This window comes from Helianthus annuus, chromosome 6 (assembly GCF_002127325.2).
Source record: "Helianthus annuus cultivar XRQ/B chromosome 6, HanXRQr2.0-SUNRISE, whole genome shotgun sequence".
Taxonomy (NCBI): Eukaryota; Viridiplantae; Streptophyta; class Magnoliopsida; order Asterales; family Asteraceae; genus Helianthus; species Helianthus annuus.
Window position 1 is genome coordinate 30,593,000 of NC_035438.2, and position 72,089 is coordinate 30,665,088.

At 38.6% G+C, this 72,089-nt stretch overlaps 6 protein-coding genes and 1 pseudogene across 15 annotated transcripts in view; 5 read left to right on the top strand and 2 right to left on the bottom strand.

Annotated features, from left to right (window-relative positions):
• Positions 1–3,566, top strand: part of LOC110903750 (phosphatidylinositol 3-kinase, root isoform) — a 7,214-nt gene extending 3,648 nt beyond the window's left edge. For both annotated transcript variants that reach the window (XM_022149540.2, XM_022149539.2), the window contains exons 10-17: positions 65–259; positions 803–973; positions 1,059–1,196; positions 1,894–2,048; positions 2,121–2,264; positions 2,847–2,994; positions 3,104–3,262; positions 3,342–3,566. In XM_022149540.2, the coding sequence (XP_022005232.1) occupies positions 65–259; positions 803–973; positions 1,059–1,196; positions 1,894–2,048; positions 2,121–2,264; positions 2,847–2,994; positions 3,104–3,241 (1,089 nt within the window). In that variant the 3' untranslated portion in view covers positions 3,242–3,262; positions 3,342–3,566. The remainder of the gene's footprint in view (positions 1–64; positions 260–802; positions 974–1,058; positions 1,197–1,893; positions 2,049–2,120; positions 2,265–2,846; positions 2,995–3,103; positions 3,263–3,341) is intronic.
• A 14,221-nt stretch (positions 3,567–17,787) lies between these two features.
• Positions 17,788–23,887, top strand: LOC110903748 (pentatricopeptide repeat-containing protein At3g24000, mitochondrial). Of its 4 annotated transcripts, XM_022149532.2 has the most exons (3): positions 17,788–18,108; positions 20,032–20,088; positions 20,764–23,887. In XM_022149532.2, the coding sequence occupies exon 3, from the start codon at positions 20,808–20,810 to the stop codon at positions 23,778–23,780; it is 2,973 nt and encodes a 990-aa protein (XP_022005224.1). In that variant the 5' UTR covers positions 17,788–18,108; positions 20,032–20,088; positions 20,764–20,807; the 3' UTR covers positions 23,781–23,887. The 4 variants fall into 4 exon arrangements, with proteins under 4 accessions (XP_022005224.1, XP_022005222.1, XP_022005223.1 ...); XM_022149530.2 differs by lacking the exon at positions 20,032–20,088; XM_022149531.2 differs by lacking the exons at positions 17,788–18,108; positions 20,032–20,088 and adding an exon at positions 19,939–20,031.
• Positions 19,991–54,819, top strand: LOC110903749 (ADP-ribosylation factor 2). 6 transcript variants are annotated; one of them, XM_022149536.2, is made up of 7 exons: positions 19,991–20,031; positions 52,706–52,873; positions 53,045–53,115; positions 53,246–53,365; positions 53,515–53,633; positions 54,397–54,478; positions 54,561–54,816. In XM_022149536.2, exons 2-7 carry the CDS (start codon positions 52,726–52,728, stop codon positions 54,564–54,566), a joined length of 546 nt encoding a protein of 181 aa, XP_022005228.1. In that variant the 5' UTR covers positions 19,991–20,031; positions 52,706–52,725; the 3' UTR covers positions 54,567–54,816. The 6 variants fall into 6 exon arrangements, with proteins under 6 accessions (XP_022005228.1, XP_035830370.1, XP_022005227.1 ...); XM_022149535.1 differs by lacking the exon at positions 19,991–20,031 and adding an exon at positions 52,103–52,207 and having other exon boundaries at positions 54,561–54,819; XM_022149537.2 differs by lacking the exon at positions 19,991–20,031 and adding an exon at positions 52,116–52,264 and having other exon boundaries at positions 54,561–54,819.
• On the top strand, positions 26,765–29,305 carry LOC110907386 (probable calcium-binding protein CML11). Its single transcript, XM_022152379.1, has 4 exons — positions 26,765–26,803; positions 26,937–26,998; positions 27,937–27,995; positions 29,013–29,305. Exons 1-4 carry the CDS (start codon positions 26,765–26,767, stop codon positions 29,303–29,305), a joined length of 453 nt encoding a protein of 150 aa, XP_022008071.1.
• LOC110907385 lies at positions 30,186–30,812 on the bottom strand. Its single transcript, XM_022152378.1, has one exon. The coding sequence runs from the start codon at positions 30,810–30,812 to the stop codon at positions 30,186–30,188; it is 627 nt and encodes a 208-aa protein (XP_022008070.1).
• Positions 41,547–43,352, top strand: LOC110907384. The gene has a single exon (XM_022152377.1). It carries the CDS (start codon positions 41,547–41,549, stop codon positions 43,350–43,352), a length of 1,806 nt encoding a protein of 601 aa, XP_022008069.1.
• On the bottom strand, positions 48,870–49,338 carry LOC118479749 (annotated as a pseudogene).
• Positions 54,820–72,089: the final 17,270 nt, after the last annotated feature.

A 72,089-nucleotide genomic window follows, 5' to 3' on the forward strand; every position in this document is an offset into this window, starting at 1 on the left:
GTGATTACAGATAGAATTAGTTAAAAGTCAGCAACTCGTGATCACTTTACGTTTGATGTTACAGTTGGGAATGGGGGTGTTTGACGGTGGAGATGGCTTTAAGTTATGGCAAAGTCTCGTTCGCCAGACCGAATTGACAGCTCAGCTGTGTTCCATAATGCGAGACGTAAGAAACGTACGAGGCGGAACTCAAAAGAAAATTGAAAAGCTTCGGCATCTTCTTTCAGGACTTCTTAGTGAACTTACATACTTTGAGGAGGTAATACATTCTAGAAGGCATTAATGACCATGCTTCTATATTTGTAGCTTATGTGACTCCTAGGGATGGGATCGATACAATACCCGTACCCATACTGGTACCAAATCTGAACAAAACTGGGTACCAAATAGCGAAACGAATATTATGGTACGTGTATCAGCACTGGTATTTCAGTACGGTACCCACTTTGGTACCACTTTTTTTTAATCTTTTAAATTGGTACGAGTACCAATACAGTACAGATACCAAATAAGGTAAAATCGGTACGAGTAGTAATACAATACAAGGTACCAAGTATGTAAAGTCGATACGCGTACCATAATACGAAAATAAAGCATAATATCAAGTTCATTCGTAATCAAATCGGTACCAATACCATTTTTACCCATACCCGTACCGATACCGAAAATACTGAATGCCGAAATCAATAAAACTTGGTACTGATACGTGTACCAAATAGCCAAAATCAGTAACGGGTATTTGGGAAAAATCTCGTCTCTAGTGACTCCTGACACTAAACATCTTGATATGTGACTTTTGTAGCCTATACGATCGCCTTTGGCACCGACTGTTCTTATCACTGGGATCATTCCATCAGATTCATCAATATTTAAAAGTGCACTGCATCCTTTACGCCTTGCGTTTAGAACATCTAGTGGCGGATGTTTGAAGATCATCTTCAAGAAAGGGGATGATCTTCGACAAGACCAATTGGTATATAATTTGATCTTTTATCTTTTCAGTTTCGTCTTTCTGGGTCTCGATACAAAGACTTATGTGTGTTTGGTCATTTGTGTAGGTTGTTCAAATGGTTTCACTCATGGATCGTCTGCTTAAATTGGAAAATCTCGATTTACATTTAACGCCGTACAGGGTGTTAGCCACCGGACATGATGAGGGCATGCTGGAATTCATACCATCCAAGTCTCTAGCTCAGGTATGAGATTATTTCGGTCCAGAAAACAAGTTTGTTGGATTTATATATTTACTTGTGATACATCTGTAATATGATTAAGGAGTGAGCAGAAACCGAAAAAACCGAACTGAAGCCGAACCGGAAAAAAAAACGAACCGAATTTTTACGGTTCGGTTTTGGTTTTGCATTTTATAAAAACCGAAATAACCAAACCAAATAACCAAAAAGATCATTCTTTTGATGTTTTTTATATATTGATGTATGAATTATTAATTTTATTCTTGAATATTAAATATTTATAATAAGAACATTATCATGTTATTTTATCTTTGAAATGATTTATTCATTGCTTACACGAAATAACAAAATTTAACACATTAATTAACTGATTTTCAAAGTATTATAAAAGAAAATCTCTTAATAAAAACTTTGGAGAAATATAAAAACAGTTTAGAAGGTTAGGTTTATTTAACAAATGTAAATTTAAAAGGTTAAATATATTAACATAAATCTTGGATTATCCTTTTCATTTTTTAATCTTATGAAATTTTGTTCCAAAAACCGAAAAAACAAACCGAACCGTTATTAAAACCGAAAAAACTGAAACTGAACGGTTTTCAAAAACCGAAAACCGAACATTCGGTTTCGGTTATGGTTGTATCCAAAAACCGAACCGAACAGTGCACACCCCTAATATGATATATCTGGTTGTCTTCAGATTCTTTCAGAACACCGAAGTATTACAAGCTACTTGCAGAAATTTCATCCGGATGAAGAGGGACCGTTTGGGATTACAGCCACTTGTCTTGAAACATTCATCAAAAGTTGTGCAGGCTATTCAGTGATCACATACATACTCGGCATTGGAGACAGGTAGAATCTTTTATATATGTTCTAGCGAGCCAAACGCCCCCTTAATTTCTACTTACGATACTGCATGTGCAGGCACCTGGATAATCTGTTACTTCGAGATGATGGTCGCCTTTTTCATGTTGATTTTGGTTATATATTGGGTCGTGACCCAAAGCCGTTTCCTCCACCTATGAAGCTTTGCAAAGAAATGGTGGAGGCTATGGGTGGTGCAGAAAGGTACACTAATATTATTAAGAGTAAAATGCCGTTTTCATCCCTTAGGTTTGTCCAGTTTTGTGATTTTTGTCTAAGGGTTTGTTTTTTCGCATTTGGATCTAAAAGGTTTGAAATCTTGTCATTTTCATCCAGCTCGTTAACTCCATCCATTTTTCTCTGTTAAGTCATGGGTATTTTTGTCTTTTTTATTAACTTAAGCGCAATTCAGTCGTTTTCACATTATGTACAAGCATTTAGCATAATGTACAAGTATTCAAAAGACTGAATTGCCCGTTAAGTTAACAAAAAAGACGAAATTACCCCTGTTAACGAGCCGGATGAAAATAACAAGATTTCATACCTTTTGGATCCAGATGCGAAAAAACAAACATTTGGACGAAAGTCGCAAAACTGGCCAAACCTCAGGGACAAAAATGGCATTTTACTTTATTATTAACCTTTTCATAATAGTTTTCGGCAAATCGCAAGAAAATATTAACCTTTTCATAATAGTTTTCGGCAAACCGCAAGAAAATGCAGTATATTATTCACTCTTCACTTAGCTACGCAACTTACAACTTTCTTTTTGTTCGTCTCCTGCAGCCAATATTATACAAGGTTCAAATCCTATTGTTGCGAGGCGTATAACATCCTTCGTAAATCAAGTAACTTAATTTTGAACCTCTTTCATCTAATGGCCGGCTCCAACATTCCCGATATAGCTTCTGATCCTGAAAAGGGCATTTTAAAGGTGCACACTTTATCCCATCTTTCTTATAATTTTATTTATGTAAATATAGTTATGCTATCAACGGGAGCCACGGTCTGGTTATAACTCGGATCTTTGTTAATTCTTGTAGCTTCAAGAGAAACTTCGTCTGGACTTGGATGATGAAGAGTGCATACATTTCTTCCAGGATCTTATCAACGAGAGCGTTAGCGCATTGTTTCCTCAAATGGTTGAGACTATTCACCGTTGGGCACAATACTGGAGATGATTATTGATCGATCATATAAAGGTTTTATTTGTTATTTATTATATTGTTTTATTAAAAATATTTGCGTATTTTATTAATGTGAGTGTCGATATATCTTCAGGTTGCAAAGGAGAAACAAATCTGTATAGGGTTGTAAATAATACTCATATTTTCGTATATTATTGGTTTAATTAGTTTGTAAAAAGTTTGATTTGATGACGGGTTAGACCATAATACCAGGACTCTTCACAACATTAGCATTGTGTTAAGTTGCTGGGTTTATAGATTTTTATTGGTTTCGTCACGTTTCAGTGTTTGGATGTGAAGCTAACCAAACTTTAAACAATGTACACTTTAGCATCGACGTATATTTACATAACAGTGTCGCTATGTAACTCGTGTTAAAAAAGCCTAAAACAACTCCAGATTTCCATCATTTCCCTTTCCTACCATGTCACTATTCAACAAAAAAAAAAAGAAGGAATTACCGTGTTTGGATATTAAAAAAAAAAAGAAGGAATACTATTCATGTACGTAGAACCAACATTTTAAGCTGTAGCAGTTTTATATTTTTATTTTCTGAGTCGACTTTTGAGCTATCTCATGTTATTGCAAACATATGGATTTGGAAGCTTATTTGTACATAACTAAATTGATATGCATAGGTCTAAAACAATACAACTTTGTGGTATAGAGATGCGTTTAGTACATTACTAATTTTAAGCATAGAATATATATTGCAAGTGCAATCTTGATAAAGTGGAAAAATAGTGATAATTCATAATAGATTATGTATTTATGTTTATGTATGACATTTAAAGTAAGATATATGCGTTTACATGGGAATATAACATTGAAAAAAAACATGGGAATATAACTTTGAACAAAATCAACTATGCAAATGTTTCTGCTAAAAATATTACGCGTTTGAGGTAACGGGAATATAACATTAGGCTGTTTGGTAATTTTTGAACGGGTAAGACCGTGGGGTATGGTGGGGCGGGGGTTTGAAGCATGGGTTGACACGTGTAACTTTGAAAACTCAATTCACAAACCCATTTTGTATGGGGTATGGTGGGCGTGGCCATGCCACATAAGGGTTTTTTTTTAATATAAATATATATATTTATAGAGGCCGGTTATCATACAAATACACTAATCGTACATTATGTACGCTACAACAACAACCGTCCGATCATCTCATTTAAAGCGCGTGTTTAACAATTAAATTAATCAAATTAAAATTAATAAAAGAAACCGCCAAGGTTAAAATCGTCCATAGCGAGAACAAAACCCCTGATAATCAGCACACAATAACTCACAATCATACCGTAAACCCAAAATCAAAACATTGCATTCTCCTTCTCCAAACGTTCCCTGCTACTCTCCATTGCGATTTCAACTAGGATTCATGAATATTGAGAAAAGAAGCAAAGCAAACAACGACAGACCACAAGCGAAGAAGATGAATCCAGGTATCTATTGACATTTGCGATTTTATAGTGGAATATACAGGGGCTTTAAAGTCAAATGCGATTTTGATTGTTTATTAACGTTTTAACTGAAACGTATAGTTTTATAACATTACATATTGTTAACAACTTCAATTTTGCTAGGGTTTATTACTGGTATGGTTATTTATTAGGTTTTGCATTTTTTATGCAGTTTTCTTAATGATAACTGATAGATGTGCGATATCATATAGGGTTTTGTGGTGGTTTTTATGACATTTGCGATTTCAGATGATAAAAAAAATAGTATGTCGAAGGTTTTTGATTTTAGGTTAGATTAAACTTGCGAATTGATATAAAGGCACATGCGATTTTATATCATAAGTTAGTTGTGGTGTTTATGATTTATAATGATTGACTAGTTTAGGTGATGCTTATGTAACAAATGCGAATTCATAACTCATATATGCGAATTGATAACTAACACATGCGAATTGATACCTAACACATGCGAATTGATGACTTGTTGTACATGATTAACTGATAAATGCGATTTTGTAAGTGTTTTTAACTATAGCATGTGATTTTGTAGAAATAGAATCTGATGATGACTTTGAAGGACCAATATCAACTCTGATAAAAATTAACAAGAATAGAAAGAGATTTGTGGTTGAAGAAAGTTCAGAAGATGATGACTTTGTTAAGCCACCCCCAAAAAAGAAAAAAAGATGAGAAGAAAGAAGATAAGAGGAAATCAAAGATACAGACAAAAAAAACATTCAAAAAAGATGCAACAACCTAAAACAGAACATAGGGAGTTCTTCAAATACAGCAATGAAGCAATACTGCTGAGATGCCAACCTAACTCATATATGGATACTGTTAGAAGATTTTCAAAAAAAAAAAAAAAAAAAAACAGATTGATGATGTGAGGGATATGGGGTTTGGAGCTATTCTGGATATCAATATCAACCATATTTCGACACGATTGGCATATTGGCTAGCGAGAAACTTTGATGAGAAGTTCGATAAGCTAAACGTAGGAAAACACCAAATAAAAATAACATCGGACACAGTTTACGAGGTGTTTGGAATACCAAGGGGTCCAAAGAAGGTTGAAATAATAACCGATAAGAGAAAAGTCAAAAAGCAAGAGAAAATTGAAAAAAGTCAAGAACCGGGAAATGCTGTCCAGGATACATTCATCTGCCAGTGGGGGCAAAACGCGAGAATTACCCATGGCTTAATTGCAAATACAATGGAAAATCAAAGAGACGGAGGGAGTCTGTTTAAATTAAATTTCCTTGTATACTGGATGACCTTCTTTGCAGAAATTACAAAGGCAATGTTGGAAATATTATAGATAATATTAAAGAGGAACATACAAGTTGGTATGTTTCCTCCATCCCACATTGGTGGAGTGATTGAAGTTTGAGTGGTTTATAAGGGATTACCCCTTATGGGCCTCCAAAGTGTTAAATGGGTTGAGTAGTGGATGAAGCCCACACGCGCGCCGAGCCGAGCCGAGCCGCGAGCTCGCGAATGGTCGCGTTTGAGGCGCGAATGGGCGCGTTTGAGGCGCGAATGGGCGCGTTTGAGGAGCTGAGGAGCTTTTATTTTTAGCTAAGGTCTGGTCAGGTGGGTCAGATTTGTGGATTGAATGAGATAGAGAGATAGAGATTAATTCGAAACAGTGGGGGTTACCCATACTGATTCGAATTCGTGTGGATATGCATCCAGAAAAACGAATTCGTATGGGATTGGTATATCTCTCCCCGTTTTTCTCATTCTCTGGTATAACCCACAACTATAAATAAAGGCTTCCTGTTACCCATTCACATACTCACAATTTCGCAGCCTACTCTCCTCCATCTGGGTGTTCGTGTTTTCGTTCCAGCTTCTGCGTTTTCTGGTTTCCATTGCTGTTGGAATACCAGATCAGTTCTGCATTAAATCCTGGGAGTTTACGCTGCAGCTCACAGCAATACGAGCGCGTAAAATCCTTTAAGGACAGGAGTTTTTCCGTGCAGTTCAAGGCTTTCGTTCAAGGATCTTCGTTCTCACTCGCCAGGTTGGTTTTAATTTACTTGTTCTTTAAATTCGTCCGACAACGGGACAGTCTCCTTCTACCTTTCTTTAATCAGTTTGCTCAAGTTGGAACAAACTGGTTTGGCTGATAACTCGGTAATTAATAAATTAATTGTTTGATTAAATTATTTTCAACAATCTTAAAGGATTTTATTTTGTGTTTTAATCAACAGAATTAATGGACTCTGAACTACCAACAGCCAATCTAAGATTCATGAATCAAGAGTTTGTCAAGTTGGACAGATTCGATGGTCAGAACTATACCCGCTGGGCGGACAAGGTTAAGTTCATGCTAGTTGTGCTGAAACTTTACTATATCCTTGATCCTGACTTGCCTGCAATCCCTGATGACCCTCCTGGTGAAGCAGGAGAGCTCCCAAATGAAGATTTGGCAAGGCAAAGACTTATCCGTAAGGAAGCTGAAGATCTTTGCCTGGGTCACATCAAAAATTCCTTTTCGGATCGTCTCTATGACTTGTACGCGCCAATAAAAAGTGCTAGAGAATTGTGGAAAGCTTTGGAAGATAAGTACAAGGCTCATGAAGAAGGTACTAACAAATACCTTATTGCCAAGTACCTAGACTTCCAAATGGTCGATGACAAATCAATCTTGGAGCAGGTGCATGAACTCCAAGTTCTTGTTAACAAATTGACTGCACTTTCTATTCCGCTGCCAGAAATATTTCAAGTAGGGGTTATTATTGCAAAATTGCCTCCTGGTTGGAAGGATTTCTCAAAGAGAATGATGCACAAGTCTGAGGACTACTCTTTGGATGAACTGTTGAAGCACCTTCGAATTGAGGAGGAAACGCGCAACAGGGACAAAAGAGGTAAAGTCGGATCGAGTGTGAATCATGTTGCTGGTGGATCTGGTCAAAAGGGAAAAGGGGCATCATCAAGGAATAAGAAGTTTACAGCACCAAAGAAGAAAGAATTCAAGAAGTCACAACACACTAACAACCATCAACCAAATAGGTCTGGTAAATGTCATGTTTGTGGAGAAACAGGGCATTATGCACGAGAGTGCTCTCAGAGGAAATCTGGATCCACGGTTGGTTCTACGAGTGCTATTGATGTTGAGAAAGTCACCAATCTAGTGGCCAATGTGGGTCTTGGTGAAGTTAACATGCTTTCTCAATATACACGCATTGTGGCATGTAGAGGATGGTTTTTTGGATTCTGGAGCCACTGTTCATGTTTGTGGGAATCGTGGCTCGTTTCTTACTTATGCTCCTGTTCCTCAAGGAACAGTGGTGGTATGTGCTGATGGACATCGTGTAGAGGTTCGAGGTAAAGGCACGGTGCGTCTAAACTTCAGAGATGGTCAAGTGGTTACTCTTCAGGACGTGTTGCATGTTCCTGGTATCACCAAGGGTCTTGTTTCTGCTGATAAGTTTGATCGGAATGGTTACAAGCTGGTTATCAAGAATCTCCGTGTGAAGTTTTCTCTAAATGACATCTATGTGGGTCAAGCAAAGAACACGGGTGGAATGTATCGTCTTGACTTAGCTGAAGATGGTATTGGTGAAGAAGAAGATTCGGATCAAGGGGGCGTTTCAGTGATTGACGGGTTTGGGAATGAAAGTGATAGTGATAGTGGTGGTAGTGTTAGTTCTAGTATTGGTGAATGTAATGCAATTGGTTTTGATTTGAATGAAATCATGTCTTCTGATTATATCGCTTGTTCAATTTCTTTATGGCACAAACGTTTAGCTCATACAAATATTAAAAACATTGAAAAAATGCAAACTAAAGGTTTATTAAAATTAAATGATAAAGACTTTGAAAAATGCGAAACTTGTGTTAAATCAAAATTCACAAAGAAACCTTTTCCAAGTGTTCCTAAACGCAATACATCACTACTAGAACTAATTCATTCAGATATTTGTGAACTGAATGGAGTTCTTACTCGTGGGGGTAAGAGATACTTTATCACTTTCTGTGACGACTCGAGCCGATACTTATATGTTTATTTGTTGCATTCAAAAGACGAAGCTTTTGAGGCATTCAAAATATATAAGGCTGAGGTTGAAAAACAAAAGGAGAAACGCATTAAAATTCTTCGCTCGGACAGAGGCGGAGAATACTTTAACCGAAGGTTTGATGCATTCTGTGAAGAAGAAGGCATCATACATGAGAGAACTGCACCATATACTCCCCAATAAAATGGTTTGGCTGAGAGAAAGAACCGAACCTTGGTAGAGATGGCTAACTGTATGTTAAACCAATCGGGTCTACCTCGTAATATGTGGGGGGAAGCTGTGTTAACCGCATGTTATGTTCATAATAGGATCACTAGTCGTGTGATACCTACGAGTCCATATGAGTTATGGAAAGGAAGAAAACCAAACCTAGAGCATTTGAGGGTTTGGGGTTGTCTTGCTTACTATCGCGTACCTGATCCAAAGACACTTAAACTGGGAGAACGAGCTTTCAAGAGTGTATTCATTGGATATGCTTCGCATAGTAAATCTTACCGATTGTTGGATGACGAATCAGGTATAGTTGTAGAATCCAGAGATGTGGAATTCTTTGAGAACAAGTTTTCTAGAGATGATGAAAACTCAAATGACACCACAACTTCTAGTACTTCTGAGAAAAGGGTTCAACCCTCACCAATAGTTGAAGAACCAAGGAAAAGTACTAGAGTTAGAAAAGAGAAAAGTTATGGAGATGATTTCTTTTCTTACCTGGTTGAAGGAACTCAAAAGAAAGTGACGAGAGAGGTCATTTTTGCTGTAAATTTGGATGATGATCCTAAAACTTTCAACGAGGCAATGTCATCAAGAGATGCTCCTTTGTGGAAGGAGGCAGTCAATGATGAAATGGATTCCATTATGGGAAATGGAACTTGGGAGTTAGCTGATCTACCTAAGGGAAAGAAACCTATTGGATCCAAATGGATTTTCAAAAGGAAGTATCATCCAGATGGATCCATTTCTGCCTACAAAGCGAGATTAGTTGCTAAAGGGTATAGGCAGAGAGAAGGGGTCGACTATTTTGATACCTATGCACCTGTGGCTAGAATAGGTTCTATTAGAACTCTAATAGCGGTGTCTGCTTTGAAAGGGCTGTACATTCATCAAATGGATGTAAAGACAGCATTTCTAAATGGGTATCTAAATGAGGAGATTTATTTGGAGCAACCAGAAGGGTTTGTGATGCCTGGACAAGAGAACAAAGTGTGTAGACTTATTAAATCTCTGTATGGTTTGAAGCAAGCTCCTAAACAGTGGCATGAGAGATTTGACACCACTGTGACTGCTTTCGGGTTTCGACACAACAGTGCTGACAGATGTATTTATACTAAATGCGAACCCGGTTATACAGTCGTGATTTGTCTCTATGTTGATGATATGTTGATCATCAGCACTCACCTTGAAGGTATTTCGGAAACTAAGAAATATTTGTCCTTGAACTTTAAGATGAAAGATCTAGGAGAAGTTGATACCATTCTTGGGATCAAGGTGAAGAGAACTGGAAGTCAGATTTCTCTTAGTCAATCTCATTACATAGAGAAAATTCTGACTAAGTTTCAACACTTGAATATTAAAGAGTTTAATACTCCATTTGATCCAAGTGTGAAACTTAATGTGAACTCTGGAAGAGCAGTGGCTCAACTGGAGTATGCGAGTGCTATTGGAAGTATGATGTATGCAACACATTGCACTCGTCCTGATATTGCTTTTGCTGTAAGCAAACTGAGTCAGTATACTGTTAATCCAGGGACAGAACACTGGAAGGCAGTGGGTAGAGTACTTGGATACCTGAAAAGGACCAGTAACTTAGAACTGACATACACGTCTTCTTCCAGAATACTTGAAGGTTATTCTGATGCAAGCTGGATTGATCGCACAAATGATTCAAAATCTACAAGTGGGTGGATTTTCACTCTAGCAGGAGGAGCAGTTTCTTGGGCGAGCAAGAAACAGACGTGTATTGCCCACTCGACTATGGAAGCTGAGCTCATAGCGCTAGCTGCGGCTGGTAAGGAAGCAGAGTGGATTAGAGATCTACTTACTGACATCCGTCTGTGGGATGTTCCAATGCCGTGTATTCCCATGTATTGTGATAGTGAGGCCACACTATCTAAAGTGTACAACGCAGTGTATAATGGGGGATCAAGACACATAGGTCTTCGGCACAATTATGTGAGACAACTGCTTGAAAGTGGTACCATCAAGGTTGTCAATGTCAAGACAAGTAAGAACTTGGCAGATCCATTTACTAAACCTCTGACGAGAGATTTGGTTGTGAATACCGCGAGAGACATGGGTCTAAAACCACAATAGAATCGTTAGTGATGGAAACCCAACTTGAACTTAGTGCTCCTATTTCTCAAGTTTAAAGGGTAACAACGAAGTCACTTAACGATAGAAGGTACTATCAAATTTGATAGATCCATGTGAGGTATGATAGTACGTCGTTGCCGAGAACAAGGGTGAGCTTATGCTCTTAACAAAGTTTTGGAGGCATCCAAGCAACGTGGATGATGTAAAACTTTGCCTATATGATCTAGGGGTGGTGCCGCCTCGAGTGAAGATTAGTGGTTTATCTTCTTAAGGGTCATGAAAAGGATTTATAGCGCACGGCCATATTCGCGCTCAGTGAGAACGCAAAGTCAACTGGTGATGTGTGGGGGTAAACCGAAAGGGGCTATCAGGTTAATGGTTTAATTCCATAGGACACCATCTAATCTGTCTCTTCTTGTTTATCAACATAAACTGGGTTTAATCTTCGTGACACCTAGTGACATCATTAGTCTAAGTGAACGGAAACATTCCAACTTGGTGGGGGATTGTTGGAAATACTATAGATAATATTAAAGAGGAACATACAAGTTGGTATGTTTCCTCCATCCCACATTGGTGGAGTGATTGAAGTTTGAGTGGTTTATAAGGGATTACCCCTTATGGGCCTCCAAAGTGTTAAATGGGTTGAGTAGTGGATGAAGCCCACACGCGCGCCGAGCCGAGCCGAGAGCTCGCGAATGGTCGCGTTTGAGGCGCGAATGGGCGCGTTTGAGGCGCACTTTGCACTTCGCACGTACGCATCGTCGGAGGAGCTGAGGAGCTTTTATTTTTAGCTAAGGTCTGGTCAGGTGGGTCAGATTTGTGGATTGAATGAGATAGAGAGATAGAGATTAACTCGAAACAGTGGGGGTTATCCCATACTGATTCGAATTCGTATGGGATAACTATACAGTAACCGAATTCGTGTGGATATGCATCCAGAAAAACGAATTCGTATGGGATTGGTATATCTCTCCCCGTTTTTCTCATTCTCTGGTATAACCCACAACTATAAATAAAGGCTTCCTGTTACCCATTCACATACTCACAATTTCGCAGCCTACTCTCCTCCATCTGGGTGTTCGTGTTTTCGTTCCAGCTTCTGCGTTTTCTGGTTTCCATTGCTGTTGGAATACCAGATCAGTTCTGCATTAAATCCTGGGAGTTTACGCTGCAGCTCACAGCAATACGAGCGCGTAAAATCCTTTAAGGACAGGAGTTTTTCCGTGCAGTTCAAGGCTTTCGTTCAAGGATCTTCGTTCTCACTCGCCAGGTTGGTTTTAATTTACTTGTTCTTTAAATTCGTCCGACAACGGGACAGTCTCCTTCTACCTTTCTTTAATCAGTTTGCTCAAGTTGGAACAAACTGGTTTGGCTGATAACTCGGTAATTAATAAATTAATTGTTTGATTAAATTATTTTCAACAGGCAACACTTGCAAATGATAGATGTTTGCTTGGTGTAGAAGATGTTGAGGAAATAAAAAATCTAGATTGGTGCTCATATCTACTCGAAACCTTGCGTCGGACACGAGCGGGCTGGAAGAACTATAAGATACAGTTCGTGGGACCTATTGCCTTTCTTACGGTATATATTACTAAATTTAATAACATGTTTGAAATACTAGTTTGTTTTTTTTATATAATTAAATGATCTTGCGATTTATACAGCTTCTATACACGCATGAGTACAACAAAAATCTTAACCTGTTTGAGAAAGCCGTGGAGATACCGGTTACTCGTTATATCACATCTTCGGATATTGATAAAGTCGAAGATCATATTTCGGATAACGGGCTTCTATGGATATCAAGTGAGAGTGAAGAAGAAGAAGAAAATGAAGAAAAAAATGAAGAAGAAGAGGGTCCTTCGACGGATGATTATACACTACGACCACCGGTTGACACCACAATAAGCTATAAAAGAAGGACTGCGCGTGCAGTACAAGACAAAGAAACCGGGGCAGAGCCAAAAGATAACGAGAACATTGATGATTTCATGGATTTCAGTTTTGAAATCCATGAAATGTCTTAGTTGAACCTTGAGTTTGGAGTTGGAACATAGACACAGAAAATGATGGATTATTGCAACACTCCAGCTCAACTTTCACCATCGGTATTCTACGACACAGCCCACGAAAAACAACTAGAGGCTTCGAGAGCCAACAAAAAGGTATTTGCAAAAAAATATTAATTTAACTTAATCAATTATATTTAACTTCTAGATTGATAGTATCTTAACTCGAAAAATTTTACAGAATCAGTTAAAAAAATGAAAGCAAATGTCAAAAAATACCTTAAAATGGTTCAAGATGTTCAAGTGATGAACAACTTAGTTTCAGAAGCTAAAACTAAGTTGTTTTGGGATCCGGAGATTATGAAGGCTTGTAAGGAGTGGGATGAGACACTTCAGAATTATCCAATTTGTGTGCCGCATGATTCGGTTCAAGACCATGAAACTGCAACCTCTCCTGTTCATCAAGAACCTGAAAATCCAGCTTGTGAAGTTCATCATGAAGTTACTACAAACGAAGAAGGTAGAGAGGATGAAGAAGCTCAAAAAGTAATATCAACAGTTTTGGTACAAATGGCATCGGAAGGTAAAACATGCGAACTCAATATTAACACGTGCGAAATCATGTAAAAAAATCACTACATTTATGCACATGCGAAACCTACAAAAAACACATGCGATTCTGTCAAAAACACTTCAAATTTGATTTCGCACAAGATGTCATGTATAACCCTGCGATTTTGATTCTATTGTATTAAGTTAAATAATTTGTATATATAGGTATACTGCAACCAGATGACGGAGGAGTCACAGACACCCTTATTGCAAACATTCAAACTGTGGAACCGGGTGTATATGCTTACCAAACAACTGCCAAGGGTAAGAAAACACTTTAATTTAGGATAAAAATTAAACATCACAAATTAATGTATTTCTTAAATTACTTTGGCATGCAGAAACTGGTGAAAATGAAACTGTTATCGAAGAAACAGTGAACTTGGCAGAATCTACACAAAACATTCAACAAAAAGTTCAGGAAAAAGCGCCAGAAAAAGACCTTCAACAACCCGATACGGAAGTTGAAGTTGAGAAGGAAAAAGAAGATGAATGCCCTCAGGTAACAGCTGAAGAATTGCATTCAGTTGAGTTGGTTTTGAGCCTAGGACCAAGCTTGGAAGAAAATAAAGAAAAAAAAACAAACTAAGGGGAGAAAACCCTCAAAGCCAAAGCAAGTTCCAAAACAAGTTATTCCAAAAGGGTTAAATGAACTGCTTTATAAGACAATAGAACAAACAAAAATAAGAGCTGAGAAAAGATGTGCAAAGCTTGGAGACAAATTTTGTTCCCCTTACTGCAACAGAGTGGTAAACATGCACGAAGCACTCTTGAACCAAGAATTGAGTGTGATCCGCTATACATTTGCTACATTTGCAGGCTTGCAGTAAGTAAAAAAAAACATATATCAACTAAGAAACATCTAAAAAGTATATACACACAACAAATACTAATTATTTATTTTATGACTGGCAGAGAAGAATTTTACCGATCAAAAACTGAGGTTGCAACTTTCAAAGCTGTATTTGAAAGCTTCTATAGGGAACAATGCATAGCATCGAACGGAATAGATGCATTTGTAGATATTCTAAACCTTGAAGAGAAGAAAAGGGATAGAAAATCATCACCATACAAACTTTTCTTGTATTCCACTATGATGGTATGTTTTCATATACATTTTGTCATTCGAAATTCTAAAAGTAAATGCATATTAAATGATTTCGCACACTAGTTATATCTAAATCGCATGTATTATGGCAAAATTTTTCCTTTTGAAACATTTTCATACTGTTGTAATTTCGCATGTGTTATATATACTATTCGCATGTTAAAAAAATCCATTGTTTTCATTTCTCATACTGTTGTAATTTCGCATTTGGTATATACACTCTTCGCATGTGGAAAAAAAACCATTGTTTGCATGGCTTTGACTCTGGTTACATAACATACAGCCGGATATCTTTTACGACGAGGAGAAATACACAGACAACCAACGACTAAAAATATTTGCCTCAAATTTTGAAGACATGTTACTGAGATATGAGGTAAAAAACTTGATTCGGTTGAGCTGGTGTTTATTCTGGTACTTCAAGGTGACCACTTCTATGTCTTGTGCTTCAACTTGAAATCCGGAAAAATTGAGCTGATTGACAATTCAGCAGCTAAACAAGACTTCAATGACAGATACAAAGGGCTTCCGGACACACTGGTAATATAAAAAATTATTCATAAACATGTTATGTTTTATGTAAAAAAAAGCTATTAACACAATGTTGCTATGTTACAGAGAAGGGTATTGGTTTTATACCTAGAAAAGGCTTTAAAACCAACACCGGCTATACAAGAACTTGGAAGCTCAGTTATAGAAAGAAAAGAAATGGATTGGAGGACAAAGAATAACGGCGTAGACTGTGGAGTGTTTACGATGCGTCACATGGAAACGTACAAAGGAGACCAAAAAACCATGGGTGACAGGATTTGTGAATGAAGATGAAGTAAACAACAGACAGAAAGCACAACTTCATCTCCTAAGGACAAGATATCTCAGCAAAATCATTCTATCAGAACACAACATGCATCGTCAAAAAATAATTAAAATGGCCAATGCTTTCGACAAAAGGCCAGACAAAGAGAGGTATATGAAAGATCTGGATAAGATAATCCCAGATAGGATGAGTACATATTTTGGAAAGGGAAAGTAAACTTCATTTGATGATGGATATGCTTGTTACATATTTAAACTTGTTAGTGTTATTAATTTCGCATATATTGGAGTTTCTAATATATTGGTGTTTCTAAATTAGCATTTTTGTTTTTATTTCGCATGTGTTATGTTTGAATTCGCATGTTTGACATTGAATTATTAAATTTGCGAAATACAAGTCTATTACATAACAAAACATGCAAAATTATTGGAACATGCACCCAAAAATAAACAAAAGTTCATTCAAAAGATGAAAGAAACTCCATTTTCATCTTCATCGAGCATCTTAAAACAGTTATTGCACCAGCCAACTCTTTCAACTGTTTCTCATCCCTCTCACCCAAATCCACCATAAACATAACAACAATTTCTTTAAGACTACTCACTTGCATCTGCGATAGCAAGTTAAGAATTTCTTGTCTTCTCTTCATGTTTTCTGTTACACGAGAAATGTTGGCCTCCAACATCTCTTGACATGATTGATCCTCTTGAATTTGTTGCTGAATCCTTTTCCTCAAAACCTGCTTGATACTTGGTTCAGAAGAAGAGGATGTTGGTAGATCTGCCATTTTTTACATGGATGTTTGCAATAGTGATGAAAACATAAATTATATAATAAAAGAAAAATTATTGATATGAATTATTGAAATCAATTATTGAAATGAATTATTTGATTTCAATAATTGAAACACACTGTGCGAAAATAAAAATAATTACTAATAAAGATTGCGAAATAAATAGCTAGAATTGATAAATACTTTATGGTTTGCGAAGTCCAGAATTAAACATGCGGAATTATATATTAAACTTTTTTGTGTGCGAAATGACTATTTTTAATATGCGAAATTATACAACAGAACCATTCTTAAGTAGTTGGATTATGTTAAAACATCACATGGGATATATCAAAAAAACACATGCGATATATAAACACAAGTAAACCCAGAAACACTTATCTTCAACCCTGATTACAAATCTAATAAAATAAAAAAAAGCTTCAAATCAAATAAAACCCAGAACTCAAAACTAATATACCTATTGACGAATCCTAAATGACGAATCCTAAATGACGAATCAAGCATTTTCGGAAATGGCTGTTCTGTGAGGAATCAATCAAAAACCCTACAATCGAATTAAAACGAAGAATAATTAAATTGGACGGTTAGGAAACGAACTCCGTATCTGCTTATAATTGACGGGATTCCATGATTAGCCGTCGAGATGTTGGAATAGAATGTCTGATATACCCTTATTTAATTAAATTGAATCAGGACACGTGTATGGCTGTGGGTAGCGCGTACATAATGTACGATAAGGAGATTTGTACCATACTCTTTACCTATATTTATAACCATTAAAAACTACATAAACATACAAAATAAAAAAACTATCATTCTTCGTCGTCTTTGTCGGTTTCGAACCCAGGAATCGTTGAACATGGTCCAAATGGCTGCACGTAAAGATGTCCAACGAGTTAGAATTATATTATAACTTTTCTTATGTTAGAATTAAGAAAGAACAATACAAGCCAATTTATTTATATTATAACAATCACTGAGTCTCGTCCTCATCGTCTTCGTCTTCCACGATAGTTTTCACCACTGCCGCGATCGTTTGTAGAAATATTTCCGCACCATCGTCAGATGATGATGACGATACACTTGAACTTGAAGAACTCATGGCAAGATTGTGTTTAATGTGTTTGATATTGTGTGAAAAAAATGTTAAATATGGTAAGGTATTTATAAAGGATTTTTTTTTTTAAAAAGGCCCCCAACGGCTAGTTTGAATTGGCCAATGACAGCCCGCCATGTCACCTTGCTTCCTCGCCCCACGCCCGGCTTCAAACCCAAGCCCCAAAGGCCGCGCCCCAACCAAAGCCCACCCGGGATGGTGGTTTAGACGTTTTCCCCCACCCAAGCCCCATACCCCATAGTCTAATATTATGTTTAACAAATAAGCACCTCTTAATGAAGCCCAAACCACGAGATTTCTTCTTTCCACAGCTCCATCTTCTTCCCCTCTTCTTCCACCGTCGAACTCCTCCACTCCAAACCTACATACAGTCGCCGCCCTCCCCCTCAATCGGAGCTCCACAGCCGCCGCCATCCCCCTCGATCGGAGCTCCACAGCCGTCACCGTCTCCTCCACTGCTCCGCCACAGCGCCACCATCTCCTCCTCTGCTCCTCTACATCACAGTCGTCTCCTCCTCCTCCTCTGCTCCTCCACAGCGCCGCCTCCTCTTCCTCCTTTGCTCCTCCACATGACCGACCTTCACGTTTGGAGGTATGTTCATTATTTGTGGTGTTTGTTTGTTGATTATTCGTGGCTTATGATTATAGGTGTTGGCCCTAATTTTTCATTTTTCATGTTCTGTTTAGGTGTTATAGTTTAGAAGGTGTTTGTTTGTTGATTATATAGAAAGGGGTAGGATTATATGGTCTTTAGGATTACAATTTCAGTATTATAGTTTAGAATTTCAAATTTTGTATGAGGTTTTATGGTCTTTAGATTTATAGTGGTGCTTATGATTAGAAATAGTTCAGAGGGGTAAAAATGTCATTTCACACGGTCATTCAGATGTGCAACCAAACAGCACTTTACTGGTTCAGCACTTATTGGTTCAGCACTTATTGGTTCAGAGTCTCTTATTCATTCAGACCTCTTATTCATTCAGACCTCTTATTCATACAGACCTCTTATTCATTCAGCATTTATTGGTTCAGATGTTGCCAAACAGCCACCATTAAGTGCTGAACCCAGGATTTTTTTCCAATGGGGTCTAATTTTTCGGTGTTCTAACATTTCACAACCCGACGTTAAAATTTTTGGGTTGATCGTCGTTCGGGTCAGGTCAGAGCGAGGAACACATAACAAAAGATATATATTCTTTACTCATTAATAAGAATACGATGTCACTCGAAACAAAAAAAAAAAAAAAAAACATTGCAAAATTTTAAAGTTAAAATTCATAACATACAAGTTTTTGATCCTTACATCATTGGCCCTAGAATTCAAGTTTTAAGAGTCTTTTTTTTAAGGCCAACAAATCTTATTAATAGAATGCCAGGGCGCTAGGCAATAGAAATAAAAACCTACTGCCATCAAAAGTCCTAATGGACCAGCTCCAAAAGTAAAAATAAATAAATAAATAAATAAATAAATAAATAAATAAATAAAAAACTGATACACCAAATTAACTGTTTTATATATGTTTGCATCTGTTTGTTTAGGAAGTAAGAAACCCATAGTTTTAAATTTAGACTAGGAAAAAAACAGAACACAAAAAAAGATAAGTACAAGATTTGAACTTGTGACTTCTTGTTACCAAACAAAGGGCCTTACCAATGCACCAGATTGACTATTTATGTTATGGTGTCCACCTAATTAATTTTATGGGGTCCTTTGGAATTTTAACATACCGGATCTACTAATTTTTTAAAAAACATTGGGGTCCGGGGACCCCGACCCACTCTATGTGGGTCCGCCCCTGGCTGAACCAGTAAGAGGTATAAACCATTAAGAGCCAGTATAATGTTTAACAATTCAGAGGCAAATGTCTGACCAATTCAGATAAGAGGTCTTAACCATTCAGACTCAGTATAATGCTTAACCATTTAAAGGCAAATGTCTGAACCATTCAAGCATCTGCTCGCAAAACAAATAGTCTGAACCATTAAGAGGTTTGAACCATTAAGAGCATGTTAAGAGCTGAAACAAACAACCCCTAATTGGTATACAATACTTGTATTCCCATTAGGTATATTAGAGTCTTGTTATTGAATAGAGGATTTGGTCCTAACAAATCTCCTAGTTATCAATTTAATTTTAGTTTTTATTTGGCAAATTGGATTTTAATAATCCGAACCGACTATTTTTAGCGGATAATAATCCCAACTCAGTTAATTACCCACAATCAGTGTTGTAGGAATCGTTAGGCGCTAGTCGGTCGGTGGGGTACCGACTAGCGATTAATCGGATTGTGATTTTTATATGTAACTTTTAGTTATATATATATAGACACGCATTTTTATATGTAGTTTATTAAAGTAGACATATTTTAACCCCTTATTGACCCGTTTTTAAGTAATTGGCGGAAATTTATAAGGTTTGGTCGGCATTGACCGCCTAACGATTAATCGGCCATTAAACGGCGAACCACTGATTAGTGATTGATCCATTGATCCCTCTCGAACAACCTTTTCTCAGGTAATTCCAGATCCAGATCTTTAATTTCTCTTTTCTCTCATCAGATCTTACCATTTTGTAAGTTAGATCATCACCTTATTTGCTAATTGCATCATAATTCTCTGTCTTTTATGCATCTGTATGATTTTGTAGCCTTATTAACGGAACTGTTGGTGGAATTAGGGATTTAATTCATGTATTTTGTTATCCGATCTGATTATGTATTGATTATATATGTATAAACTTCTGTTAGATCCGTTTTACGGATGCATCGTGTTATAGATTCCGTTTGTGATGTGATTGTTAGTTGATTTATCGATCATGACATTATTTGAATGAGGATCTACTATTTTGAACCTTTTTGTTTTAGAAAACGGTTAAGTAGATCTTATCACAACCCAACCTTATTTATAGTATAGGTTGTACGCATTATTGATGGTCTTCTTGTGGATTTTAAGATGATTCTACTGATAAATGAGTGAGTTTTTAATGATTCTTTTGACAGAGACTAGTTTGAAATAGTTTAGTTATATAGTTTGTTAGGTGTGATGGATTAAATTACATTCTGTAAATTGTCATTCACAAAGTTTTTTTTTTTTTTTTTTTTTTTTTTTTTTTTTTTTTTTTTGGGAATTTGAACTATGTTTTTGATCTTAAAGTGTTGATTAAGTGGTGTTGTACTTGTTTATAGGCAATTTTATGACTTCACTTTCTCACTCTATACTGTACTATACCTAACTTAGTGTAGTGTAGGATATGTGAATCGACTTGAGATGAACTTGGATTGAGAAGATCTGATGGTGTTTGGTGTGAAAGCAACATGTCGTGCGATGCATCAAAACAGCAGCCCCATTATCTTGAGCTTCTTACACAAGGGTTTCTCGGAGATCACCGACGAAGCCGTTGGAAAATCACTACATGCTTATTATATAAAGAATCTCCACCGTCTAAGCACATTCCATGCAAATACATTGATAAACATGTACTCCAAATTTCGTAAATTCCAAGCTGCTCGGTATGTGTTTGATGAAATGCCTCATAGAAACGAAGCTACGTGGAACACCATGATATCCGCTCTCGTTCGAGTTTCTTTATACCCGGACACATTTCTGTTGTTCAGTCAAATGCGTGCCCAAGGATTTGAAACAAGCGCCTTCGCTATTGCCAGTTTGTTAACTGGTTGCACTGCTTCTCAGGTTATGGTACATCAAGGTTTTCAAATTCATGGTTTGATTTTGAAAAATGGTTTTTTGGATAACGTCTATGCCGGTACCGCCCTTTTAAACTTTTATGCTGGGTATGGATTTCATTTGTGTGCACGTAGTCTCTTTGACAGGATGCCCGAAAAGAATGTGGTAACTTGGACCTCGTTGATGGTTGGCTACTCGGACCAGGGAGATTTCATGGAGGTTATAAACCTGTTTCGGAAAATGAGGTCAGAAGATGTCGATTGTAACCAGAATACATTCACCACTGTGATTGGCTCGCTAGAAGACGACTCCTTGGGTCGTCAAGTTCTTGGACATGTTATAAAGTTTGGATACGAAAATGATCTCTCAGTGGCCAACTCTCTTATATCCATGTTTGGTAATTTGGGTAGAGTACAAGAAGCCTGCTATGTTTTCGCTCGTATGAGTGTGCACGACACCATCTCATGGAATTCCATGATTTCTGCGTATGCACGTAATAATTTATACAAAGACTCCTTCCACTGCTTTAACTTAATGCGTTGTGTCCATGAAAACCTGGACTCGATTACACTTTCTGCACTCTTGTCAGTGTGTGGTTCCATGGACAATTTCCTCTGGGGTGCTGCAGTTCATGGTCTGGTGCACAAGCTTGGATTTGATTCAAACTTATTAATATGCAATACCCTTTTGGGCGTGTATGCGGATACTGGAAGACGGAAAGAAATGATAAAGCTGTTTGAAGAGATGCCGGAGAAAGATTTAATCTCATGGAATTCATTAATAGCTGGCCATGTTCAAGAGGGGGAGGGCCTCGATGCTTTGAAAGTGTTTATTAAAATGCTTCAGAGTGCGAATCATGTGACTTTTGCAACTGTCTTAGCTGCTTGTTCAGACCCTGCAGAAGCTGAAATTCTTCATGCACTGGTATTCACAGCCGGCCTTCAAAACAACTTAATTGTTGGAAACGCGTTGGTTACAATGTATGGGAGGCATAGGATGATGTGGAAAGCTGCACGGGTGTTTGAAAGGATGCCCCGTTGGGACTTGGTGACGTGGAACACTCTCATTGGAGGATATGCCGACTGTGAAGAACCAGACCATGCAATCAGAGTGTGTAACTTAATGAGAAGACAGGATGAAGCGACCAACTATATAACCATGGTTCATGTGCTTAGTTCTTGTGCTGCACCGAGCTACCTTCTCAGCCATGGGATGCCATTACACGCGTATGTGATTCGTACTGGTTATGACTCAGATGATTATGTAAAGAATTCTCTTATTACAATGTATGGAAAGTGTCACGATCTCGACTCAAGTACATGTATATTTGACGGATTTGTAAACAAGGATTATGTTTCATGGAACGCAATGCTTGCTGCAAATGTTCACAATGGTCATGGAGAAGAGGCTTTGAAAAGATTCTCAGAGATGAACAAAACCGGTGTACATTTGGACCAATTTAGCTACTCTGCAGCTCTTGCTGCTGCAGCTAGCTTATCTACTCTTGAAGAAGGTCAACAACTTCACGCTTTGACCTTTAAATTCGGGTTTGACTCGTATCAGTATGTTATGACGCATATAACGGATATGTATGGAAAGTGTGGGGAGATAAATGATGTTTTAAAAATGCTTCCAGAACCAAATATAAGACCACGTGTGTTGTGGAACATACTGATATCAGCTTTTGCTAGACAGGGATCTTTTCAGGAAGCGCGGGAAGCTTTCGATGAGATGGTGAATACAGGATTGAAGCCCGATCATGTGACGTTTGTTTCACTTTTATCTGCGTGTAGCCATGGAGGTTTAGTAGACGCAGGTCTTGAATATTATTCTTTAATGACTAGAAAGTTTGGAGTTGATGTTGGCATCGAGCATTGTGTTTGCGTAATCGATCTTCTTGGGAGATCAGGGAGGCTTTTGGAAGCTGAAAATTTCATCAAGAACATGCCGGTCCCACCAAACGACTTTGTCTGGCGGAGCTTGCTGGCAGCATGTAGAATCCATGGAAATTCACAGCTTGGAAAACAAGCGGCTGACCATCTTCTCGAGTCAAATCCTTCAGATGATTCGGCTTTTGTTTTATACTCAAATGTCTGCGCAACTACTGGGAAATGGGATGCAGTTCATGATCTAAGGGTGGAAATGGAATCTAGTAATGTTAAGAAAAAACCCGCATGCAGTTGGATCAAAATAAAGCGAAAGATTACATCTTTCGCGATAGGGGATAAATCCCACTATCAGAGTGATGAGATCTATGGTAAGTTGAATGAACTGAAGAAGATGATCAAAGAGGCTGGTTATGTTCCTGATACAAGTTTTGCATTGCAAGACATTGATGAAGAACAGAAGGAGGATCATTTATGGAAGCATAGTGAGAGATTGGCACTTGCATATGGATTGATCCACACGCCCCAAGGTTCAGATTTGCAGATATTTAAGAACCTTCGGGTTTGTGGCGATTGTCATTCTGTTTTCAAGTTTATAAGCGAGATCGAAAGGCGAAGAATTATTTTGAGAGATCCTTTTAGGTATCATCATTTTAGTAGTGATGGCAAGTGTTCTTGTGGTGACTATTGGTAGTTAATAGTAGCATGTGGCTGGTTAGCATAGATGTTTGCTACTCGAGCTGAGTAACTGGTTCGTATAAATGAGTGTCTTTCCTAGTATATGGGTTTTGAGATTGTTAATACTGTACAAAATTGAAACCTGCCACGTCCCAAACCAACCAATCAGAAGAAAGAAATACACATCAACCTTCTATACGGATTAATAATAATCTATATATCTATATAACTATATAAAGCAAATGTGATGTACATGGATGTAATTTTACATCGCGTACAACTTTTGAAGCACCGTGTATAAATGAGCACAACGCATTTAAGAAGGGTAGAATCGTAATATGCACCAAATTTTAAGACACTCGAGGGGTAAGATAGTAAATTTATCAAGCTCCTCTTTTACAATTAGAAATTTAATTCCATCTTTGCCCTTCTCCATAATACTGAGATGAGGTTTACTACTTTCCAGAGACTGATCATCCTCACCAACACTGCTATTAAATGCGAAAATCGATGGTTCCTGCCCTGTGATTGGATGACGCTTTGAATCGTGTCTCCTTCAAATCGTCTTTTCAATTGCTCTCCGGCCGGAGACGACGACATCGATGCCAACTTGGGATTTGGAGTAAGACTCAAAGGATGGTGATGGCGTTGCAAGAGTCACCCAGAGCGGCGGTACAACAACAACAACAACAACCATACCCAGTAAAATCCCACAAATAGCAAAGCTACTTATAGGGTCTGGGGAGGGTGGGATGTAGACAGACCTTGCCTCTATCCATAGGGATAGAGAGGCTGCTTCCAGAGAGACCCTCGGCTCGACAACAAACAACAAACCAACACATCAAGTCAAAGAATATAGAATATAGAAATAAGAAGTCCCCCATACCAAGAGATTGATCAGAGTGACACAATATAATGTAAATCATGTATAATAGCATGCATACAACATCATTTGGGCATAAACACAAGAAGGCAATCACCGGGAAAGTCCCTTAAAGAGTAAGAAAAACCTACCTCCTTAAAATACACCTAAGACCTTACTGCAATATCTCCTAGAAGTCCTTGACCCTAATCCTACGCCTCCACGAAGTCCTATCTTGGACCATGTCCTCAGAAAGATGCAACTCTACTAAATCATGCCTAATCTGCTCGTCCCATGTCAGTTTGGGTCTGCCTCTTCCTCTCCTCCCCTCAACAGTAAGAGTTTCCACTACTCTAACTGGTGTCGTCGTTTCCCTCCGCTTCACATGCCCAAACCATCTCAATCTCCCCTCCTTAATCTTCTCCGATATACTAGCCACTCCTAATCTTTCCCTAAAAACCTCATTTCTTATCCGATCTAACCTCGTGTGTCCACACATCCACCTTAGCATCCTCATCTCTGCTACCTCCATCTTGCGCGCTTGTGTCTTCTTGATAGCCCAACAGTCTGTTCCATATAGCATAGCGGGCCTGACTGCTACCCTGTAAAATTTCCCCTTTAATTTAGTTGGGAACCTCCTATCACACAATACCCCACTGGCTGCCCTCCATCTACACCAGCCAGCCTGTATGCGATGGGTTACATCACTATCTATGTCACCATCCCTTTATACAAACGACCCCAGATACTTAAATCTAGTTACCCGCGGGACCAGTTGATCCTCAATGGTGATTTGGGTGTCATGGTCATCGGCTACACCACTGAAATCACAGTGTAGATACTCAGTCTTAGATCGACTAATCCTTAGACCCTTGCCCTCTAAGGCTACTCGCCACTCCTCTACCCTCGCGTTCAGGCACTGTTTATTCTCTGCAATCAACACAATGTCGTCTGCAAAAAGCATGCACCACGGAACTGTCTTTTGAATCAACTTGGACAACTCATCCAAGACAACCGCAAAAAGAAAAGGGCTCAACGCAGACCCTTGGTGGAGTCCTACCTCCACAGGAAAGAAGTTTGTATCTCCTACAGGCGCGCGGACACTAGTTTCCGTTCTATCGTATGTATCCTTAATTAAGTCTATAAATTTCCCCGGTAGCCCTCGACCCTCCAAACTATCCCAAATCAATTGGCGTGGGACAGTGTCATATGCCTTTTCCAGGTCGATAAACACCATATGTAAATCTTGCTTCTTCGCTCTATATTTTTCCATCAACCTCCTTAGAATATGTATCGCTTCTGTAGTTGACCTCCCTTTCATGAATCCAAATTGGTTTACTGAAACCTGAGTTTCTCTTCTAATTCTAGTTTCAATTACCCTCTCCCAGAGCTTCATAGTGTGACTTAGCAGTTTGATTCCTCTGTAGTTCCCACAACACTGACCGTCTCCTTTATTCTTGTATAAAGGCACCACGACGCTACTCCTCCACTGATTTGGCATTTTTCCAGTCTTGAAAATACAATTGAACAAAAGTGTTAACCATCGGACTCCTTCTTCCCCCAAACACTTCCACACCTCAATCGGTATGTTGTCCAAACCCACTGCCTTTCCTCTTCCCATCTTCATAAGTGCCCTCCTCACCTCGTCATGTGTGATCCTCCTGCAGTAGCAATTATTCTGTTGTCGCCTTTGAATCCTGGGATTGCTGCTATCTTGTTGGTATGCCCTACCATTGTTGAAAAGATTATGGAAGTAGGTTTGCCATCTCAACTTAATGTCATGTGCCTTGACTAAAACACGTCCATCCTCACCTTTGATAAACTTTACTACTCCTAGATCTTGTCTTCTTCGCTCCCTAGCTTTAGAAATCTTGAACATATCATGCTCCCCCTCCTTCCTTTCCAAACGTTCGTACATTTGTTTATAGGCTGTGTTTTTTGCATCGGTCACCGCCTTTTTCGCTTCCCTTTTTGCCTTCTTGTATATCTCCCTTACCCTCATCCGTTCCTCCTCATCTGTGCACCTCAAAAGCTCTCTAAAACTCTGTTGCTTATCCTTTATTTTGGTATGCACGTCTTCATTCCACCCAGAGCGATGGTGACGGGGTCAAACCCCAAAAAGCAGCGATGGTTAACCAATGGTGTTGGATTGCTACTCGGAATCATCTTTGACTCAGGTTAGTAAGTTCTCTTTTTTTTTTTTTGCATAATTAATCATTTGAAGCTTTTTATCATCTATGTATTCGATTTGTTTTTTCTTGCGATCTTTCTAATTTGTGTATTCGTTTTGATTTTTATGGTTACATTCAGGCCGATGCAGTTTGTTTGATATTCGATGTCAACAAGAATGTGGTTCGTTTTTATAGCCCTTTGTTATACATTAGAAATTTACCTCTTTTGTTTGAAATTAAATTAGGGCATTGTATAACTTGTAGAAACCGAAAATGTTTTGGTTTTTCTAACAGGTTATTCTTTTCAGATTAGTGTTTACTATCCACAATTAGTACTAATTTGTCCGTTTAAAGTGTAAATTTATAGTGTTGTACATCAGTACATGTATGTTTTGTCAGTGTTCCTATAGATCTATTGTGGGTGTACTCATCTCAAGATCATAATTTCTTGCTGCTTCTTTGTGTCTTCTGAAATTGGTATGATCAACATTTGGTATTCTTTTTTATTTCTTCTTATAAATATAATGCTATTTTCTGTTATGTTTTCATATCCATGTTTATAGTTTATATAAAACAAGGTATGCGTATATGTATTTGGTTGTTTTATTTTGATTATGAGTTGAATGAAATGACTATTCTTAGCTAGGGGTGTAAACGAGTTGGATATTGCTTAAACGAAGCTCAAGCTCGGCTCGCCAATGTTATCATTTTTATTATTGTAGTATATACACAAAAATAAAATTATGTTTGGGCTTGTTTAGGCTCGCGAGCCTAAACAAGCTTTGTATTTCAGGCTCGAGCTCGGGCTCGATAACTAAACGAGCTTTATTTCGGGCTCAAGCTCGAGCTCGGGCTTGTTAAAGCTCGGCTCGTTCGAGCTTTAACCGAGCCGATCACGAGTAGCTCTCGAGCCTCTGGGCTTGTTTACACCCCTATTCTTAGCCATAATGGTAGGTTGATCTAAGTAATCAAAAAATTGCGTTTCTAAGAACTCGTCATGATATTTTTGATTTCATCATAATGATTTTATTATTGTATATAAATTCTTTCGAGTTATTCTATTTTAAGAGTTTTGGTTGTATATAATGCCTTATGTAGACATTTGATTTTTTCTGCATGGTGATTTTAATTTTATACAGAAGGCGTATTAATGGTTTTGCTGCCATACTTGAAGATGAAGAAGCTGCCCAGGTAGCCAGTAAGTAGTTGATGTTGATGTAAATGTTGTCTTGAGATGGATATGGTGAAAACACATCACATGAAACTTTGACACAGGTTAGCCTTCAAGATCGTTTTTAGGCATGTGATATTTATAATACAGTTAATTGGTCTATATTTTACTTTAGTTAAGGGCATTGGTAACTAAAACATAAATTACATTCTCTTTTTCTTATTTATGCATACATATGGTTGTACAACAAGGTATACTAATCCAGATATCATACTGGAGCTGATTCATGCAATAAGACAAACTACCGAGCTTTTTCAGCATCAGTTCAGCAGTCGACTCCAGCCGGGCTCGACACTATTTCATTTGTTGTAAACCAGGTCTTTAATGGCCTGAACTACACCTAACTTGCCCGACCCGCCCAACATTCCAACTGATTCTTAATAACAGTGCACTAATTATACCATCTACACATGATTCTTATAGAAGATATCGATTATCTAAAAAGTAACATATTATTATAAAGATTAATCATTCATTTAGAAACTTACAGTACTTGATAAGCTATTTACGAAGTCTACTTAACAAAATGTATTCCTTTGACACAGAAGAAGACCCCAACAAGAAAGCCAAAACCGAAGCCCCACACCGATCTTAGTAAATGCAACGTTCAAGTTGGTACTTTTTGGTCAAGTAACTTGAACGATGCTTTTGTGTCAAGTTAATCGTGTTGTTTTGGCGTAGACATGGTCTTGTTTATAAAAAAGTGAGGTGAGATGCAAGTTTTGTTACATTTTCGGGTTTTAGTTAATTTGTAGATTCAATGAATATGGAAGAACAACACTTATCACACAGAAAAGATTTAAATTTTATTTGCAGTATAAATGGCTGCATAAAGTTTTGGATTTAATATGTTGATCGACTGTGCTCAGCGACTGTGGTTTCTTGACACATACACTGGAGGATGCAGAGTTCATCGCGATATAAAGGTAACTAAGCCATTTAATGCTGCTTTTTCTAATAGTCTGTGGTGATTTTACTGTTTAGATTTCGGCAGCTTCACACAACTCGAACTGGGTTCGTTGTTACGATCATTAGGCCTTACACCGAGCCCTGATCAGCTGGATGCATTGATACAGAAAGCGGATACTAATAGTAATGGTTTTGTGGAGTTTTCGGAGTTTGTGGCGCTTGTGGCTCCCGAGCTTCTGCCTGCGAAGTCGCCTTATACGGATGATCAGTTGAAGCAGTTGTTTAAGATGTTTGTTAGGGATGGAAATGGGTTTTTATTACTGCGGCTGAGTTGGCGCATTCCATGGCGAAGCTGGGACACACGTTGACCGCTGAGGAGTTGACGGGGATGATCAAGGAGGCGGATACGGATGGGGATGGTTCTTCATTTTAGATAATGAAAGCATTCCATTACTACCAACCCAAAGAAATACGACTGCTTTGATTCTTGCGCTTGCTTGTACCCCGTCTTTCTTTGGCGCTTGCCTGGATCGCTATCTTACTAGCAGTAGTGCTGTTTTCTATTTGAGCTGAAGATGTTGAAAATAAACACACTTCTGGAACCAAATGACTAGAGACAATGAAGCTTTGTTTTTTTTTTTTTTTTTGGATTACCTGTTGTTTGGAGATAGAAAACTCGTATTACTATTATTCTAATTTTGTAGTTATTTTGATTGGTGATTTACTTGAAGGTGTTGAGATGCTTTCTTGTTTATAAAATTTGATCATGAGATACTGGTTTTGTCATGTAATGGACTTATCGAACACCCCACCACTTGGGTACAAGCACTCCTAACACACCATCCGAAGGATATGTAACATGAACCCACGAGTTTAAGCATGTCTCTGATTAGACTCGCTCTTCAAATATTTGACTGGTCACCTTAAACTTCTTATCGCTCCCCCCTCTTGCATTTGTAAATAGCCGTTTGGACAAATATGCGAACTCTATTAAGTCTTCCATGATATATTCGATTTTGAAACATGTAAAACTTTACAGGAAATATTATAGATTTATCGAACAGTATTATTTTAAAAAAGTACAATAAATGGTTACTACATATCCTCCTAAAACTGAAAAAAATACATACAAAATGGGACAGTCCAGCAGGACCAAACTAGATTTTTTTTTTTTTTTGAAAGGCAAACTTCATAAACACCACAAAACGGATTATCTCCAAGACGGAGATAACCACAAAAGCCAAAACATCAAGTTACATCAAAATTACACCAATTTTTCCACTCTATCCTATCCTTTTTCGATCTACTATTGAACCAAAGAAAACTAATCGCCTTTACATCCGAAAGCATCTTAGTCACATTCGCACTTCCTTGTTTGAAAATAATCTCATTCCGGGTCACCCATATCTTCCAACACACAATAACAAGAATGCCGTATATGATCCCTTTCCTCGAACTAACAGTAGGCATAAAATCCACAAGGCTCAAAATGTCTTTAACTGAGAATATGATCATGGGGGGAATTTTCAGCCACGACGCGACCCCAAGCCATAACCCATTGGAAATCCTGCACGCAGTGAAAATATGATCTGTAGTCTCGTCTACCTCACCACAGAGCCGACACAAACCATCACCAATGTTAACATTCCTATGAGCCAAGGCAGAAGCCGTAGGAATCCTATCCAAATTAGTCCTCCACGTGAAAACGTTGCACTTGCTAGGAATCCACTTACACCACTTGTATTTGTAACCATCCACTTCCCCTTCATCATTTCGAAGCCATTTCCGAGCCTCCTTGACCGTATACATAACATTCGAACCGGTATTCCATCTCCATGAGTCGTTCCTATGATTAAGCCGAACTACCGCAACCATTCTATGACAATCAATCAATTCCACCCTCTCATTAGCCGCAAAAGGATAACGTTTCCAATCCCACTGAATAACACCATCTCCATTGTTATTACCAACGCGATCCGCGACTGATGAGGATACGTCCCTAACCGGACCGAATCATCGCCACAAACAGATCGGACCGGGCCTTACACCACGAAACGAACCGGACACTACGACAGTTCGACGTAACTAACTAGGCCCCACCTCCATAACCGTCATGATAGCGACTGGTCCGACCCTAACTAACTTGCCACGTCAGCACACCCAAAAGCTATAAATACCCCGCCAAAGCTTCCAGCAAGGGGTAATCGCTACTCTCTCTCTCCCTGACTTATTTCCTCCTCACAAATACTTATTCTCACGCCCGAGCTTGGTCACAGAGAGGCCCCCCTCCCTGTGACGAGGCTAACGGTGTGCTTGTCTCTTGTGATCTTGCAGATCTCTTGCCGGGTCATCTGAAGCTATACTCTGGCCAGCTCGTATCAACTGGTTTTTGAGTCTTCAGTGGCGCCATCCCCTCGAATTCACATAATTCATTTCGTCGTTCTCATTTTTTCGAAGTTATGGCAGAATTACCAACAGTAATCTCCACCAGTCCTTTCCCATCTTACAATGATATATGGGAAGGAAATGCTAACTCCACAATCGCTCCAGCAGCAGTTGTCGCTTCAGCAGCCTCGATAGGCTCCGCATCGGTTCCCCCAGCTGCAAACTCTGTGGGTGGAAGTTCTGTCACCACGCTGTCTGTTACCGCTTCAGTTGTCACGCCACTACCGAGTTTCGACAACGCTTTCCTTTTGAGGAATGCTGATCTGTTGCGACAGTTACAGCAGCAACAACAGCGAGATGAGATGTTGCAAAGTCTCCGAACAAACTTGTTTACCAATGCCTACTCAGGGGGAAACCCTGTCTCCGTCGGTCCTTTCGCTTCCGGATCTCTGGTAAGTTCTATGATCTCTACTTCTATACCACACGTTACACAATTCTCCTCCGAAACAAGTGCTCCGATGAATAACGGTCTAAACGACCTGTTTCTCCAGGGATCTCTGGGTTTAAACCCCCAAGACCAAGAGCTACTCATGCCATATCATCCCACGTCTATGACTTCGCAGTCAAAGTTCACGTTACGGATTGTCAATGCCCCACTCCCAGCTAAGCTAAAGATGCCTCCCACGTTAAAATTTTACGATGGTACGTCCGACCCGGACGACCACATGTTCGCGTTTGCCGGAGCGGCTAAGGTCGAGCAATGGCCAATGCCGGCTTGGTGTCTTATGTTCGCCCAAACTCTCACCGGATCGGCTAGAGTTTGGTTCGATGGGTTGCCAGAGGGGTCGATCGATCACTTCGAGGACTTCCGACGTATATTCTTGCAAAACTTTTGTCAGCAGCGTCGATGCAAAAAAGATATTACCGAGGTACACCATATAAAGCGCCGCGATGGAGAATCTGTGGAAGATTTCATAGACCGTTTCAACCGAGAAAGCATGCAGATAAGCGGGGCGGTTGATCAGCTCCGAGTATCGGGATTCTGTCACGGTGTACGGAACAATCAATTGGTGGAAAAACTTCACGAAGATCTCCCAAAAACCATGGAGACACTCATGGAACGGGCTCGAGCTTTTGTTCGAGGGAAGAGTGCTTGCGGCCAACCGAACGAAGCGACTGTCAGGAGCTCCAAAGCCCGAACCACATCATGGAGACGGAACGCATCACCACCAAAAGATAGGAACAATAACTGGAACAGAAACCGTGGTCCGTATCAAAAATCCGATCGAAGCAGTTTTCGGACAGGAAACGTACGATTCAACAGTTTCTCTGAATTATCAAAATCGCCGAGCGAAATCCTCAGCACGGAAAATACTCGATTCCCCACGCCATCGAAGCAACGACCCACATCGGATAAGCACTCCAAGAAATATTGTGAATATCACCGAGACAAAGGCCATACAACTGATGAATGTTGGGCTCTAAAGCAAGAAATCGAAAAGGCCGTTCGATCCGGTAAACTCTCGCATCTTGTAAAAGAAGTAAAAGATGGAAAGAAGCCAGCAACAGTAGTTGACAATCCGAACACCGAGCCTGGAATCAATATGATCCGGTCAGCAGAACCAAGAGGAATTAAACGGTCGAACCAGCATATGGCAGCATGGATGCGTCAGCCGACGTATTTTCCTCCGGTCGATCCCGAAGATGCTCGGGACGGGCCGATCACAATTTCAGCTGTTGTCGCCGGGCACCTGGTTCGACGTATTTACGTGGATGGAGGAAGCGCCTTTGAGATCATGTATATCCAGTGTTTCCAACAGCTGAATCCCCAAACAAAAAGGAAGTTGATCGAAGTATCTACCCCACTGATAAGCTTCTCAGGAGAAGTAGTCCGTCCGATAGGACAGATTACTCTTCCAACCACATTCAAAGACGGTAGCAAAAGCAGGACGGTGCCACTAACCTTCCTTGTTGTTCGAACTCATTCTTCGCACAACATAATACTCGGACGGCCCGGGTTACGAGCTCTTGGAGCAATCAGTTCGACAATACACGGAGCTATTAAGTTCCCTACCGAAGCCGGTGTTGCAACCATCTGTTCAGAATCGAATTCATTGGTCGCTGAAGTAAGACATACGGCAGAAACAAGCTCTAAAAAGTCTGAAGTACCTACGGAGCTATGGGCAATCAATCTGGATTTCCCCGAACAACAAGTGGCTATCGGCGCTCAACTCCCAAAACGAACGAAGAAACTTTTATGGGAATTGTTAAGCAATTCGATAGACGTCTTTGCGTGGAAGCACTCTGATATGCAAGGAGTCCCCAGATCGATGGCACAACACCACCTAAACGTAAAAGATTCAGTCAAACCAATAGCACAAAGAAAGAGACACATGGCACCGGATCGAGCCAAAGCCATTGCAAAAGATGTTAAAAGCTTCCTAGACGCAGGAATCATTCGGGAGGTTCGGTATCAAACATGGGTATCAAACCCCGTCATGGTACGAAAAAAAGATAACTCATGGAGAATGTGCATAGATTTCACCGATCTAAACAACGCGTGCCCGAAAGATTGTTTTCCTCTCCCGGAGATTGATGAGAAGATTGACTCCGTTGCAACATTCAGGCTAAAGTGTTTTCTGGATGCTTACAAAGGCTATAACCAAATACAAATGGCGGTCGAAGATGAGGATAAGACGGTGATGAGGCTGTCGTGGGCCACTCAAAAAAATATAACCTAACTTTATCTATAGACAGGGTAAGTCGGGTGTCGAATCCACGAGGAGCATGTGGTTAGTGTTATACGTTTTGTTTGCAAATTTTACTAAACTAACTGATGATTATAAAACTAACATGGAATTAAAAACACATGAAACAAGTTGCAATTAAGAAAAAGATTGAGTTGTAATGAACAATGATGAGAAAAGGTGAGCACTCCGGGATTCAGATTCTGTAATTACTAATAACCTAGTTCTGATTTTATTGGATGCTATTGATTGAATAGTAAATCTGTCACATCTACCAATTACCTATGCAGTTCAAAATCTTAATATTAATTGATCAGATGAATATTAAAACAAACATACACAGGAATCATTCAATCAACAAAAGCATAATTGGATTCAACACGTAATTATAACTCTGACTGTCACTCAGGATTTGTCTGTCACACAAATAATATAATCATGTAAATAGTCGGCTGTCACCCGACTACAAATCCAAATCTCAATACAAACAGAACTAGAATTAAAAGTGTCTCACAAGAATTATTCACCCGAAGTGTTCACGAAAGATTTAGCCGCTCATAATGGTTGGTCGATCTTCAAAAACCGGATACGCGGTTGAAAGCTTCCTTTTTCTCCCCTCTACTGCCGTCGACGATGATGATCTATTAATGTTGTTGAATGACCTTTTTGATCCCCAAAATTCACGTGATGTTGTGATGGATCTTAATGTTGGCGGCCCATTATATGCTAGCCCATCCACGAGACTTGTTATGTTTTGAAAACAAAACAAAGCCCAATGTTGTCTACTCTTGTCTGCCATCAAAAAGTGATTTATATCATGGTCCAATCAAAAAAATCACATTCCCTGTATGCATGTAAGTTCAAGCCGCCTCACATGATCATGGTCCAAATTTTGTCCCTCATATCCACGTGACTGATGATGATGAATTCTTTAATAAAATAATGGTGGCCTACAAGTCCACCCAAATCTCAATGTATGCCAAAAGAAATCCACGTGCCTTTCAATCTCAAAATATGCGCCTCCCATGTGATGTCTCTTACTAGGGTATTTAAAACCCATTAAATTGCCCATGAACAAGTAACAATATGCTGCCTTTTATCCTCCACCGTAACCTACGGCTCTTAGACCATAGGTTACGGACAAAACATGCTGTTTCTTTTTGCTATTCTGGCCGTAGGTTACGTTGGTCGACCACAGGTTACGTCCCAGCTTTGTTGGAAGTTTTTGGTCTTTCATTTTGCATGCATTTCAACTATAAATAATTGACCAACAAGCCCCTAGACTTCATGGTTTCGCGTTTCTTTCACATTCAAGCTATCACTAGACCCAAACAACTCCCGTTTCATCACTACGCTCTCTAACTTCGCCGTGTTATGCGTTTTACCTGTAAATCCACAAACTTGCGTAGTCAACATATTCAAAGCGTATAATCAACTAAACGACCATAAACATGTAATATAACACACTTTAAGATCCGGGTTTCACACACTCCATCACATCCCCACACTTAACTTTGATTGTCCTCAAGCAACTGTTACAAACATTACTCACCTTATTAACAAATCACCATTAAATCCCTTACCGAATTAACAAGTTAAGGTCCCAAGTCATACCCGTCCCATAGACTGACACAATCGAGATTGACAATCTGACAGATAAATGATACGCATTTAAAACAGTTTAAGACTTGCCTAACTAAAACTAACATGGTTATGATACTACACACATGCCACACGCCCCTCACAATAATCATTCCTCTCGGTTTAATCAAGACTAGCGTGTAATGTGCTAGTATATATTTCACTCAAAACCAAATATGATACCTTGCAATCATAAGCTTGTATAGCAATCACACCTCCACTGTAACAAGTAACGAAACACATATCAAAAGGACTTTTGGGTTTTGGGTTAAGGGTAAAGGTAAGGAAATATTTTTGGCTTTTTGTATTTATATGGCGAATACAACGAATATACCAAACCATGACAACTTTATTCACAATAACTACTAACACTTTGGGTTATTTTCGACCCACTTATATAACACGTATCTAACAATGATTTTTTCTTTTTCTTTCTTTTCTCTCTCTTTTTTTTTTCTTTTTCTCTTTTCAATTTTTTTTCAACAAATATCTAGCACACAATTGTCATTCATGGTTGGTAATCAAAGGGTCAAACAAGGTGTAACAAACGAAAGGTGAAAGGCTCAACATGGTTTACTAAGGTGGAGTGGATAAACAATCAACAAATAGAACAATGAACGGATCCTAATGCCTTTATCATCTATGTGTAAACGCTAAAGCACAGTCTCGGCACGTATCAAACCACACAAGTTCTAACACAAAGCAACATATGGCCTACACTCATCAATTGAACATTTATTGCAAATTCAACTATCACTAAGTAGGCTCAAATATCTCGCCGAATAAAAGGAATATGGGTTGCTGACACGTAGCATGTGTAATTCCTAAAGCATGTTACCCCTAGTTAGACATCTCTTCTCAATTATTCTTTTTAAAAAAAATCTGTCAGAAATACTCTCATGAAACTTAAAGTGACAACCATGACTAGGGATCTAAACTAGTTTACTACCGGCAAGGAACCTATTAGTGATCGAAACATTCGGTTTTCGTATCCATTTAGTTCACTTAAGGCGATGAAATTCTTTAAAATTTTCAAAATTTTCAATTTTTTCGTTTTTCATCGTTTTCAATCACTTTCAACCTCTTTCAAACTCTTATCCAAACCTTTCCTTTCCCGGGTTTCCATATCCCCACACTTGGGCGACATTGTCCCCAATGTAAAGTGCTTCTAAAACAAAACCCGGGAATACAACCAAACCATCCCATGAGCGACCGTTCCTAACACAAAAGACATAAACACATTCCCTAAACATAAATAGTTCAACACCACCAAAAACAAAAATAAAAATGCAATAATAAAAGTGGAACTGACTCCCCTGGTTTAAAGCGTAGAATCCTCATGCGTCATGTTCCACCACGACCGTATAGCATTTCATTCGCGGCCGTGTCCAACAAGTACTCGGGTCAATCTCTACGATTAGTGTTCAGATCATCCCCGTCCAAATGGAGATTGAGTATGGACAGTTTTGACTGACTCTAATACGTGCATTGTCCGCCACTGCAACTAGTACGTATTGGGATTTCACCAAACATCCCCACACTTGGACCATTGCATCCGTAGAAATTATTAACCTGGTAACCTGCAACAATAATCACGCAAAACAGAAAAACAAAAAAAAAAATAAAAAATACACTACTCTACATCCTCGGGCTGCCTCCCGAGAGCGCTAAGTTTATAGTCTTCAGCCAGACCGTATCTGGTTAAGCTCATGGTGGTTCATATAGTATCCCCTGTGTATGAAACACATGGTTATCATCCCACATCCATCCATCATCTCTTATGGCATCCCAATGATCCGGGTTATCTGGATCTGTATCATCGAAAGAATATAATAACTCGCCCTTACGTGTCTCTATGGGATTCTTCTTGGATTTGGTTGCTTCCTTTGGTGGCATCTTTTTTCGCTTGGCTAATTGCTTTTTAATTCTCAATTTGAGCCACCAAGGTGACTTGGCCTCTTTATCCTTCACGATCTTGTCATCTTTAGACCTGTCAATCATAGCAACACTCTCTTTCGGGCCATCGTCACACACTCGAGAATAACAAGTATTTATAAATGAATAATCAAAAGAATGTGAAAGGAAGTCAATAGAAAGCTTACGGCTCCCGTATGTCATATCAACTGTACCTTTCCAGCAACAGATCTGAGCATCTGCAGTGGCCAAGAATGGTCTGCCAAGTATCACCCTCAATTGTTCCTTCTCTGTATATGGATCTAAGACAACAAAATCTTCAGGATAATAAAAGTCACCTACCTTTACAGTCAATCCCTTCAAAATCCCTCGGGGCCTTCCTCGTGAGTATTCAGCTAAAACCATAGGATCATTAACCTGTTGCAATGGGCCCAAATCATACCTGTCATAAATATACCCGGGAAGAACACTCATACTAACTCCAAAATTCAATGAAGCGTTATCTGTCTTGAGATCCCCAAGTTGAATTGGGATGAGCGGTTCCCCTGGATCTCTATCTGTCTCTGATCCAGCATCCTCAACCAGGCTAACTGTAGCTTTTCTTTCTGCAAAATTGTCAAACTGATTAGTTAGTTGTTCAATTCGCTGGTTAAGTGATTCATTAATATTTTGCTGTTCCTTGAGAGACTGGGTGAGTTCCTCTACATGCTTGAGGAGGGTTTTGAATAACTCTAAAATCTTATCTTCCTCAATTGCGTTTCGATTCTGCTCGTTACCGCCTTTATCGGATTGATTGTAATTTTGATATCCTCTGGAGCCATGATCCGGGTGGTAAGAACGTGGACAATCTTGAGCCCAGTGATTGTGACTCCCGTAACATGAGCATGCTTCAACATCATAATCCCATTCCATAGTTGCTGCACAAGTAACAAACTAAAAGTAGTACTGAAAAAAATAAATAAAAAAAATCAAATAAAAGATATAACACTAAGCGCACTAGCTCCCCGGCAACGGCGCCATTTTGATGAGGCTGTCGTGGGCCACTCAAAAAAATATAACCTAACTTTACCTATAGACAGGGTAAGTCGGGTGTCGAATCCACGAGGAGCATGTGGTTAGTGTTATACGTTTTGTTTGCAAATTTTACTAAACTAACTGATGATTATAAAACTAACATGGAATTAAAAACACATGAAACAAGTTGCAATTAAGAAAAAGATTGAGTTGTAATGAACAATGATGAGAAAAGGTGAGCACTCCGGGATTCAGATTCTGTAATTACTAATAACCTAGTTCTGATTTTATTGGATGCTATTGATTGAATAGTAAATCTGTCACATCTACCAATTACCTATGCAGTTCAAAATCTTAATATTAATTGATCAGATGAATATTAAAACAAACATACACAGGAATCATTCAATCAACAAAAGCATAATTGGATTCAACACGTAATTATAACTCTGACTGTCACTCAGGATTTGTCTGTCACACAAATAATATAATCATGTAAATAGTCGGCTGTCACCCGACTACAAATCCAAATCTCAATACAAACAGAACTAGAATTAAAAGTGTCTCACAAGAATTATTCACCCGAAGTGTTCACGAAAGATTTAGCCGCTCATAATGGTTGGTCGATCTTCAAAAACCGGATACGCGGTTGAAAGCTTCCTTTTTCTCCCCTCTACTGCCGTCGACGATGATGATCTATTAATGTTGTTGAATGACCTTTTTGATCCCCAAAATTCACGTGATGTTGTGATGGATCTTAATGTTGGCGGCCCATTATATGCTAGCCCATCCACGAGACTTGTTATGTTTTGAAAACAAAACAAAGCCCAATGTTGTCTACTCTTGTCTGCCATCAAAAAGTGATTTATATCATGGTCCAATCAAAAAAATCACATTCCCTGTATGCATGTAAGTTCAAGCCGCCTCACATGATCATGGTCCAAATTTTGTCCCTCATATCCACGTGACTGATGATGATGAATTCTTTAATAAAATAATGGTGGCCTACAAGTCCACCCAAATCTCAATGTATGCCAAAAGAAATCCACGTGCCTTTCAATCTCAAAATATGCGCCTCCCATGTGATGTCTCTTACTAGGGTATTTAAAACCCATTAAATTGCCCATGAACAAGTAACAATATGCTGCCTTTTATCCTCCACCGTAACCTACGGCTCTTAGACCATAGGTTACGGACAAAACATGCTGTTTCTTTTTGCTATTCTGGCCGTAGGTTACGTTGGTCGACCACAGGTTACGTCCCAGCTTTGTTGGAAGTTTTTGGTCTTTCATTTTGCATGCATTTCAACTATAAATAATTGACCAACAAGCCCCTAGACTTCATGGTTTCGCGTTTCTTTCACATTCAAGCTATCACTAGACCCAAACAACTCCCGTTTCATCACTACGCTCTCTAACTTCGCCGTGTTATGCGTTTTACCTGTAAATCCACAAACTTGCGTAGTCAACATATTCAAAGCGTATAATCAACTAAACGACCATAAACATGTAATATAACACACTTTAAGATCCGGGTTTCACACACTCCATCACATCCCCACACTTAACTTTGATTGTCCTCAAGCAACTGTTACAAACATTACTCACCTTATTAACAAATCACCATTAAATCCCTTACCGAATTAACAAGTTAAGGTCCCAAGTCATACCCGTCCCATAGACTGACACAATCGAGATTGACAATCTGACAGATAAATGATACGCATTTAAAACAGTTTAAGACTTGCCTAACTAAAACTAACATGGTTATGATACTACACACATGCCACACGCCCCTCACAATAATCATTCCTCTCGGTTTAATCAAGACTAGCGTGTAATGTGCTAGTATATATTTCACTCAAAACCAAATATGATACCTTGCAATCATAAGCTTGTATAGCAATCACACCTCCACTGTAACAAGTAACGAAACACATATCAAAAGGACTTTTGGGTTTTGGGTTAAGGGTAAAGGTAAGGAAATATTTTTGGCTTTTTGTATTTATATGGCGAATACAACGAATATACCAAACCATGACAACTTTATTCACAATAACTACTAACACTTTGGGTTATTTTCGACCCACTTATATAACACGTATCTAACAATGATTTTTTCTTTTTCTTTCTTTTCTCTCTCTTTTTTTTTTCTTTTTCTCTTTTCAATTTTTTTTCAACAAATATCTAGCACACAATTGTCATTCATGGTTGGTAATCAAAGGGTCAAACAAGGTGTAACAAACGAAAGGTGAAAGGCTCAACATGGTTTACTAAGGTGGAGTGGATAAACAATCAACAAATAGAACAATGAACGGATCCTAATGCCTTTATCATCTATGTGTAAACGCTAAAGCACAGTCTCGGCACGTATCAAACCACACAAGTTCTAACACAAAGCAACATATGGCCTACACTCATCAATTGAACATTTATTGCAAATTCAACTATCACTAAGTAGGCTCAAATATCTCGCCGAATAAAAGGAATATGGGTTGCTGACACGTAGCATGTGTAATTCCTAAAGCATGTTACCCCTAGTTAGACATCTCTTCTCAATTATTCTTTTTAAAAAAAATCTGTCAGAAATACTCTCATGAAACTTAAAGTGACAACCATGACTAGGGATCTAAACTAGTTTACTACCGGCAAGGAACCTATTAGTGATCGAAACATTCGGTTTTCGTATCCATTTAGTTCACTTAAGGCGATGAAATTCTTTAAAATTTTCAAAATTTTCAATTTTTTCGTTTTTCATCGTTTTCAATCACTTTCAACCTCTTTCAAACTCTTATCCAAACCTTTCCTTTCCCGGGTTTCCATATCCCCACACTTTTAAGGACCAGATCGAACGAAACGTGGAAGTGTACGTCGATGACATCGTGATAAAAAGTCATGATGAGGCCGCCATGCTAAAAGACATACTCGAAACATTTACTCGGCTCCGAAGCATCAACATGAAATTAAATCCGAAAAAATGTACATTCGGGGTAGAAGAAGGCAAGTTTCTCGGAGTCATGGTCGGGTCAAAAGGCTTACGAGCCAACCCTGACAAGATTGACGCTGTTCTTACAATGAAGCCCCCAACATCGGTTAAAGAAATTCAGTCCTTAAATGGACGATTGGCTGCTCTCCATCGGTTTTTGTCAAAAGCTGCAGACCGATCGCTCCCATTCATGGACGTTCTCAGAAAGAGCTTTAGATCAGAGTTTAAATGGACGGGAGAGGCCGCACGAGCTTTCGAAGAGCTTAAAACATGTTTGGGCACCTTGCCAACTCTCACCGTTCCAGAAGAAGATGAGGTATTAACGGTATATTTAGCCGCATCGTTCGGAGCCATTAGCGCGGTATTAGTTGCCCACCGAACTGGAAAACAAATCCCCATTTATTATGTAAGCCGAACGTTAAAAGACTACGAAACAAGATATTCAAACTTGGAAAAATTAGCCTTGGCCCTAGTCCATGCTTCAAGAAGGCTTCGCCGATACTTTCAGGCCCATCCAATTGAGGTACGAACGGACCAGAGAATCCAACACGTTCTCCGACGACCCGAGGTCTCAGGCCGAATGGCGAAATGGGCGATTGAGTTGGGCGCATTCAACATCACCTTTCGAACTAAAGGTCCGTTGAAAGGACAAGTGATAGCGGATTTTTTGGTCGAAATACCAGAGGAGAAAGGAATTGAAGAGGCAGATAAAGCTCCAGAGAAGCCATGGTCCTTGTATACCGACGGTGCCTCTAGTGCCGAAGGATCAGGAGCGGGCCTAATTCTCACCGATCCCGACGGAACGGACGTAACGTATGCGCTCCGGCTAGAATTCAAGAGTTCCAACAACGAGGCTGAGTATGAAGCCCTCTTAGCTGGCCTACGCCTAGCACAGAGAGTCGGAGCAAAGAATGTTATAGCCCATGTAGATTCGCTGCTCGTAGCAAATCAGGTAAATGGAGAATACGAGGCGAGGGAAGCAAACATGATCGAGTATCTCGAACAAGTAAGGCAGGCAATGGCTTCGTTCGAAGCATGTAGGGTCGAGCATATCCCCCGTAGCAAAAACAAAAAGGCGGATGCGTTGAGCAAGTTGGCATCGGTATCATTCAGTCACCTAGCCAAAGAAGTAAGAGTGGAAGTTTTAGCTGCACCGTCAATCGCAGCTCCGCAAGTAATGCAGGTCGAAGCTCCACCACAAACATGGATGACGCCGATAATTAACTATCTGGTGCATGACGTTCTGCCAACCGACAAAGCGGAAGCAAGAAAGATTCAGATCAACTCCCTCCAGTATCAGATGCAGGAAGGAGGTTTGTACCGAAAGACCTTTCTCGGACCGTTGCTAAAATGTCTGGACCCGGAGCAAGCTAGTTATATCATCCGGGAAATACACTATGGCATCTGTGGTATCCACGCCGGACCCAAAATGATCGTAACAAAGGTAAAAAACGCAGGGTACTACTGGCCCGGGATGCATGAAAGCGCCGTTAAAGAGCTCCAACAATGTGACGAATGTCAAAGGCACGCACCAATCAGCCTCCGAGCTAAAAACGAAATGATACCAGTAACCGCCGCATGGCCCTTCCAAAAATGGGGCGTTGATATCGTCGGACCTTTTCCGAGATCAAGCGGAAGCGCTCAATATCTGTTGGTCGCGGTGGATTATTTCACCAAGTGGGTAGAAGCTCGGCCGTTTACAACCATTTCCGGCTATAATGTAACATGATTCTTCTGGGAACAAATAGTATGCCGATTTGGTCTTCCGCTCTACATCATAAGTGACAATGCAAAACAGTTTGCAGAAAATCCCTTCAAGCGATGGTGTGAAAATTTAAAAATCAACCAAGTTTTTTCCTCGGTTGCCCACCCCCAGGGCAACGGGCAGGTTGAACAGATCAATCGACGCATCGTCGACGGCATAAAAAGAAGGCTAGGTCAGGAGGGAAAAGGTTGGGCGGACGAATTACCAAACGTCCTGTGGGCGCACCGAACACTGCACAAGACCAGCAACGGAGAAACACTGTTTAGCCTGACTTACGGTACTGAAGCAGTGATTCCGGCCGAGATCGGACTCCCAAATCAAAGGTGCAAGAATTGGGAAGAAAACGAACGTGAACTCCGGTCCAACCTTGACTTGTTGGAAGAACGCCGAAACATAGCGGCAATCAAAGAGGCCCGGTATAAAAAGAAAATCGAAAAGTATTACAATGCTCGGGCTAAAATCTACAAGTTCAAAGTTGGAGACTATGTGCTCCGAAACAACGACGCAAGTCGCGCCGAAACCCCCGGCAAACTAACCCCAAAGTGGGAAGGGCCATACCGAGTCAAGGAAGCCAGTGAGAAGGGCTCGTATGTGCTGGAAAAGCTCGACGGAACCCCAGTGCCTCGAACATGGAATGGGGTGCACTTAAAAAAGTGTTTCATATAAACAACCAGCTGCGGCTGAAGAAGATCGCTAATTTACCTTTTAGTATTTCCAAATTTCAGTATGTAAATCGGGAGGGTATTACCCCGATAACCTTTTATTTCCTTTGTAATCGGGATGTTTTTTCCCCGAACCAGTAAATAAAGCGATCTATATCTTTATAAGCATAAAGGTAGCATATGTATAAGTTCGAACAAAATTCCAGAATCTGCACGAACGGGCCATGACCCATGCCTCGCGCCGATCGAGAAGGCTTAAATAGTTCAAAAGAGAATAAAAATCTATTAAGCAGGCGAAGCACCTTCATTCGGTGCGATCGCCAAATTAAAAAGCAACTTTTTAAGTATACGGCAAAGGTTTGGACGCAAACCAAATGCTAAGTAACTAAATTAAAATAACTGACTTAAATACAAAATTAGTCATGCTTCCTTGTGGTACGATTAAAACTGTTTCGAACAAAACATACTGACAGAACATATTGTACGATTACAAGGAAAAACATCAAACTTGAACTATGTCATCATCATCCCCAACGATGGGAAGTTTGCTTCTTTGTTGAATAACCGATAGGGGCTCGTCTATCAAATCCACTACCTTGTCAAGAACGGAAATATTAAGCTCATCAAAAGCTTTCACCGCAGCATCTAGGGCACCCTGAGCCCCGGCATCATAACCTGGAACCTCTTCCGCAGAGCCAACCAGATCCTGCGCAGCTTTAAAACCCTGCTTTATCCCTTCATTTGCCCCAACCGCGTTAACACTGTTGACCAGGTCAGCAACCACCTTCTCCAATTCAGGGCTTTGATGCACCAGTTTGACAACCCATGCAACCCCATCTGTCAAGAACCATTGCTTGGTAAGTTTTAGCTCCGACAATTGCGCGTATGATTCAATCATGTCACGCTCGCACCGAATCAACATCCCTTTTGCTTCGTCAATCGTTGTTTTGTGCGACTCGATCTCCCTGTCACGAGCTCTTTCTATTTCGTCTTTAGCTACAAAGAAACGACGTTCAAAAGGATCAATGATAATAATATATATAAAAAAAGAGAAGAGAAGGTTGTGAACATACCATCAACTAAGCGATGGTAATCAGCCAGAAGTTGATCATGAGATGCCTGCATTTCCTTCAGCTCGGCAGCATGCTTCATCTCTACACCGGTTAACTTTTTCTCCAAATCAGCAAATTTTGACTTAAAAGTCTCCAAATCTTGAAAAGCTTTATCTCGAGCCTCATAAGCGGCCGCAGCCGAAGCTTGGGACGACTTGTTAACCTCCTTGGCTTCTAAGTTTTGCTCCTTTAAACGATCAACCTGAGCCCGAAGAGAGTTCAGTTCTTGCTTCGTTTTCGAACGAACGTTGTCCTCTTTCTCCAAATTAGCAACCTCGCGTCGAAGCTTGTTGCAATTCGACTCCGACTCAATCCAACGCTTGTACACTTCCACCACCAACGAATTGGACTGAGCCTGATTCACCATAAGGGCATTTCCAAGCTCCGGGCCGCTCATCTTTCGATAATGAGAATGCTCCGCTGGAGTACCAAAATGGAATAACGCCATTTTCGCCGACAAAGCATCCACAATCCGATCCTTGTTCGTCAATGACCATTCCGGGACATACTTCTCCAATGCCCGACCCGAATCCATGTCCTCAATGCCGCCCGAACCTAATTCCCGAGACAAGAACACAGCCTCAGTGTCATACCATAGAGGGGAGGAAGAAGCACTGTCCCCACCATCAAACGGCGAAGAGCTCGGCCTAGACACGTTAGACGCAACTCCCGTAGTAAACTTACCCGAAGGAGAAGGCACGATTTTCTTGGGGTCGGATGTGCGCAAGTCCGTAACAACCTTAACACCACCCTCACCAAAGGACAACGGGCTCAAAGGAGTTTGCAGCGGATGATCCCGCGGGGTGCGGCCCTCATGGAGATGAGCATCCAAGTTTGCTAGTACACCTCCGGCGGTAGAAAATTCGGTAACTTGATCGTCATCATCGAGTGTAATTGTTTTGAAATCTGCCTTCGTCCTTTTCGGCTGCCTGGCCTTTGGGTCAGTTTTGGTGGGAGCAGCCCGTTTTCTCTTCAAAATAATCTGAGGCTGTTCACCTTCATCTTCACCATCCCCTCCGGCGTCCCCATCTCCGTTCCGATCATTACCTCCTTTTTCACCACTAGCACGCGTCTCAGTGTCCCCAACAGAGAGATGGACCCCCTCATCCTCAATAATAATTTTAGAACCAGAACCCTTCGTCATCGACGAACCAGCTTTCCGACCCCCAGCATCATCCGCCGTAACCATCGCCTGAATCTGAGCAACCGGCGATACAATAGGGGCCGAACCCGAACCACCTTAACCACCAGGAGCCTCCGGCTCGCGAATCGAATAAAGATTCTGCTGCACAAGTTGCAAGTATGGGGTATCACCCTTCGGAGTCTTGGTAGCACGAACGTCCAGCTCCTTCGAATCGAAGGACTTCAACCGTAGCGCCTCTTTCAAACCCATAACTGCACAAGAAGACAAATGATAAGTAATATCTACCAACCCAACAAAAAAAAAAAAAGGGTTCGAAGATAAATAAGTAGCACATAAATGTACAGGGAGCACCATACAACTAACCCTCTTTGTTCCACCGAAGGGTAGGATACCACTCCGGTTCGGCCCACATCGTACTGATCCGACCCATGACGAGGATGTGTTCCGGATATTTTTGTATACGTCCGGCCTCTTTTATAAAATCGGCGTGCAGCTTCTTGTTATACGAAAAATCTTCAGGAAGAGGAGGCGGGAGTTTTGACTTCTTTACCCTCCACGCCATAAATTCCGGAACGCACCGGTCGTCAACTAGAAAAAAGTGATCCTTCCAGTCCTTTATACTCGTGGTGATCCATGTATAGCAGCAAGAATTCTTATCCCTAACCTCAAAAGTATACCAATTTCCGGACCGGTTCAACTTGTAGAAGGCCCGGAACACATCCAAATCCGGCTCGGACCCTAAGCTACGACAAGCCAACTCGAAGTGACTGATCTTGGCAAGGCCAAAAGGATTCACTTGAGTCAAGTGTACCTCGTGAAAAAGTAAAACCCCAACCAAGAACTTCGTCAGGGGCAGACGACAGTTACAGTAGTCGAAAAAACGAGTATAAATCCCAATCTTCCCCGGGACGAAAGGATAGATAGGCGTATCTTTTTTCGGAAGTACAGGGTTTAGCGATCTAGGAATCGCATAACTCTCCACATACCAGTCTAACCCCTTTTGAGTCAAGACGTTAAAACAACCAGAAAGATTGCTCTTATTCGCCATAATAGAAAAAGGAACTTACTAACCTGAACAAGTGAATCGTTTTTGTCGCCAAACAAAGATGAAGAAGAAAAAGAAGAGGAAGATGAAGAAGGTAAAAGGTATAAAGTGAAATTGAAAGATTACCTTTCCCCTTTTATAGGGATGTGAAACCGCCTCAAAGCCCCAGTCAAACGACGACACGTCATGATAGCTGACGCGCACCAACCGTCACATCGGGCGGGAAATTTAAAACGACTGACGGTCACCAATCTTAGATCACCGCCCAATTTCAAAATTTTAAAATCAACAAACAACCGCCAAGCAAAAGACCATGGACCCCAGAATACTTCGACAAATAGTTCGATATTTTTGCTAAACAAACATTACGAACTAGGGGGACTTGATGAGGATACGTCCCTAACCGGACCGAATCATCGCCACAAACAGATCGGACCGGGCCTTACACCACGAAACGAACCGGACACTACGACAGTTCGACGTAACTAACTAGGCCCCACCTCCATAACCGTCATGATAGCGACTGGTCCGACCCTAACTAACTTGCCACGTCAGCACACCCAAAAGCTATAAATACCCCGCCAAAGCTTCCAGCAAGGGGTAATCGCTACTCTCTCTCTCCCTGACTTATTTCCTCCTCACAAATACTTATTCTCACGCCCGAGCTTGGTCACAGAGAGGCCCCCCTCCCTGTGACGAGGCTAACGGTGTGCTTGTCTCTTGTGATCTTGCAGGTCTCTTGCCGGGTCATCTGAAGCTATACTCTGGCCAGCTCGTATCAACTGGTTTTTGAGTCTTCAGCGACTTTGCACCATTTATTTTTTTCAAGCCGGAACAAATTCGGGTACAAGTCTTTCAATGGTTCATCATTAATCCATGTATCCAGCCAAAAACGAATATCCAACCCATTCCCAGTCGTGCCACGAATCATATTTATGAAACTAACACCTTGACTTTTTGTCGCATAAGCTACCTTCACCATCTTACTCCACGGACCGCTAGATTGTGACTTGTTTCCTACACCTGTGCATTTTGTCACATCTATTTGAGTCTAATGAGAGAAATCAAGTGAAAATCATGATATTACATATTTTTTCAGTAGACAAGTACCCAATATGCAAGTTATAAACACAGTTTCTGATGATTAATTCCTTTAACTCGTTAAAATTTAACAAAAAAAAAAGTCATTATTGCTTGAAATTTTGACCCTTGACGTAACCAGTCAAAAACAGTTTTAAAGATGGACTCCCATTTTTCGAGCACATTAGTCCCCCTAATCGAATGAGGGGTTTTTCCCCTATTCTACATTTTAAACCTGACGAGCTGACTGCAATCAGTTTCCTCCACAAACGTAGACACCGATGGTTTCTGCACAATTAATTTCATCACAACAGGGTACTATTTTGGTCTTATACTGTAATAATATATAATGCATTTTCATGACAAGACAAAGATCCAATGAACAAAATGATAAATGTCAACTCTTTTTTTATTACATCCCAATAATTATCATATGCAAAGTACAATGGTAAAACATGCTGTTAACTTGTTCAGAATTCACATTAAAAACCGCTGTGTTGAACAGAAAAATAAACTGATCCTATGACACCTCAAAATTTAGTGCAGATATTGCATTAGGCTTTCTTCTTCTTGGATTTGAGCATCACGTATCCAATAAAGACCGATAAGAAGCAAATAAGACAAACGCCAGCATAAACAGGTAGCAAGATTGCATATTCTTGAGCTAAGAAGTAATTGTGTACAAAGTGGTCCTCATCAACAAAGGGCTGAAACAGCCATAAAATATTTAGTTCATCACAAACTTGGAAATTTGGAGATAAAAATGAAGTAAATATAGAAAACGATTTTAGAAAATAAGCATAACTAAACAATATAATCACCCAAAAGGTGTAATAGACTAATAGGTGAAAATGGTCACACTAATGCTTGCTAAAATGAACCCGATCGCCCTGTATGCCAATTCCATTGTATGTTCTCTTGTAGGTGAGCTGGAAGGTACGTTTAACAATGTTAACGATACAGAACTTCTCTCCAACAGTACAATTTAGGCACGGGATAAAGTGGTTGATAAATTTAAGGGGATGGCGTAGAGGGAAGCTTTTGATTCTCTTTAGCGAAGGTATCAGGTTCGGATCCAGCTTTCACATGTTTCTGCCTTTAATCCCTTAAAGGACACCTGCCCAATGCAAGCTGTGTTTTACTCACCTGGTCCGATTGTGCAAACTACGTGTTACTTACCTGGTCGGCTAGTCCCATTGGTAAGCAAGGTATTGGTGGGGGCCGTGAGTTTTTTAGTGATGAGTTATCAAAGTTATTTAAAAAATGTTAACTAGGGGTGACTTTTTATTTTGGGAATATTGTAAACCATAAAAGATCATCATATTTATCTAGACTTGTAGGTGTAGGTTTGGACCATAGAATGTGGGTTCAACAACCTGGAGCTTCCTTTGATTTATAAACATCCATTTTGCAGGATAAAGAAATCACCAATTGGTGTTTCAGGAGGGTATATGCATTAACAATAGACTTGGCACTTTTAACCACTTTCACCCGTACACCTTTCAGCTAAAATTAATTTGCTTCAGTTGAGATGACTTTTAAGTTGTTTGGAATGCTTCCAATGGGTTAGTCATAAGACATTTAAGAATATTTATCCCAATCAAACCCATTCAGTTTTGACCCGTTATCCAAGCCGACCCAACATATTGTGGGTCCTGTTACCGGGACCCACAAAATGAAACAGAAGCAATATGTGAATACAATTTCCTGTTATATCTTCTAATATCATGTTTATTTCTTACATTTTGTAGGTTTGTAGATATGTGAACACAACCTACACCATACAGAGAAAAGTTAAGGTTGAGTTTGACTTGACCACCAGATTAAAACTACCTACTTAATATATATCGTCCCTACTGCATTGCTCGGGTTTCCTACAATATATAGTGCGAAATCAACTTATGTGGAGAGCAAATCAGCAATAACCTCATTTTACATATTGTTCATATGGCAGGTAATAGTTTAACAAAACTCTAATGCTCCAAGGGTAAGTATGTCATTTCATTCATATGTATGATTACACTTGTAACAACGCCATAAATGTCCACTCCACCGCATATTTACTTATTTATTTATTTTTATAACTCACGTTCATACGCCCTTTAACTTTAATGTACTCAAATGATTACATTTTTTTTTCTATGCGATATGACAAGCCTGCCTATGCATCTTTATATGTTATCCTTAATATTTTCTATTTTTTTTCGTATTACAATTTGTTTTTGGCGCCGCAACGCACGCGGGTTTCCACTAGTAATAATAATAATAATTTTTACTATATAATAAAAGAAACCACTTTAGGGACACTTGTCATCATATTAGGGCATCTCTTATAGATAATTATTATTTTTGTTTAATCTCTTTTAATTAATTATAGATAACTTTCCTACTAAATATTATTTAATTTAATATCTTATGGATAATTATTATTTAGTTTAATCTTCTTGTCATTTATAATATTATTTAGAGTTAACTTTCATTTTGCTCCCTGTGGTTTGGTCATTTTATCGGTTTTGCTCCAATAGTTTGAAAATATTCATTTTCCTCCCTGATCTTTCGAGTTTGTCACCAGTGTGCTCCCTAGCTCTAACTCAGTTAAAACGTTCAATTAAAAGTAGGGGTATTTCGGTAGTTTACTCCCTGGCTCTAACTCAACTAAATCGTTTAATTAAAAGTCGCGGTAGTCGTGGTCGACAGGTGGTAGTTACAGGTGGTGGTAGATGGTTGTGGATGGTGGTGGCCGGTAGAAAAAGTGGTTGGAAAGATGGGGGATCAGAAAAGAATTACTTATATACATGTAAATAAACAAGTTATAGGTTATTTAGGTGAAAAGACTTACATGCCCTTCCTTTTATCTATAAAATTACCAAAATGCCCTTCTACTTGATGGATTTTTTTGGATGGAATTAGAGGCGGGGAGCAAAATGACGATAAGTTGGAAAAATCAGGGAGGAAAATGACTATTTTTAAACTATTGGGGCAAAACCGTTAAAATGACCAAATCATAGGGAGCAAAATGGAAGTTAACTCTATTATTTATTTGAATTAATTATTACTTTTATATTTATCAATTTACTTCAAATTCAGTTTGTTTAGTTTGGTATCAAATAGATTTTACGAAACTTAAAATAAAATTAACTAATATTATATATCATTTATACATTTACGGAGTTTTAAATAAAGGTTAAATTTATTGAGACTTCGTTAACAAATTTTGCAACAACAGAATAATCTATTTTATCACGAAAACCAAACTTTGTGTTAATATATTAAATATTTTTATTTTCATTATACAAAATTACATTTACTCGACCCATGTAATACATGAGGTTTTTTAAGATATAACTTTTTTATTATTTGATGTATAAAATTAGATTTATTCAATTCGTACAATACACGGGGTTTTTTTAAGGATATATATAATTTTTTTTTATTATTTAGTACAGAAAATTACTTTTAATCAAACCGTGTAATACACATATTTTAAAAAATGTTTTTTTTTTGTTATTTGGTATATAAAATTACATTTATTCAACCTGTGCAATAAATGATGTTTTTAAAGATACATTATTTTATTATTTAATATATAAAATTTATTTATTTAACCCGTGTATTACACGGAGTTATAACCTAGTAATAATAATGAATATATCCTCCGGTGGGTTATTTAACCTCATATGCATTATCACTTTTCTCGCCCCTTTATTATTTCACTTCACACACCTCTTTTCTCATCCAATCCATCCATTGATCCCTCTCCAACAGCCTTTTCTCAGGTAATTCCAGATCCAGATCTTTAATTTCTCTTTTCTCTCAGCAGATCTCACCATTTTGTAAGTTAGATCATCACCTTATTTGCTAATTGCATCATAATTCTCTGTCTTTTATGCATCTGTATGATTTTCTAGCCTTATTAACGGAACTGTTGGTGGAATTAGGGATTTAGTTCATGTATTTTGTTATCCGATCTGATTATGTATTGATTATATATGAATAAACTTCCGTTTTACGGATGCATCGTGTTATAGATTCCGTTTGTGATGTGATTGTTAGTTGATTTATCGATCATGACATTATTTGAATGAGGATCTACTATTTTGAACCTTTTTGTTTTAGAAAAAAGGTTATGTAGTAGATCTTATCACAACCTTAATTGATGACTTCTGTTGATAATAAGTTATGGTTTTACGGATGCATCGTGTTATAGATTCCGTTTGAACTATGTTTTTGATCTTGAAGTGTTGATTAAGTGGTGTTGTACTTGTTGTTTATAGGGATCCTCAGTAGCAAGAGGATGGGGCTAACATTCACCAAACTCTTTAGCCGGCTCTTTGCCAAGAAAGAGATGCGTATATTGATGGTGGGTCTCGATGCAGCTGGTAAGACAACCATTTTGTACAAGCTCAAGCTCGGTGAGATTGTGACCACGATCCCTACCATAGGTAATTGGTTCTGTAACGGACTAACAGTCTCAGTTTGTTTTGGTTAGCATATTAGCTACAAATGGTCATTTGAGTTACAAATATGCAGTGGTTAGTTACTCATTAACTTGGTATGATATCACCTATAAGTTAAGTTAGACGTTTTATAGCTAATGAGGTTATTCTTTGCAGGTTTTAACGTGGAGACTGTTGAGTACAAGAACATTAGCTTCACCGTGTGGGATGTTGGGGGTCAGGACAAGGTATATAATTTAAGACTTTTGAATATTTAATGCTGCAAACCCATATTTGTTTTGGGTTGGATGTTATAAAATTTCTTGTATTCGTTACTGCTGAAGTACATATGTGTATGCTAATGTGTTTTATATGTAGATCCGTCCACTATGGAGGCATTACTTCCAGAACACCCAAGGTCTTATCTTTGTGGTTGATAGCAACGACAGGGACCGAGTTGTTGAGGCAAGAGATGAATTGCACAGGATGTTGAACGAGGTAAGTTTGTATCTTTCAAAGTTTACTCTATTATTGCCTTTCATCAATGACATAGATGAAGTAAAACCTTGACTTTATTCGTTTTCATAATTGATATTGCTGTGTTTTTTTATGATTACTTGAATGATATATATACTTATCTATGCCAGGATGAGTTAAGAGATGCAGTTCTCCTTGTATTTGCTAACAAACAAGATCTTCCGAATGCAATGAATGCTGCTGAAATCACTGACAAGCTCGGTCTCCACTCTCTTCGACAGCGTCACTGGTAAATTTTTATCCATATGGAACAATGCCATTTTTATTTCCGTTATTTCAATTGAGTTATATCTAGGGGTGTCAATCGTGTCGGGTTGCGGGTGAAATGTGAACCCAAACCCGACCCATATTATTATCTGTGTCAAAGATTTCAACCCTAACCCGCACACACATGAATAAGTCAATACATGTTGACGAGTTATAAGCGTGTTGTTGGGTTGTAAGCGGGTCATTGATAACATGTTTAATGGTGAGTATGAGTGTGACAAGTAACTAATATGGTGTGTCAAAGACATTGCTAGTTAACCATGTAAATGGAAAGCAGAAAAAAAACAAAAATATAAACGGTTTTTTTTAAATACTTAAACGGGCTAATGGGTCAACCCATTTTTTGTACGAGTCAACCCGAACCTGACCTGCTTTTAATACGGGCCAACCGAACCTCTCGTTTTTAAACTGGTCATGTTAATCGACCCAAACCTGTTTTTTTTTTCTCGTGCCAGGTTCGGGTCCAGGTCGTGTCAAGAGTTGCCTCCCCTAGTTATATCATAATCACATCATGTTCTGTAACTAACTAACCATTGTACTTGGTCATTATAATACTAGAAAACTAATTGAAGGTGTGTTTGGTTTGGGAATGATGAAATTGGACTAGTTATCATAGAGGGTGTTTGTCAATTCAACTACACTATCAAAACCCAAACCCGTTGTAACTCATATTGATCTACTAACCAAGCGCAAGCTCAATATACTAAACAAACTCAACGATGCAGGTACATCCAGAGCACCTGTGCAACATCTGGAGAGGGACTTTACGAGGGACTGGATTGGCTTTCCAACAACATAGCTAACAAGGCAAGTAACCGTTAGACCTTAAAAAATGTTTGTTGGTTCAATTATTTTGCGAGTGTGTTAATTGTATGGCATTTTGTTACAGGCATGATTGGTTATGAGGGTGGATGTTTGGCGGTTTCTGTTACTGGTTTGTTTGAAAAAAGATATTTTGGATTTTATATACCATTGTTTGGATTGCAAGTATGTGTTAGGTAGGTGGTTATTATTTCTCAAGTTGTAAGAGGTTAAGTTTTTGTGGTTGTTAGAAGTTAATGTAGTTTGCTTTGCATTTATATTTGGTAAAACATTTTTATTGTATCGGTTTCTTCAATTTACAAGTTTCTTGATTCGGTTGTTGATGACTTGCTTAACCCGTGGTATCAATCAAGAGTGTATCTATCACATGTGTATGTTACACACAAGAATCTAAAATCGGACTATGATGAGCTCGGATGCTCCATATGTGTTGGTGAATGCGTGTTATAAGAAAATGAATATTGGATAATAACTTGGGTTATTTACATTGATGTTTGTATACTTTTATCTTATGAATACTTCCAATAATGATGCTTTTCAAGTAATTTGCTTAATGTAGCCATTTTCTTTTTCATACCATCTAAAAATTTGGATAATTCTTATTAGAGTAAATTACAAGTTTTGTCCTTTATGTTTATCCCATATTGCAGGCGGTGTCTTTTAAAACAAGAACATCCGCTTTGTTTCCACTTTGTTTTTTAAATACCTACAAGTTTGTCTTTTGCTGAACCAACTGGTCCGAACCAAAACTGCCCCACCGTTGCACTGTCCGGTCATTGTCTCGATATTTCGGTCACCCCCATTGCACACCCCTAGTTCTGCTGCTAATCGTTAATTAGAAGTGAACTCAGTGTCTTGTCATTAGAGATTTGAATGGAGTTTAAAGCCATCTCGGTGTCTGACTTGGTCGTTGCAAATCCCTTAATCAACCAACTCATATCATTAGCTCAGTTGGTTATGCATGTTACTTCTCGGAAGCCCCTAATGTGATAATAATTCCCTAAACACGATCAGCCAACCAATTGTAGAAGAATGTTCTATATTGGTAATACAACTTCTATGATGAAGTAAAGCCATCATACGTCATGTCATAATTCATGATCTTTTTCTAATTTTTTATTACTCTTTTTTTTAACGGCCAATGAATAAAAGTCAGGCTACTCAGGGTAACCCAATAGCTAAAGGTGATCTCATAAGCCCGCTACCGCAGACAACACTGGGTAGCCTAAACCCACCATCTCCAATTCAGAGGAAAACCTGCCACCCGAAGACCCACTGCGGTAAAATCCGGTTGAGATCGGATTTAAACTTGTGATTAGACCTGGCAAACGGGTCGGGTTGGGTCGGGTCGGGTCATGGGTCAAAACGGGTTCGGGTCAAAACGGGTTCGGGTCGAAACGGGTCAATTAAAAAAAGGGTTGTTTTGGTTCGGGTCAAAACGGATTCGGGTCGGAACGGGTTCGGGTTGAAACGGGTTTGGGTCGGAACGGGTTCGGGTCAGAACGGGTTTCGGGTCGGGTCGGTTAAAAAAATGTTATTTTTTTACAACACAACAATTATGTTTTGCATTTATTCAAGTGCAAAATACCAAATGTTACAGTCATCTGATAGTTCTCGTTTTACAATTACAATACCAAGTTTTGCATTTATTATTACATATGATTCTTTATAGATACAGACATATGTCTTAAGTGTGTTTGTTTCTGTATTATGAATTGAGAGAAGGTGAAAACGAAAGCGTACAGTTGCATTGCATCCTGTGTGTGTATGTATGTATATGCAAAACATAATTGTTCGGGTCGAAACGGTTCAATTCGAAACTACTGGTCGAAACGGTACGGGTCGAAACGATTCGCGTCGAAACGGTACGCTCGAAACGCTTCACGTCGAAACAGTACACGTCGAAACGGTACACGTCGAAACGGTACGCGTCGAAACGGTTCGCGTCGAAACGGTTCAATTCGAAACGGTACTGGTCGAAACGATTCGCGTCGAAGCGGTACGCTCGAAACGCTTCGCGTCGAAACGGTACACGTCGAAACGGTTCGATTCGAAACGGTACGGGTCGAAACGGTACTGGTCGAAATGGTACGGGTCGAAACGGTTCGCGTCGAAACGGTTCGCGACGAAACGTTTCGATTCGAAACGGTACATTTCGAAACGGTTGATTCGAAACGGTACGGGTCGAAATGGTTCGATTCGAAACGGGACTGGTCGAAACGGTTCGCGTCGAAACGGTTCGATTCGAAACGGTACCGGTCGAAATGGTACTGGTCGAAACGGGATTCGAAACGGTACTGGTCGAAACGGGATTCGAAACGGTACTGGTCGAAACGGGATTCGAAACGGTACTGGTCGAAAAGGTATGGGTAGAAACGGTTCACGTCGAAACGGTTCGCGTCGAAACGGTACAGGTCGAAATGGTTCAATTCGAAACGGTTCGCGTCGAAACGGTACGGGTCGAAATGGTACGAAACTCGTCCCGACCCGAAACCTGCCCCGTTTCTGTAAGACATTAACCCACATCGACCCGTTTCTTTAATGTTGTCGACCCGCTTTGACCCGAAAATAACAAGATGGAATTTCAAGTGATCCATTGTGACCCATTTAGTTAAAATATCTTACCCAAACCAACCCATATAATTTTAAAAGTAACCCAAATTGACCCAGTTGGAAGGCTTTGGGTCAAGATTGCCCCCTCTACTTGTGATTTATAGCCTCAAACCAAAATCTTCACTTCCCTCTAATGCGAATTTAGCTATATCTCATTGGCTAATACTCTCTTCTTATCGCTTTACAAAAATGAGTACTATAATTACTAGTAGGCCACCTTATATGCCAATTGCAATACACGTTATTTTTTCCATTAATAATCTTATCTAGGATCATTTATGCCTTCACCATATCCTTCATAAAAGGGGTTGGGTGACAATTTTTTTTTTTTTTTTTTTTTTTGTATCAACTTATTTTTTATTTGTGCAAAAGAATAACATGCAATCAACATATAGCCAGATGTCTATATTATTACTTATTTGTCGAACTTTCATATGAGCACATCTTTTAACCTGCACAAAGACATAATCACTTGCCCCCAATGAACATTCTGGTGGTTAAGTGTTGTGCTTCACAATCAAAGGTTGAAAGTTCAAATCCGGCAATATATATGTACATATTCTAAAAAAACTAAGCAGGACGAATTATTTTATGTAAGCCTCATCTTTATGATCATCATTTACTATGTCGAAATGCAACTTTTAGATTTACATGTTCAACAATCTAGTTGCTATGTGTGAATCTCATTTACATAAAATATTTGCTTAAACTAAAAGCATCAACAACATTTTCACTATTTAATAAATAAATAATAATAAGACATGAAAAGAAAATTCTAGCATCATGTTGAATTATGTATCAAGAAATAAAAATTACATAGTCAAAAGAAAAGTCCAAGTCTCAAGAATGGTACAAATTAGATGCCCCCAGACTCCGGAAACCATTGAGGGACCGATAATCTTTGAAAAATATGCTCACATGGTAGTTAAAATTCTAACTAATCGATTCCTTTCTAGACAATATTATTAGGTTTATAAAGAATATTATAACCTTGCGTTTTGATTGTAAACAAGAAGGCATGGGCGGATCTTCTTATAGCCTCGTGGGTGCCCCGGCCCTTACTGATTTTCCACTCGTAGTATTACCAAAAATTTCCACAAAAAAAAATTGTAGTGTAAAATATTGGATTTTTAAGAGTCCGGTCGCACTGATTTGGATTTTGAGAGTGATTTTTCATTCAAGCTCCGCCTCAAGACTCATATTTAAACGCGCTTAAAAATAAGAACGTTTTTCTGTTGCAATACGCATTATTTTTTCCATTTATATTCTTGATTTATTGCTAAGAAAAAGTTTCAGCACATTGTCACTCCATATTTTGATGTCTTTCCTTTTCATAAAACTTTCTATTGTAATAAAGTATCAAATTTAATGTGGCACACTACTTTTCATACCTAATGCAACCTGTTATAGCATAACTTTGTCAAATTAAATAGTAAAAATATCTCACCAGAATCCGGTTTAATCAACTAATCTAGATGCTTGGAGCGGGTCTAATACTTCTAGTTGTTAGGTGCATAATATAATAACCATCTTAACTACACAAAAAAAAAAAAAAATTACATTTTGCACAACAACCCCCCCCCCCCCCCCTAAAGTTGAAGGTAACTAAATATGTCCCTAAAAATATATGAAACATGCAAATTACAATGAAGTCATAAAGGGGTGGTTTTAACCAACAACCATACCTAGTAAAATATCACATATAGCAAAGTTATTGATAGGATCTAAGAAGCAAATTCTCACATATAGCAAAATTATAGATAGGATCTGAGGGGTTAAATATAAGTAGATCTTATGTCTATCTCAATAAATATAGAAACTACCTCTGGTGATACCTCCAATTAAAAAAGTATATACAAATTCAATTGAAAACATACATAGCTAAAAAAAATACAACGCAAAAAGCTAGAGAATGCTAAAAAACTGTCTTAGTAAGCTACTAAAAGCTTGGCTAAGCTTTTTGAAACAACTTATTAACTTATTAGTTTTTTGAAAAGTCATAAGCTCCAAAATGATGTTTGACAATGAGGGTGTATGTGAGGGGAAAAATGACTTTTCCAAAAAGTCACTCCATACTGACTTTTCCAAAAACTTAATAAGGAGTTTTATAAGTACTCCCAAACACCCCCTAATAGTTGTATACTAGGAACAAGTAACACACACAGTGACGTCAGGGCCGGCTCAAAATTTTACAAAATTTTAAGGCGCAAAGCAGATAATAAAATTGTGGCCTTTTTCGTTAAATAAAAAAGGAAAAAAAAATGTTTTAGATTCTATTATTCAGATATTATCTTTGTGTATGAATAAGTATAGATCATAAACCTCAATGTCAACAATTTCAAAGCTAAAATAACCTACGCATATTTTTTTTAGGGTTTGAGGTCTTAAGGAAGTGAGCCTAAAGCCCTTGCTTTATTTCACTCCCCACTGAGCCGGCCCTAAGACACACAAACAATGGTAACATGCAAAGGCCGCCAAAAAATATGACAAGCTAAGCCCCTAAGGCAAGTAATCTGTTACAAACCTAATCCATACTCCTAAAAATGCTTAACCTTAACGCTGCGTCTTCACGAACTCATATCATGGACCCATGTCATCATAAAGGTTAAATCAAGCAAATGCCTAATCCGTTCATCCGTAATTATTTTGGGTTTGTCTCTACGCCTCATCCCCTCTACAGTGAGAGTTTCCTTAGTTCTAATCGTACTTGTCATATGTCTCCGCCTAACTTGCCCAAAGCATCTCAACCCCCCCCCCCCCACACCCCCTCTTATCTTACCTGATATGGTAGCCACCCTTAACCTTTCCTTAAAAACCTCTTTTCTTATCCGGGCCAACCTAGTGTGCCAACACATCTATCTCAACATCCTCATTTCTGCTACCTCCAGCTGGCGCACTTGTGTCTTCTTGATGGCACAACATTCCACTCCGTATAACATTGCCAGTCTAACCGCAACTTTGTAAAAGTTTCCCTTTAATTTAGTCAAGAACCTCTTGTCTCACAATACCCTAGTGGATGTTATCCATCTACACCTACCAGCCTATACGCGATGTGGTACGTCACTATCCATCTCCCGATTTCTTTTGACAAACGGGGTGGTTTAAAGTTCCCACAGTTTATGTGTGTTTTTTTCATGTAATATTTGGTAGTTATTCGGCCCAACCTAGTGTGCTCACACATCTATCTCAGCATCCTCATTTCTGCTACCTCCAGCTTGCGCACTTATGTCTTCTTGATGGCACAACATTCTGCTTCGTATAACATTTCCGGTCTAATCGCAACTTTATAAAATTTCCCCTTTAATTTAGTCAAGAACCTCTTGTAGCACAATACCCCAGTGGTTGTTCTCCATTACACAAGCCAACCTACACGTGATGTGCTACGTCACTATCCGTCTCTCGATTTCTTTGGACAAACGTGATGGTTTAAAGTTCCCACAGTTTATGTGTGTGTTTTTTCATGTATTATTTGGTAGTTAGTGTAGGTAAGTAATCTCGTTCCGACATTGTGAATGTAAATTCGACATTGTGAATACAAACAAAACTTCTTTCTTTTTATATAATTTGAAAAAAGAAACAAAATATAAACATTCAGATCGAGGGTGTCAATCTTTTCAAGTTGACGAGTTAACGAATTGAAAATATGAACCCAAACACAACTCATAAACTTATCCGTGTGAAAAACACTGATCCTAACTCGGACACACATACAAATCATGTTGTGTATTGGATCGATCTATTAATGTTCTTTTACGGATATGGATATGAGTAATACTTGATAATTTAGTAACAAGTTAATTTAACTCAAATCATTTATTTATGTAGATGTTGTTCTTTAATTCCATTTCCGTGAAATAAATAGTAGGAAGAAAAATTGAAATAAAAACAAAGTATAAAACTTTATTGTTCCTTAAACGTGTTATTATGTCAACCTGTTACAGACCGTGTTCAGACTAACCCATTCATTAAACGTATTGTGTTTGAATTGATCTATGTAATAAGCATGTCATATTTACCAACTCAAAACCTGATTATGATCGCTCCCGTCCTGATATCCTGTAAGATACAAAAGTTGGGTTGTATAAGAACTAAGCAATTAAACTTCTTTGTCACATGACTTATTGATAGGAGTTTATGTGAAAGAGAGGAAACATAAAGACAATTAGAAAGCCTAAGTGTCGGTGAAATTTTAATAGTTCCCCCATTTTTTACATTCATTCTCCCTCCATTTGCTGTGTGTATATAAGATCTTTTCAATGTAGTTGATGTCGCAAAATCTGATAAATCATAAGTCATGGTGTATGTGGCTCCACAATCAAATATCCATGATTGTTCTTTTCTTATATTATAATTTTGAGCCATATTTGCCAAACCACTAATAGCAGGGCCATTTTGGCGATTTTTGAGACTTTCTTTTATAAAATAAACAAAGTTGTGGTTTTCAGTATTTCAGATTCTTCAGGGGTTTTTCGTAAATAGGTGGAAAATAAAATGGGGGGTTTCGAGACATCTCTCTCACCCCCTGTACATGTGCTCATCGAAAAGCATTCACCATCTTCTTCATTACGTGTCGCCGCCACCACCCCAAATCCGGTGGGATTTTTCCGATCATCACTAGTCTCGACGACATCTTTGTTACTCACAGTCGCTAAGGCCTTGCCCCTTTCTGGTCTAACATTTTTTGCGGTCTTCTTATGGCCATCGGCCCACCAATCAGGGTAGCTGACCAACCTGAAACACAGTTCTCTGGTGTGTTTTAGCATACCAAAATGAGTACACTTGAGGTGAGATTTATCTTCCTTAATTGGCATTCCATTCTTCTTCCCATCGAATCGTCGTTGCCCCTTTGTTACAAGCCTTAATCCCTCTATTTCAGTGGCAACTAAACCTGGTGTTATGCCTTATGTTTTATCGAGAGTTGCTCCTAGAATGTTCTGGTGAGCGACCTCTTTCCAGACAGCAGCGTATGCTGCCTCTACATATGGTAAAGGTTCCCATCGGAGGATTTCTCTTTTAATGGGGTCATATATTCGATCTAAAGCTCTTAAAAATGAAAAAGTTTTTGCTCTGATCTGATTTTCAAGTATGTTTTGATATCTTCTGGACATTTCATGGGGTTTGGATGGTCGACTTATCCCCAAATTCCCCCTGAAGAGTTATCCAGAAATCTTCAAGGGAACTGTTGTTCTGTTTAATGTCATTTTCTTTAACATGAAGGTTGAAAGTCTTCAACTTATCTCGTCACTGTTGTAGGTAACCGCTAGAGCATCCTACAATGTTTTTGCGGTGGGAAACTTGGTTAGGTTACTAGTGAGCACTGGTTCAATATTCTGTATAACCATGAGAAGACGATTAAATTGTCTTGTTCCTATGCTCGTAGGATTTATCCTCTTGGTCTAGAGGATTTGAGTCTAAATGTTTCAACAGACCCTTTGATTTCCTGCCTATGGCAACCCGAATCATTCGGGTCCATAGTGCATAATTCTAACTGTTTAGTTTTAGGTTGATCTGTAAACTATCAGAAAGCTTGGGGATTTTCGGATGGGAATCAATCCCATTTTAAGTAGGTTTGTGAGTTGGATAGCTAGATCATTATTCCGGTTGCCGTCTTCGGACATGGTGGCTAGAGTTATGATCAGCTGAATAAGGTAGGTGATGAGCAGATTTTAACAACCATGCTCTGATACCATGACATCAATAGGAAATAAATTTGAATGGTTTTTGTATTATCTTGTATTGAATTACAAGGAATACGACAACCTCTATTTAAACAGATGCTACAATGGTTCAAAATATAGAAAAAAAACAACTATTGCTGGCTGTCAATTGTGAGGAATGGAAACTGTATATCTTGATCTTCAAATCAAAGGGAAATGATGTGATTAACCATCAATCTCGCTGCCCCTTTGTTACAAGCCCTAATCCCTCTGTTTCGATGGCAACTAAACCTGCTGTTATGCCTTGTGTTTCATTGAGAGTTGCTCTGAGAATGTTTTGGTAAGCGGTCTCTTTTCGGACAGCAGCGTATGCTGCCTTTACAGGTGGTAGAGGTTCCCATCGGAGGATTTCTTTTTTTAATGGGGTCATATATTCGATCTAAAGCACTTAAAAAGTGAAGAAGTTTTTGCTCTGACCTGATTTTCAAGTATGTTTTGATATCTTCTGGACATTTCATAGGGTTTGGATCGATTCGGTCGATTTAAATCAAGCAAATGCCTAATCCATTCATCCCAAGTCATTTGGGTTTGCCTCTACACCTCTACGCCTCTTCCCCTCCACAGTGAGAGTTTCCTTAGTTTTAATCGTACTTGTCGTATGTCTCCTCCTAACTTGCCCAAAGCATCTCAATCCCCTTTCTTATCTTACTTGATATGCTAGCCATCCTTAATTTTTCTTAAAAACCTCTTTTCTTATCCTGTCCAACCTAGTGTGCCCACACATCTATCTCAGCATCCTCATCCCTGCTACCTCTAGCTTGCGCACTTGTGTCTTCTTGATGGCACAACATTCCACTCCGTATAACATTGTCGGTCTAACCACAACTTCGTAAAATTTCCCTTTTAATTTAGTCAAGAACCTCTTATCGCACAATACCCTAGTGGCTACTCTCCATCTACACCATCCTGCCTACACGTGGTGTGCTACGTCACTATCCATATCCCAATTTCTTTGACAAACGGGATGGTTTTAAAGTTCCCACAGTTATGTGTGTGTTTTGCATGTAATATCTGTCACGGCCCTCGTACCCGGTTTGACCCGGTCCAGGTGCCGCGGGACAGAAAACCCGTGGTATTCATGTTTACAGCGGAAGTCTTATCAGGATCGTTTTAAATTTGAAAAATATGCCCGAGTATTATTTATTTACACTTCGGGATAAACCCCGTAAATATCATAATTTCATTATTTTACAAACATGTTTATTTATTTTATTTGAGCCACCACTTCAAGCTTGATAGTGCTCCGTAGCACGTGTACTTAATTCAGTAAGTCACCTGAAACATGTTGTAAAAAGGTTTTGTCAGCGGGGAAATACTGAGTGAATCATTCATTTTGATAAAATGACACATTAGTTATAATTTACAGCATAAGAGCGATTACTATGGCAGTATCTTAATTAATATTTGGCCTTGCCACCCGTGTGACGATGGTCATACCACTATTGGGTCCAGTCACCCAATTAGTGACGTTTTGTCACTGTTAGGTCTTATTAGCCTAACCCCTGTTAGGGCTTATTGCCTAACTGTGAGAAATTAGTAATGTGCACAATACCCCACTAGCCAGCGGTCAAGATAACCACGACTTAATCCCTGTAATTATAACATTTTGAAAATAATTTGAGGTATTGTAAAACAGTTGATAAAAAGAGAATGACTCACATTGCAGATTTAGCGGGCAAGGTTTAAGCCTACTGATTAGCCTTGATTAAACCTAATTTGATAATAATGCACACACAACGGGTTAATAACTTAATACAGCAGTTACGATAATTCACGAGATTAAACCCTCACAACGATTAACAAGTGCAATACTTAACAATTCAATCGGATTCACAACGAATAACAGAGCATAGTCCGAATTCGAACAGCACTCAAATATTCAAGTCGAAATCACAATGAATAACAAAGTATCAGCTCAATTTGAGCAGCACTCAGACAATCGTTGGATAGTTATAATCGATCGGACGTTGAATCGTAATAGCGATCGAGTTATTACCCTGATTGCGGCAGCACTTCGTGACCCGTGTGTGTTAATTTGAACGAATACTGATATAACTCGACGTAAAATCGGAATTTTAGCGTCGTTTCAACTTCCCAGATCAAGTCCCAATGTCCTCTATTTATACCCAAATTTTGGCCTTGCTTACGGACCGTATGACTATTCCTTTACGGTCCGTAAGGGACACCTATTTACTATAGAGTAGCCACGTTTGGGACTAGCCTAGCTGAGTCAACATTTTCGTAAAATTCTGTTTGGACAACGAATTTTAAAGATAATCATCCAACTAGGGTTTACCCCCCTTGAGTTTCAGGGGCCCTGATCCTGATTTCCGATTGTTCTGAAAATTTTAGGGTTAATGCAGAATTACTTGGGTGTCTCAATTAGGGTTTCCTTAATAGATAATTATTATCCTAATTATGGATTTTAGTGAGAGTTGTTACAATATCCGGTAGTTATGTAATAAAAAATTTGTAGGTAGGTGTCACACCCCAACCGATGGCGGAAACATCGGGGCGCGACACTAAGCGTTCAGATTGCTCGAGAGTTTCCATAACACTAATAGTTTCAATAGTAATTAATCAAGTTCCACAGCATTGTCTAAGCATCAACTAAAGTTTCACAACCACAAAATATCAATTACATAACTTTTTCAAATACTGTTCAAGTGTTTCTAAATTAACTAAGATGTGTTTCTAAGCAGCACCCTAGCACGTTTTCTTGATTTCCCTCAGCTACTATCAACCTGCAACATGTATTAAAATACTATCAACAATAATGTTGGCGAGCATACAAGTTTGGGTACGTAATAAAATAATAGTTTAAAAGACTGATATCCATCATGTAAACACGTAAAAAGTTTCACCATGCTAGTTTACGCAGTCCAAGTGATAGCCCAAGTTTCCAATGTGTTAAATGCCTTTCCCAAAGACTAACGGGAGGTTAAATGTCTCCTCCTAACAATACCCCAAAGACTAACGGAGAGGTGCATTACCCCTATAGCGCTACCATTGTTAAGGCAGAACTACACACAAGGATTAAACGTTCACATAGCATGAAAGTCTCAAGAATCACAAGTTTCAAGTTTCACGTTCACAGAGGATAGTGTGCATTTCCAAGTAAGTTCAAGTGTCATGTTTATAGAATACATGTTGCATCCCAAAAGTGTTTAAAGCAAAAGGAGATCGAGTATACTCACAGTGGGTGCTAAGTATTGTCACACCCCAACCAATGGCGGAAACATCGGGATGAGACGAAGTGTGAAGATTGCTAGAGACATCATAACGCTATTTGTGACAATATTTAGAAAATCCAAATTTCATTTCATTTCATAACTTCAAATAGTCAACATTACAAGAAATTCAAATACGACAAGTTTAACAAAACAACATGATAACATAACAAAATTTTGATACAACATTTTAAACCCTAACGTCTATATGTGTATCTAGGCATCAACGCTATCTCTTTTCTTAGCATCGTCCTCATCAACCTGTAACATGTTTAAAATAATTCAATGCAAAAGCAAAGGCGAGTATACAAGTTTGGTACATACATAGCATAAGATAAAAATGTGAACAATTCCTCATAGCAAGCATGCGATTCAAGATAAACATTAAATATGGCATGTGTATAACATATCAAACTAAGAAAACGCAACTTGCTCATGACATAACCAAAGTTTCAGTAGAGGCGGGTCGTTAATCCTATAGCGCTACATATGTCACGGTTTGGCTCGTACGAAGTTAATGATAAATTCAACACATAAGTTTCACCCAAGTTTAAAGTATCAAGCCATCACGTATACAAGCATGTTATAGGAATGTTCATGTGTTTAAGCAAAATGTTCATGTGTAAGTTTTTGATAAGTAAACATGTTATACCCCAAAAGTGGTAAAAGTAAAAAGGGGGAAATACGAGTATACTCACAAAGTTTGCATATGTTTTCCGATTATCCAATTGTTGACGAGTTGATGAGGTTAGAAGGTTGAATGTGTAGGGTTAAAGTTCATGTATGCTTAGAGTCGAGATTCGGTATTTAAAAACAACATAAAAGTAAGATATGAGAATAGCATGTGAAAGTAATCATCTTCAACCCATAACACTTGTATGACACTTGGTAACCACAAGGGTTATGATAATATTTTCATGAGTTGAACACCCATAAGAATCACAACAAGGTTTAGGTCTTAGGTGATGTTCTACTACTTTAACATATAAACATGAGTTCAACATTAAAGGTTCGAATGAGGGTATATATATATATCTAGGTTAAGTACTACATATTATTTAGTCCAATAATTCAAGTAGGAGGTAGAAGATTAGAATCTTCATTTAGGCACCTTGTGTTATCATAGATGTCATGTATGGGGTAGGAATGACATGCTTCCATTTAGGAACCCCTTGAATGTTCACCACTTCACTTGGTGTAACAACAACCAAGGAGGGTCACGAACTAGGATTTGCACAATAACATAAACAACCTAACTATTGAGAAATCATCAAATCATGTGAGGATTGTATGTAGGACAACCCAAGTTGTTCCATAATCACTCATGTATCAAAGGCTATGTTTGACATGATTTGTGGGTTGAAACCCTAAACAAAACACCAAGTTTATGAGGTTTAATCCTCTGATTTTAAATGTCTCAACCTTGTTTTTAAGCTTAACCAACCATGGGATAAGTTGTAAGCATTAGGACATAGGTATGAGATGTGTTGAACACAAGTTACATAGGTTTAAACAAGTTTTTGATGAACATAAAAACAAACAGAAAGTTTATGGATGATTCCGGGGCATTTCCAGGTCTGATTTCTCCAAGGAGAAGTCTAGGAATCGAACCCCATGATTATACAAGCAAGTAGGAAAAAGAATCGAGTGAATCGGATAAGAATTGAGTGAGTTATGCTCATTTTCGTGAAGGGGTGTCAATCTACTCGAACCCTTGCTTTCAGCTACGGTTTGGTGGATGTTTTGTGAGTTTTTAGGGTTGCAAAAGTGGTAGGGAGGCTGGTTATAAGTGGTATTTATAGGGGGAAGGATTAGGGTTTCAATGGGTTGGGCTTTGGAAGTGTTTAGAAGGGGTTACACCTTGAAACTAGCCCACAAAACCCAACTATATGGGGCTGAATTTTGCTGAATTGGGCTGCCATATTTCTTTATTTTTTTTATTTTTTTAAAACATTATAATGAGTAATTTTATTAATTAAGTTGTGTAATAATATGCAACAATGTTTCCCCTAACTTGTAACAAGGTGAAATATGAAATAAAACATGATTTAACTAGGTAAAAAGTGTAATGTACAAGTTTTATTTACGAAGCAAGTTCCGTATTTTACAACGATTACGATGAAAGAATGGTTATAAGAACACAAGATTTCCAAAGATAGAATTTCATGTAAGGTTTCTAAATGTAGGATGTTTGAAAACGCAGGGCGTTACAGTCTCCCCTCCTTTAGGAAATTTCGTCCCGAAATTATTCAAGAGGAAGGCTTGAAAGAGTTTTTGGCATAAAGGTGATCATTAAGAATTGAAACTTGGGAAGTTTGAAAGTTTTGAAAAGTACCAAATTTTGGAGAACATCAAGGTAGATTTGCAAGGGGAAGTTTTTAAGGATAGTATAAAAAAAATCATACTTTCGTAAATCCTGTTTATTGAGAGGAACGAAAAGGTTTGTTACTTTAAATAAAGCAATAGAGGTGTACTAAGTATAGTTACACAAGAATCAAGAATAGGGAGGCTATTTTATAGGTAATGAGGTAAGTTAGGACTCAAATGTTTAAACAAGCTGGATTGCGAACGAGTTCTGTATAAAATAATCTGAGTATAGAATGAACGAATGGCTCTTAAAGAGTACAAGTATGTGAATAGCATAAGTGTTGGATAGATGAACATAGTGTGTTAAGGATGAAGTCTCGTCATGAATAATCGGATATAATGCGTTTGTGAGTTGCGTGAAGTTGTATTAGGTCCAAAAGGTTTGCAACACACTGAATTTCTCATGGCACGTTTTACGAAAGTTTGGTAACATGGTGAAAACACTTATATATAGGAAGTACCAGCAGCGTATCCACCATGTTTTAACCACATTACGTCCGTTTCGTTACTCGGGGTCATGTTACGTTCCGTGTCTTACCATACACAGTAGTACACTCTATGGTTCTCATACGCCTATCACTATAATCCCGTGTGCACCCGCGATTATACTGATCGTCGCATGATCCACATAGCTTGTACTAGTTATGTATGAATCAAGGTATACATGAATTTGAAAATAAGAATGTGTACGTAGAAGAATGTCGTATGTAAGCATGTTTATGTTTAAGCATGTATGGGACCCACGTAAGCGAATCCCTCGGATTACGCTCGCGTATAGGTACGAATGTACGAATCATGAGTAAGGATGAAAGTATGAGCATAAGTTCAAGTATGAATACGCATGTATGTATGAGCATAACATAAAACGTGTAAGTTGTATGTGTACAAGTAGAAGCGTAAAACGTATAAGTAGTATGTGTATGAGTACAAGCATAAAACGTATGAACATAGGTGTAGGTATAAAAAATAAATATTGCGTATATGGTGTACGTTGAGACATTGCGGAGAAAAAAAAAGTTAAGTATGTAGATACGAACGATATAAATGATGTTATCGCGAGTTATCGTCTAAAATGTATATGATGATGTGCATGTATAGTTGTTTAAACAAAACGTTGAGTTTGTCGAATCAAAATTAGATTGAGCTTGGTTTGAAAGGTAGAATATAGTTTGTATATGTAAAGGAACATAAAGTACTCATTGGTCATGCTTAACGTATTTTATAATGATTGAAATGCTACTTTTGTTTAAAAAAAAAGAAGTTCACGTATGTTGAAAATTGTCGGTCCCCATGAAGTCTTCTAGCCCACGTGTTTTGAAATTTGGATGACGAGTTAAGCGTTGTAGAGAAGGTTTTTTTTTTTTTTTAAATAACGGGTTTGTTTCATTTGCAACAAAACACGAAATTTTGAACTTTGAAAGTTCTTGTGAAAACGTCGACCCTTAGAAAAGAAATTTAGTAAAAGAACTTAGTGATTGTTTAAAAATAATTTTAACAAAGGATTTATTGATGTTGGAAAGAGTATTTGGTAAAACGATCATATAACATCTATGAGGTCTTATAAGTAATTGAGAAAGGTTAGTTTGATTTCGATTAAGAATGGAAGTCTCTAGTATGATGATATAATGTGAACGTGTTTCAGTTAATAAATCAGATGTGAAGTTCATGGGCAAGAGATTCATTAGACCGATTAAATTGATAGGTAGCATTTCGTAAGGTTTGGAAATTCGTGTAGTAAAACGGTAAAGACATGATTAAGAATCTCGTGTATATGATTTGAGTGAAAATGGATGGTAGAATAAGAAGTACGTTTGATAAACAATGTATTTTGAAATCGGTATAAGTAGGTATTTTGAATAATGATAAATGATTTAGGTATAAAACATGATCGGGTTTGCATAATAAAATATTTTGAAAGAGAAGTTTTGGGTAACGGTCACCTAAGTAAGGGAATCACCCCTAACTCGTTGGTGAGGTCGTTTTAAGGGAAGAGGGGTGGAGTCAATCGTCAAGGTAAGAAAGTCACTCCAATCTCGATGATACCTCTCCACTAGTTGTTATAAGGAATATGAATTTAAATTATATGAAAATCATGCATATATAAATGTATCGAAAAGGTTCGATATGTTGTGCGTGTGAAAAGAGAAATCAAAGGTAAACTCGAGGTTGAAAGATTGCATCGTATAAAATGAACAATAGAAACACATGTTTGACCAAAGTTTGGAGTGTTCCAAACGGAACTTTGACTAACCAAAGTGGTCGAAAAGTCTTTTGAATTTGAGGAGCATGCTTTGGCCTAATAGGTAAAATACTCTCGCCGACAAGTCGGTTAACGGTATTTACCCTTCCGGTTACTACATGTCCCAAATCAATCGAAATTTCGAGACTTGGCGGGATTTATGAAAAAATCAAGGAGTGGAACTAGTCGACAAGGTGCGGGTTTCACCCCTATCTTGACGATTTCGTATCCTAAGTGTGGTTGGTACTCGTCGGGTCAAAATTTAAATTTCGACATGTTGACGAGGGTCCACTAGAATTTGAAATTTGAGATTTGCCATTTAGATGTGGATTTCACTCCTAGCTCAATGGCGATATCTCGTGTAAAAAGAAGAATAGATAGATTGAGAGTCGTTCACTAAATTGTGGGTTTCACGCCTATTTTGGTGAATTCGTCTCATTTGTACAATATGAGTGTTGTCGGATTTAGAATAATCAAGTAAAATGCATGAGGGAAGTGTGTGTTGAAGGAAATACACAAGCAAGTATAAACACATAAGAAAGCATATCAAGAATGGTACTTAAATAATGAAATGATAAAACAAGTGTTAACACATAATAGAACAAGCTTTAATGCGTACGAATAACATGTCAAATATTACACATGAGTAACATACATGTTTAAAAGAGCATAAATAAGTAACAAATAAGGTATCATGTAGTAGTCCAAGCAAAGCATACGAATAAGGCTCTAAATCTATAGACTAAGTGAAAGCATTCCTACTTTTCCTAATTCCCTATAGTTATGGCTCTGATACCAACCTGTCACACCCCAACCAATGGCGGAAACATCGGGATGAGACGAAGTGTGAAGATTGCTAGAGACATCATAACGCTATTTGTGACAATATTTAGAAAATCCAAATTTCATTTCATTTCATAACTTCAAATAGTCAACATTACAAGAAATTCAAATACGACAAGTTTAACAAAACAACATGATAACATAACAAAATTTTGATACAACATTTTAAACCCTAACGTCTATATGTGTATCTAGGCATCAACGCTATCTCTTTTCTTAGCATCGTCCTCATCAACCTGTAACATGTTTAAAATAATTCAATGCAAAAGCAAAGGCGAGTATACAAGTTTGGTACATACATAGCATAAGATAAAAATGTGAACAATTCCTCATAGCAAGCATGCGATTCAAGATAAACATTAAATATGGCATGTGTATAACATATCAAACCAAGAAAACGCAACTTGCTCATGACATAACCAAAGTTTCAGTAGAGGCGGGTCGTTAATCCTATAGCGCTACATATGTCACGGTTTGGCTCGTACGAAGTTAATGATAAATTCAACACATAAGTTTCACCCAAGTTTAAAGTATCAAGCCATCACGTATACAAGCATGTTATAGGAATGTTCATGTGTTTAAGCAAA

Coding starts and splice junctions, on each gene's coding strand:
- LOC110903749 (XM_035974477.1), top strand. CDS start 52,726: ATGGGGCTAACATTCACCAAACTCTTTAGCCGGCTCTTTGCCAAGAAA. Junction 53,116..53,245: donor ATGTTGGGGGTCAGGACAAG/GTATATAATTTA, acceptor TTTTATATGTAG/ATCCGTCCACTATGGAGGCA. Junction 53,634..54,396: donor TCTCTTCGACAGCGTCACTG/GTAAATTTTTAT, acceptor TCAACGATGCAG/GTACATCCAGAGCACCTGTG.
- LOC110907384 (XM_022152377.1), top strand. CDS start 41,547: ATGCTAAAAGACATACTCGAAACATTTACTCGGCTCCGAAGCATCAAC.
- LOC110907385 (XM_022152378.1), bottom strand. CDS start 30,812: ATGGTTGCGGTAGTTCGGCTTAATCATAGGAACGACTCATGGAGATGG.
- LOC110903748 (XM_022149532.2), top strand. CDS start 20,808: ATGGTGTTTGGTGTGAAAGCAACATGTCGTGCGATGCATCAAAACAGC.
- LOC110907386 (XM_022152379.1), top strand. CDS start 26,765: ATGGTGTTGGATTGCTACTCGGAATCATCTTTGACTCAG. Junction 26,999..27,936: donor GTTCGTTTTTATAGCCCTTT/GTTATACATTAG, acceptor AATTTTATACAG/AAGGCGTATTAATGGTTTTG. Junction 27,996..29,012: donor AGAAGCTGCCCAGGTAGCCA/GTAAGTAGTTGA, acceptor TTTACTGTTTAG/ATTTCGGCAGCTTCACACAA.